The sequence below is a fragment of the Amblyomma mixtum genome, chromosome 4 (assembly GCF_055824585.1).
Source record: "Amblyomma mixtum isolate Tamu chromosome 4, ASM5582458v1, whole genome shotgun sequence".
Taxonomy (NCBI): Eukaryota; Metazoa; Arthropoda; class Arachnida; order Ixodida; family Ixodidae; genus Amblyomma; species Amblyomma mixtum.
In genome coordinates, this window is record NC_143015.1 from 58,617,578 (window position 1) to 58,689,666 (window position 72,089).

The 72,089-nt window shown below is 44.6% G+C and overlaps 2 protein-coding genes across 3 annotated transcripts; both read left to right on the plus strand.

Moving 5' to 3' along the window:
• The first annotated feature begins 28,771 nt into the window (after nucleotides 1-28,771).
• On the plus strand, nucleotides 28,772-35,783 carry LOC149346558 (uncharacterized). 2 transcript variants are annotated; one of them, XM_089585415.1, is made up of 4 exons: nucleotides 28,772-28,994; nucleotides 30,980-30,995; nucleotides 33,901-33,995; nucleotides 35,575-35,783. In XM_089585415.1, exons 1-4 carry the CDS (start codon nucleotides 28,775-28,777, stop codon nucleotides 35,577-35,579), a joined length of 336 nt encoding a protein of 111 aa, XP_089441541.1. In that variant the 5' UTR covers nucleotides 28,772-28,774; the 3' UTR covers nucleotides 35,580-35,783. The 2 variants fall into 2 exon arrangements, with proteins under 2 accessions (XP_089441541.1, XP_089441540.1); XM_089585414.1 differs by lacking the exon at nucleotides 35,575-35,783 and having other exon boundaries at nucleotides 33,901-34,029.
• A 1,416-nt stretch (nucleotides 35,784-37,199) lies between these two features.
• LOC149346559 (uncharacterized) lies at nucleotides 37,200-46,914 on the plus strand. Its single transcript, XM_089585416.1, has 7 exons — nucleotides 37,200-37,270; nucleotides 37,807-37,951; nucleotides 39,081-39,193; nucleotides 40,799-40,949; nucleotides 43,735-43,908; nucleotides 44,993-45,118; nucleotides 46,705-46,914. The coding sequence occupies exons 1-7, from the start codon at nucleotides 37,206-37,208 to the stop codon at nucleotides 46,912-46,914; spliced, it is 984 nt and encodes a 327-aa protein (XP_089441542.1). The 5' UTR covers nucleotides 37,200-37,205.
• Nucleotides 46,915-72,089: the final 25,175 nt, after the last annotated feature.

Below are 72,089 nucleotides of genomic sequence, written 5' to 3' on the forward strand. Positions count from 1 at the left end.
ATATTTAGGTTTACTTAGAAGCGGTAACTAATGTCTACTTAAGAAGAATAAGTATACGTACTCTCCTTAAAATAAACTACTTGCAGTAGCAAAGAAAATTCCAGCGACCGATCACCTCTGAGGTGATGGCACCACATACAGTGAAGAAAGGTAGCACTAAAACTCTGCGATGGCTTCTCTTAATTACATGAGTATAGGATGTGTGGTCTGTCTGCCTCTTGGTGCCCACAGAGAGAACATACGGGGCCGTACTGCTCCGGGAACCATATGGAGTGCATGCACAGATTAAAGCAAGTGTCTGTTTGGAGCTGTTGCCAACTGACTTGTTGTGTTTTACTAAGAAATCTATGGTGTCTTTCATTGCAGGTTTCTATCGCACGTCGGTTATCGTACTCGCTCTCGACTTTGATGTCAGCGCCATGAAGCAAAATGACTTTGTAGGCGAAGTAGCAACGGAAGCGCGCGATCGGCACTTAGTCTTTGTCCAGTAGACTCCTGCAGTTTGCGCTCGCATATTGTAGAGACAACAAAGCGCTCAGTGTAACCCTCCCTTGGCATGAATTAGCAATATCTTTATAGCGCTGTACGTGGAGTTGTTGATCATCTCTCTAACCTGCCAGTGCTGGTCATTCGTCGTATCCGAGAGGAACGTGTGATATCCCGCCAGGTAGCAAACTACCGCAGACAAAGACGACGAAGTTTGGGTTGTATTGACCGGAAAGGGCCAATGCGGATTTATTTCGGCTATATTTCAAGCTAAGGGAAGCAGCCTTAGTCCATTGTCCGTAGGCGGCAAGGGTTTCATAGCGTAGGGTGTCATAGCTTCGTAGGTTGTCGTAGGGTGTCGTAGGGTGTCATAGCTTACTTTCTGAGGCAGCGAATCGCATCATTCTCATCCAGCGGCTTAGACCCGGAATGTGCTGGACTGCCCGGAAAGGTGACGGGAAAAGAGTTAAAAAAAAAGCGCCAGAGCAGTGATGCCAACATGATTCAGGTTTATAAGTACCGCTCGGTGGAGCAAAAGGCGAAATTCGTGCCATACCAGAGCAGTGCCCAGTGGGTTAGAAGACTGCAACCGAAAGCATGGTCGTTGGGTGGCGTCACCTGAAAAGCGCTTACACGCGAATGTGAGTAGAGGATAAGAGGACGAAGTGTCTAACTTAGTTTCGTAGAAATGTTGTCGGTATAGACTTGGTAGATTCTCATGTCCTTGCGAGCGGATGGACTTGGTGGTTTCGTTCCTGGCTTCGGTAGAGTGGGCACGTGGGACAATCCGCTCACGTGAATATGTAAGACGTGGTTGCTTGCGAAAACGTGAGCTGGAGGATATCCAACAGACGAAGCTGCTATGAATGGCGAGAAATACGGGCCCGCATCTTTCAGTGTGCACTGAATACCAAACCATTCAATTTTTTAATTTGAAAGTCCTTTTAGTTTCATTATGCACGCGCGGTTTGTCGTAAATCGTGGAAAGCTTCATTTCAGTGGCAGATCCCGCCCTATGTAGCCCTCTCATCGTCTCACTGCAAAAGAAGTGCATGCGCGATGCTGACGGCTGAAATAGACAAAAGGACCCTCTTCAGATTTCTTAGTTACAGGCGTGAGACCACAGCTTCGAGACTTGCTTCATTTGCTCGTGTGCGCGTGAGAATACGGAAGCGCTGAGTAACCATTAAAATAATTATTGTGTTCGAAGTCGGCTAGAGCACGTATTATCGGATCGACTCTTAAGAGAAAAGAGGGAATGAATATACATTCATTCTGGGTCAGGGGAACCAAGGTGGTTGAGGCAAAGCCGGTGGAGTCGTCAGTCCTAGACTCCAGTGTCTTTGGCCGACGGCGTGGCGGTGGCAATGAGCGGTTGTTTTACCGAGGTGGCACTGATCAGCCGCACCTCCCACTGTCCCAAGGCGCCATTGGGCGTCTCCAGGTGCTGTGGTTCACTGTTGAATGCCCATGTGATAGGAGGAAATGTATGCATGGTGTCGCACCACGGGCATGCGTTCATATACGGCGTTGGCTCGAGGCAGTGTAGATGTTCGAGGTTGAGGAAAGTAAGTCTGGATAAAGTGGAACATGTAGGCATCGTGCAAAGAAATGTGTTTGTGAGAAGTCGATAGATACGTCGAAGGAGTCTTAAGTTACCAAGGCGCGTAGAGTTGTGGGGTCGGAAGTGGTTACATGCCTGGGCTGTGGGTCCCTGCTCGGTCGGTGTAATCATGAGCAAGGATGTCAGTCTTCACGTTGCCTTCTAGGCCTGCATTTCCGAAGGCTCAAGTGATGACATGATTTTGCTGGAGAGTGGCGCTCAAAGGGCACAGGGCAAGTTTGGGAACTGGGTCGTTGGTGAGGGCCCGACACTTAACTGCGAGTCGGTGATAATATTGGAGCGGCGCATTTGTTTCTCCTGTAATTTGGTGGCAAGTGCGATGGCAATGCCTGCACCGCTGCTGGCTCGGGGGCTTCAAAGGATGCAGCAAGGTAGAGGATGAAGGGATGGTCGACTGCCTCTGTTGGATTGTTGTGGAAATGCGGCCACTTCGACATTACAGAGGTGCGAAATTTGGCGTCGAAGATTATTACGTTTAATTATTAGACTGGGGACATCAGCAAAAATAATCGCAGTCCTGCCAGTTTTAGCGGACGATATCCGGCATTTACGGCCTTTTTATTTGTGAGTTTATATGGGGTCATTCCGGCAGATTACCTCATCGTGGCAACGAAAAGCGTCTATAGTCCTGACGCCAAGCTTGCCAGCAGCTAAGAAGAATACACAATGCATTGCATCCCCTGGAACGTCACAAACATTTTAACTGAATTTCCTGTAATTTAACTAGATGACTGTCGCGGGCGTTGCTCAACACCTGCAGTTGCCTGCATTTATTCCTAAGAGTAATTACCCACACTTCGGCCTAATTCCTGTGGCCATTCAGTGAAATCTGCTCTTCGTAGAAATACCATGAAGTGGAGCCTGCTTGTGGAACTGCCTAAATTAACCCACTGGGGCTTGGCGCCCCCAAGCTATGCGCAGCGTGCATATTTCGGCGCCTCTGTCTGTACTAAGTAGAACGGTGGGAATATTTATTTCTGGCAATTCATAAACGCACGTAAGTGGCTGAGCTCGCCATTTTCTATCTTCATAACTTAGAAGTTGGCAGGTTAGCAGAAATTATGCCTGAGGAGTTTGCCACAAGGGTATATCTTTTTAGCAGCACAGACAGAAGCGGATTCGGTCTTTTCGGTGATCACGTAGCATGGAAGAGCACAGGAACGGGCAAAAGGAAGTGAAGGCGTTAAGAGATAATTTCTTTTCGTACTTCAGTAAAAAGTTAATTTTCTCCTATTAGATCAAATTACGATGAAAAACAAAACTTTTGCACATGTAAGTGTGCCGCATAGAAAAATATTGAGGAGGTCGAATAACTCAGTTAAACTTTCGCAAGCTAAGCTGTTAGATGCAATGGTCTGATTTGGCTTGCTTGACCTTTCAACCAGCATTATTCCCAGATAAGTACGCACTGACAAAAATAATCCTTGCATTACTTTTTTTCTATATTTCTAAAGGAATAAATTCATTTGCATTGCTATCTATGGCAGCATTATAAATGAGTACATGTCATGACATAGAAAGTTTCTGCTTTTGGGCCCCTTTCTGCGAGGAATTGAAATATCGCCAGGAAAACGTCGAAATGCATGATCTTGAATATATGCCACGTGCTGTTTCTGACGTTGTCAAGGCCCAAGACTGATCTTAGCTGTTTTTCATTTGCCTTTTGACAGATATAGCTTGTCCTCAATTGATTTCTCTCTGTTTTGCGAGCATGGCAGTCTTCCTTCAGGTAGCTTGTGGAGATGAGGCATCCTACACTAATATGATCAGCTAATAACAATTCAGGGACAAAAGGACCAATACCTTCCTTCCTTCGACCCTCCATATACAGAGGACTTCCAAGTAATTGTCTGGCCCTCTACCCAGTGCTACGGCACGCACACAAAATCACCTGAGCAGTGGGAAAGAATCAGACCCATTCCTGCTTTCCTCTTGCTGAAGGAACATTCCTGTTGCCTTGTTACCGAGCGTACCTGCATTATCTTGCTAGATATAAGCCTCGCCAAGCTGCTTGGAGCACTGTCTCGCATTACTGAACAACTACGAAGCCGCGGACGCCTTACCTGCGTCTCACTAAGAAGCCAAAGAGATGCCCGACGTAAACAGGGCCCTCAGGGGAATGTTCATTGAGCCCCGGGTAAGTCATGCCATTGATTAGAGAACACGGCTTTCTGCCCTATACGACGACTGCGTGGGCGCAGAAGATCGATAACAGTGAAGGCTGGCTGTCGGAAGATGCATTTGGAAAATGAAGACAGTTCGATAACACATCGGACGCCGTACCGACATCCTGGCAGGATAGGTGCCCTATCCATTGACGTTGTTATATCTCCAATTACCGCCATGGCGTTCCCGGAGTATTCGCTTCAATTGCTTATTGGTGTATGTTTATGGAATACATTCGGCGGTACATCACCCTGCCTTGAATATCCACAACTGACACAGCAATAAATGAAGGATATTACCTATATTTAGAGCGCATTCATTACGGTCGCGCGATTTAGCTCAGTTTTAAACAGCGCGATTGAAATCTACCCATCAGAATAGTAAGCCAGGGAAGCTGCTTCCTAAATTTTATCTCCACCATTGAGCGTGTGCTTTAGGGAGAATGTTACTTTTGATCAAATTATATGTAAAAAGAATGGTTTAGGTCTTGCTAGAGTAAGAAATTGATGAATAAATATTTTCAGAGGTAACATGCCAGCACTTAAAACGGTTTAGAAGTGCAACGGTTACCTGTTACCTGTCGGTTACCTGTCACGGTTACCTGTCAGCTGCGAAACGGTTGCAACCAGAGCTAGATGGTGGGTTTGCAAGCTTGGTTGGTGACCAGCGCGAACACTGATGCAAAAGTAGACAACACTTGGCTAGGGCTCGATGCCTTGTTTTTTTTGTGACGCCTGGGTGTGGGCAGTGAGAGGTTTTCAACTTTCTGTGCCTTTCTTCTTAACTAAGACTTAGCGCTCGTCATATTCTTTTCCTTTGTCCTTGTGTTTTTGAGCTGTTCTCCAAACCAAGCTGCAAGCTGCTGGGATGAAATGAAATTCTCGGCACCAATTCCGAAAGTATGTTCTTGCAATTTTCGTGCAACGAGCATATATCCCTAGCAGTTTGACTGAACAACATCACACAAAACACTATCTCGTCTTAAATACTGAGATGCTTAGTTCGGCAAGTAGGATTCGTTTCATTTATATGCGTAGGCGACGGTGGACGCCTGCTTAGTGTTCACATAACCTAGAGAATAACTCTTACTTTTTTCCCGTGTCTAAGAGGACTGTTGCCTTCTCATGCGTTTGAGAGGCGACGGGGAATTTAGCCAGAGCTAACAGCACTCACCCACAATGTATTAGCAGCTGCCTTTTACTGACCAGTTGTCCTCTTGTCAATATAAAATTTTAAAAAAGAAATGTCTTTCATACAAGCGTTTCTCTCTTTCATTGCGAGAAAACGGTGCCTTCTTTGGTTGAGCATTCGGCACACGGTTGCTTTTGGCCTCTGCTGCATATTACGTTTCTTGTGCGTTATTCGGCTGATCATTCTGCTGATTTTGTCGGCCAAGTTTCTAAGTTGGCTCGTGATGGCCCGAGTTGGTATTCGTGTTGCTGTCTCTCAAGATAATGACGTTATCCTTTTGTTGTATTTGTTGATTATCAGTGAAGATACTGAAAGCCACCTTGTCTGCTGTTTTGCGGAAATTAATAAGATCCGACATTTCTGTGGAGCAACACCAACACAGGCCGCTTTCTTCAGCGTAGCTTTGTACCGTCGTACTGTTTTTTTTTTTCAAGGTACTTTTAGATTTAGTCAAAATTGCCTTCCTTTGAGGAGAGGGTGAAGTCGTCCACGTATAAGATGTTGCGGATTCTCTCTATCTGGGCGAGTTTCTCAGTAGGGCTGTCACGCCCGTGTTAAAGAGCAAGGGCAAAGAGACCGCGCCATGCGGCATGCTCCTGCAGCCCATCACTATCGGGATAGATTTTGTGTCCTCGATGTTGATGTGGACAATCTGATCTTTCAGGAAGTTTTAGATGGAAGGGTTTTTCATTTCCTATGCTTGACGTTGTGAGATGCTTCTTTTAGGCCCGAGGCTAGGATGGCCCTGCTTGGAGCTGTATGGCGACGAGGGATTACTTCCTTCTCGAGTTAAAGCAGCACGTGTTGGATAGAAAGGCGCGCGCAGAACAGGAACATGGTGTGATTTTCCCTGCGTTTTTTTTTTCGATGGAAAACTCGCAACGCACCGCAGTAAGCACCTCTGGCTTGGTTACGTGGGTGCGCGCTTTTAAAAGCGAGAACTGATGGCCAAGTTGTTCTAACAAGACGACGACACAGCGCAACATAAAAAAACCAAAGAATAGAACGCAAAAGACTTAACAGCACTTTGTAACGTTTTTACGTTTTTTGGTCATTTTGCTGTTGTGCTGCTTCACCATCACTTTTAATGAGGGCCTGCCGCATGGCCTTTCTTTTCAGAGAGGGCGTCACCATCATTGCTGATTAGGATAATCCGCCACTGTCCAGGAATGCATTTTAAGCTTCTATGTTCCGTTCTGCGTGCTCGTTCGGTTCTGGGATTATACGCGCCATCAGGACAAGAGAAAGCAAGCCGAAAGGTTTAAGCGGCACAGCTAAGCACGGTTTCAAGCACCTTTCTCTACTGTATGATAACGAACAACCGAAGGCTTGGTTCGGTCTTTGGCCAGTTAAGCTGGCAGCTAAGGACCTCGGGTTATTTCGTCCACCGAAACACGAGTTGGGACCGTGGCCCCACTGCCAGACAGAAACCCTCGCTACTTACTGAGTGCCTGAGTACTTACAAGGTGTTGACGACATCCGTGCAAAGGGCGGACAGGTAAAAAGGGTACATACCTTTGAAGCGAAGTATGCAATATTTTTTCAGTCTTCAAAAGTCACGAAGCCACAATTTATGGGTTTAATTTATTTTTATCTTCATTTATTTTTTACGTAAAAACTGCCCGCACATCTTGAAACACTTTGCACGATGTTATGAATAAGTTTCCATTAGCTTGCCGAAGGTTGCCCTGATCTTCAAATGCGAGTAGAACATCCAAAGCAGTGCGTGATGTAGATCGTTGCAGTATAGATGCGTGTAAATGCCTTTAGAAGAAAAGAAAATAAGTATTTTAAGCGCATACCTTATGTCTATGCTAGAGATTCTGTTCATGCTTTCTCCTTCTTTGTAGTCGTGAAAGCAATAAGAAATTGTGTGCGTTAAATGATAAACCTACCCACTGATTTCTAGCTTCTAGCGTAGATTTATAATTGGTATTAAGGCATGAAAAGGTATTCAGGAATAGATGAACTACGGAGGCAATCAAGGTAGCTTTTATTAATGCTTTTTAGGTTGTCCAATTCATGACTTATGGAGCTACGACCCCTAACACATAATTTGTTTTCCCAACTACGGCAATGACCGGAACTGCCTTTTTTGGACAGGGCGGTTTAATTCAAGGCATGCTTCGCCATCTGCCAATCTTGCCTTCCCTGCCGAGCCAGGACAGAAGAAGCCAATCGAAGCGAAGGCATTTCGAGCCTTAGTGAGGGCGGAATGGCCTCGGGCAAGGAACGATGGGGCACTATCTTGAGTTGAGGAGAATGGAACGCGACTCGTACTCTCGTTTTCAGCCGTGGTGCATGCTTGGACTTACGAGAGATTGGTGCTTGCTTTAAGCATCGCAGTAATGTACGTTTCGTGCTCTGGAAGACGTAATAAAACTAAATTGCTCCGATTGATCCGATGCATTCCTTAAACTCGGTTTGATTCATGCGTTTAAATACGTATAAATTACACGATACCGGTGCCATGTACTTTCTACGGGGAAGAAACATCTGGTAGTCCCCACTGCAGGGTTGTCTGCAGTGACGGCTGCTGGATTGCTGTAAGCGTCATACATTCGTTTGATGACGTCGCCCTATTTTTGTTACCATCGCTAGGATTTTCTGTAATATGTGCGAGTAGACACACACACAATCGTCGCCGGCTTTTCTCATGGTTATGCTAGTAAACCTTTCGCATTATAAATTGTACATTGTCTTGAACAGCATGAGTTTTACTTCCGAGCTCGGTTTCATGCGAAAATATTTTTCTTAGATACCACGGAAGTTCACAACAACTTGAAAGAACTTGAGAGAGGACGGCGGTTCTCGGCTAGATATCTATCTTATGCACCGCCAGTGATGAAGTGGAGCATATCGCTTGAGATTTTCGGTTGCACTAGATCATCTGCCTTCAAACGCGTCCGCCATGCATTTGGTTCCTCTCCATCGCTGCTTACGTCCGTGATTCATGTGGGGCTCTGGTGGTATAAAAAGCTCAGCAATACCCGTAATAACAAAAACTTACTTCTGTCTTTGAGGTCGAATGCTAAAGGATCTACTGCATTAGAATCTTCTCTAGAATCTCCGAATTATTTTACAATTCTGCCATTTCTGCTTCTAAGACTGCTTGTGGGCTCACTCAAACCCGCATGTGTGAAAAAGTTCAGAGCTGTACCCAGGAATTTCGTTCTTTAGCGAATGTAATTGCATCAGGACAAGTGGGAACCTTATCTTGCGGGAAGCCCTAATGGGCCTCCAAGATGTTAAGTATTCTAACTGCTCAATATAGATTTTGCTATAAACTTCTTTAAAGCTCTGAAAACACATATCATAATAGATTTATGGGATGTATATTTAATAAACCGCAACCGAAAACACTCTGCGCTTTGACAGTATGGGCAACAATTTTTAAATCGAGAGGTTTTCGAGGGGGCTCCAGCCCCAGGGAGCACCTTGGTGTATTTGAGACAGCTCACTCATTTTACTTTATTCAAAAAAAGAGAGGATCATCAAGCCTGATATTGGCACCGGTGCGGTCCGATTCCAAGCAATATTAGTACTGGTCTGAGTGAGCTCATAGCCTTAAGGCAACTAGCGCAACGGGAAGAAAATGAAAATTCAGAGAAAGAGGCTCATTACTAGCTCTCGCACTGGATAGTGCTGGCTTTTCCTCTCTTCTTTTTATGTAGTTCGTTTCCTTAGGACCGTGGTTTTCTATAAAGTCTTCGCCTTCGTGCCACGTCAACTGATTCATTTTGTGTTCATCCGAAAGCGATGTTTTGAAGGTAGCTCTAGTCTTCTCTGAAGCATTTTATCTCCCTTCACCTCTCCTCCTTTTTCTCTCAAAAATCTTCTTTCTTTCTCTCTCTTGTCTCTCTTCAAAAAAGTGCTTTTCTTTCATTGCTTGCATCGAAAACTATTGAATCGGCTTAGTTGCGTTGCAAAATTGTCGCTGAAAGATGACAATGCATTGGATTTCTCTTCTCTATGCAGCTGCTCTCAAAATTGTCTCGTCTCCAGCTCCCTTATCCACCGCATTTTCAGCCTTTGAACCCATACAAACGAACGGAGATATGTGCAATGGGCATGATAGTGAAAACTGACAATATGAAAATGTTTACTCATTCCGAGGTGCGCCCCGGCGCGGTGGCTCAGTGGTTACGGCACTCGGCTGCTGGCCCGAACGACGCGGGTTCGATACCGGCTGCGGCGGCCGAATTTCGATTTAGGTGAAATTCTAGAGGCTCGTGTAGTGTGCGATGCCAGTGCACGTTAAAGAACCCCAGGTGGTCGAAATTTCCGGAGCCCTTCACTACGGCGTCCCTCATAGCCTGAGTCGCTTTGGGACGTTAATCAACCAAATAAATCCAAATAAGCCAATCATTCCAAGGTATGCTGAGTAATTTTCTTTCAGTCGAAGATTTTATTTCAAAAAGTTCAAAAAATACGTCGGTACTGACTCTTCAGGTCGATTGCACAGCAAGGCGGATGTTATGTACGTTACGATCACAAAAATCTGAAAATTATTTAACACAAAGGAAGTAATGAACTTTTTATTTATGGTATTGGGGGAACGGCATATTGTGAAATTCAAAGCCACCAACCAATACGTCAGATTAGTCCAGCTTTTGAATTTTCTTGATTGTCATTGCTGTTTGATACATCGACCATCAAAATTCATTTTTGAAAGCTCGCTGATTTAGATTTTCCGCGTTGCACACTTAAATTGATTTGTGCGTGGTATCGTAGCGGAAACAGTGTTAGCTGGATCTACGTCAATAATTGAAAAACCAGCGTCTGTGTTAGCTCCAATAAAAATGCAAGCGACGCCGTTTCGCCCTCAATATCTTGAAAGTTTTCTGCAGATTTTTAAATTTTCGAATTTTAGACCTCACAGAAAAAAATAATTATGCCGGATTCTGAAGCAGTACTGTTAGACAGAGCTATTTATCGTGCTGTTTGTGTTTTTTTATGAAGGCCAAAAACAATTCATTCTCTGTGATTTGGCATCACAAAGGAGTGAGTGTCCCTGAGAGAGTTGTAATAAGCCTGTACTGGATTTCCAACTTTTCCGTACTGAGGAAGTTTGTGCTCTCAACACTCCCTTTTATACAGCATGATCAAAGTTAGGCTTTAAATGTGTCTCAAAAGTAATGAATAGGCTGAAAGACGAAAGCTGTACTCCCAGGTGAGTTACCTGACCCTGTGGGCACAACGTTTCTGGAAAATTGTCGTCATCAATTTCTTATTTGCCTGAAATGAATTAAGAAACATTTTAATCACTTCAGTTTGCGCGCGAGTCTAAAACGAAAATTAGAGATAGTAGACTCCCTAGTCTACTATGTCTGTTGGACGGTCGTGTACACTTCTCCGAGTTCTTAAATATCTGCCGCTAAATTTCCAGCCCTATCCGCGTAATCGTGCATGTAAAGCGGTGACGAACGGCGCAAAAATACGAACTCACAGCACGCAGCTATGCGTGTACAGTTTTTTAGGCTTCAGTAGCAGATGATGAAACATTAACAGTTATCATGGAACATTACTGATGTACGCCTTTCGCCTACGAAGTACCAAGTGCCGCAGATGCGCCGTTCCGGGAAGGAGTTTTGCCTTTTGGATGCTCGCCATGCAATATCAGAGAACGCATGGTCCTGGCCCGCCTTGTTTGGTTCATGGAAGAGAACGGCATCTTCCATCCCCAGCAAACACAATTCCGCATTGGGCTAAGCACTCTGGTCATGCCCTTCATGCTGCGGCATCAGGTCCTTGACATGCACTCGTCGGTGAAACCGAAAACTGTGGCTAGCGTGGAAGTTTGCAAATCATACTACTCCGTCTCACATACAGGGACAATTGAGAGCGCAAGGCTATCTGGTGTGCCTGACGCCTACCCACGCTTCTTAAAACCTTCCTTCCTTCCTTAAACCTTCCTTTGGGCAGTACCAAAACCATCTATACGGACAACAATCCCAGGGATAACAAAGAAGACGCACATTCCAACAGTCGAACTGAAACAGCTGGCGCTGTCATACATTACATCTATGTATACTAACACCCAGCATGTTTTCGTGGACGGATCCGTGACGACCACTTCTTCAGCTGCAGCGATGATAGTACCAGGAAATGCCTCATGTCACCGTTTCAGGCTCATGCACAAAACGTCCTCTACGGCAACCGAATTGGCAGCCATACGAGAAGCCGTCCTTTATATTGGTCACCAGCCAGCGCAGCAATGGACTATATTCTGCGACTCGAGATCGGCATTGCAGGTCGTACAAACATATCTAAAACCAACGGCATGCGAGCAGCTGGTTCAACAGACTGTGCTTTTGTTAGCCGAAGCTTTCCACCGCGGCCATATCATAAAGTTTCAATGGATACCGAGCCATTGCGGCATAGCGAGAAACGAGCGTGCTGACGCCGAGGCTCGGATGGCAAATAGTGATGGTGCTTTCATTGAGATAGCCCTTTCTAGATCAGACATTGGAGCCTTGTTGGCGCATTTAATGAAAGCGGCAATGCAGTCGCACTGGCATGATTCGAGTCATCAACAGGACCGCGTCTGTAAGCTGGACGCTGGCTCACGATTACATTTACCATCTATGGTGGTGCGACGTCATGGGACTTTACTCCACCGGCTACGGCTTGGCGTTGCCTGCACCAAACACTATCTTCACAAGATCGGCATCGAAAGTAACCCAAATTGCGCACAGTGCCACACTCCAGAGACTACTGGACACCTTCTTTGCGAGTGCCCGAACTATACTGCTGCAAGAAGAACATTGGAGGCGACCGTGAAACAACTGGACTCTCGCCCTCTCTCCGAGGAAACTCTTCTGGGCGCCAGGACGAGACGTTCTGATTGGTGGCGTGTGATAAAGGCCCTGCTCAACTTTTTGTGTGAAACAGGCCTGGATACTCCTCTGTGACTGCCTGTGCACAACCTACATGGTTAATGACATGTGCCGGTGTTTGTGTTGCAGACACCAGTTTTATGTGCGTCTACTAACTGCGATGCGAGTGCCAGCCAGTGTGTGTGTGTGTGTGTGTGTGTGTGTGTGTGTGTGTGTGTGTGTGTGTGTGTGTGTGTGTGTGTGTGTGTGTGTGTGTGTGTGTGTGGACATCACCCGTGAAACTCATTGTATTATGCCATCATCAGCCTTCATTCGCACTTTCCTTTCCCTCCTCTTCCCTTTCCCCTGTGTGGAGTAGCAGGCCAGGGCCATGTTACCACCGGCCGACCTCTCCACCTTTCCCTCATTAAAATTCCTTTCTCTCTCTCTTCCTTCAGTTTCATTAATTAACAGAACTATACTAGGCGACCACCATGGCCTTCCCCACCCTAACAATATCGACTTACCGCAGGGTGCGATTCGGTCGCCTACCTTATTATACGCTGTTGTGCCTAGAATTTCACCGCTTTTGGATGCCGTTTCATTCTTCCATTATGCCTTGTCCGTAAACGACATATCCATGTGGGCAAATACATCTTCAGCGGCTGAAGAAGAACATGATCTCGAACTGTGTAGAGATACTATCAAACATTTTTTAAACATGGTTGGCATTTCGGCATCGCCGGACATAGCCGGCACAAACTAGCTCGTAGACTAATCAAGCTCGTAGACTAATCAAGCTCGTAGGCTAATCAAGCTAGCTAGCTTAACTTTTGTGGGATGCGTGTTCGCGGGTTCGCGGGTTCGCAGTCTGACAGCTGGTAATCTTCATGTGAATTCAGCCCGTATATGCTTTCATGCTTATAAGCTTAACATTGACCTGCTTTGCCTCATGTACTGCAATGTTTATCTTTTTTTTTCGTGAACACACATCCCATACACTTCTGTCTGGGACTGTACTATTTGTTATGTGGGTCGCTTAGTGCCATAATACATCAGGCTTTGGGGCTCCTATGCGTTGAATTTTCTGAGCTCGTTAAGTTAACGGAATACTGCCTTGCACTTCATAACAGCAAAGTGAACAAAACTATCCTTTGTATTATAGAAGGTCCATATAAGTTTATGGCCAAGCACTACACGAGGGTGGACAAGTCCTGCTCTGGTTAGGGAGCGCCTTGTCAGTTCTGGTCACCGAGATCAAGCCGTACCCCAGGCATGGTTATAGAATTCGTCGACACGCAATTTCTTTTCATTCTAGGTGGAAAAATGCTGGGCAGTGGGATTCGAACCTCGGTCCTTTTGGACGCCAGACAAATGCTCTACCTCTACGCCACCACTGCGCGGCCATTTTTTTATAGAGGTGGGTAATGGCTTTGCATAAGCTGCAGGAACCAGAAACCAAACTTAGTGAAAAATACGCAGTGCTAAGAGTAGTCACCCGACTTACTTTAATAGAGACGTTTCTTCGAAAAAGTTTGATGTTTACAGAAATTACCCAAGGCGCAGAAGATTTGCAATAAAAAGCTATTACTCATTATCATCAAGCTAAGTGTAGACATATCAATGCCAAGGAAAGCTACACAGCTTTCACAGAAACTTTGTAGTTAAAGAAAAATTCGTTGTGATGCGGACGAATTTGCATACTTGCATTACAGGCTTAGAGGTGAGTTTTGCATGATGCATAGAACAATATTATTGCACAACAGATCCCGTATTGTGTTGCGATTATAAGTGTACAAGGGAACAACACTGGCCATCAGTTCAAAATTCACTATTTTTTAGACTTCATATTGGCGCAGTAAACTAACCATACTTCAAAGGGAAGTCCGATGTCCCACGAAACGCGTTACGCAGTAAGCTAGTAGTATAACGAGGGAAAGAAACTGAAAGTGCGCTGTCTTAAAGACAGCGAACGCCTGCTTCTGTTGTAACCATCTTGTAACGTTATAGTTACAGCAACACTAATATCTCTTTTGTGATATTTGTCCAATAAATTTCAAGAAAGGAGTCAAAAGTCTAACAGGAGGCAAAGGAGGCTCAAAACTGACGTAAGCGACAATAAATTGCGTCATTTCCCTGATTTCAAATGCATCTGGGAAGCGAATGCGAAACCAAAAGCGCTATATCTTAGAAATCTGAGTTACAGTCATCCTTACGCTGCACATACAAAAATAGAAAGGACGGGCGCACTGATGCCCATGGACAACAAAGCTACTGAAAAACACGAGTAGCGTCACAGGAAAATTATGTATAACGTACCTATATACAGGGGATTGTTTTCAAACGTACCGATCTTCATTTTAAAACCTGTGAGAAATACGCATGTGCGGTATAATCAGCAGGATCATGAAGCATGGTGGATGCAATGTATTTGATATGAGCCAATAATTAGAGATTTATTTAGCGAAAATTGAATGTTCAATTTTTATTTTTTATTTCCCAAGGGAAGCTTATGTCCTTCTAAATCAAAGCTGGTCCTTGTTTTTTAAATTTCCTTGATTAACAATATCGTCAGAAATATTGAATATCGAAAATACGTTGGTGTGCTCCATGACGTAGAAGTAAGTTCACTTTATTTCGGGGAAGATACCATTTGCAGCGACTTAGTGTGCTTTCACATGTGTCGTTTTGATGTCAAAGATTTCGAGTCACATTACCGATTGACAAAAATTTGAAGAATGTGTGCTCCTCTTCGATGTTCGTGGCCTTCATTTTCGCAGCTTAGCGAGCCCTTAATTGTGACTGTCCGGAAAAGGCGTGGCAAGTGCCAAAACAAAGTTACTAAGGTCAGAATAAAAGCCTGCTCCAGGATAGTATTAAACAGGGTTTCAGCCAGCGTCTGCGCTTCGGCGGACGTGTTGCGACGAGCGCCTCTTCTTTCACTCTTTCCTCTTATCTTTAACTCGCCTCTATCTGCACGTGGCAATGGTGGTGGTTCGGCTCGAGCCAGTCGGCAGGCCCGTGCACTTTCCTTTTTATCCTTCTCTTAGTCGCAAGAACAAGAACATTCATTCACACTTTCCTCTTACCTTTCAACTCTCTTCTATCTGCACCTGGCAGCGGTGATGGCTCGGCTCGAGCCAGTCGGCAGGCCCGTGCACTTTTCTTTTCATCCTTCTCTCACTCGCAAAAACAACACAATATTAAAAAGGCTCACAACAATCACATAATAAGATAAAGCGGAAACTTTTACAGAGAAAAGCAAATCGGAAAATAAAAGATGGACACAGTATCTCAAGGGAAAGACCAAAGGCGTCCAAACAAGCACAAAGACCCTCGCGCGAGTGCTTATTCATGAGACCACTGTTTTATTCTCGGAAGAGGATAAAAGTGCCCCAAAAGAAAAAAAATGACAAAATATGAAGAACAAAATTAAGAAAAAATGAGTGTGAGCAAGACGAGAATGGCTTGAGAAAATTAGCTGGGCAGATGAAAGCTGGGCCAGTGGGTAGCAACCAGAACCGGGATGTTGGCAAATAAGTGCCCAGGAAATAAAGACGGGAACACAAGGATGAAAAGCCAGTTAGTGCGAATGGCAATGAACTCCCTCTAGGTGGTAAAAAGGATAGTCCCCAGAAAGAAAATGAACAGCAGGAAAAGGAAAGAAAAACAACTCAAGAGCAGTAAAACAAGGAACGACAACATTAGAAACTCGAAAAACAATAGAGCCTTTCTGACAATAGACCTTCCTCCCAGAAAGAAAGAGGATATGAACCCTTAGGAACAATGAACAAGAAGAAAAAAAGAACGAGAAGCTAAAACAGGCGAAAAAGGGGACGTAGAAGCAAAAAGTTAAAGGAAGTAAGAAAAAGAAAAATAAGAAAGCAAAACGTAAAAACCAAAAACACAACGAGTGAAACTGAAGCGTGTGAGATTCGCAGGGGCAGTGGCAAAAGCATGCACCGCACATGGCCAGGCAGGGGGGGGGCTTTCGAGACACCATACGGCCGCGGCGAACCATAGAAGGCCGAAAATCACGCCAGCTGGCGGAGCCCATAATTCGGGACAGCGGCGCTGGCGATGACAGCAACCCTAGCAAAGAAGGCACGGCACCGGCGGCTATCGAACGAACGGCACCAGGAAACGTTTGGCTTCAGAGCACCGTCGCCACGGAGCAAACGGGCGACCGCATCTCGCGGCAATGCGAAAGGAGACAGATAGTGGAGGACGTCTGCGCAGGGGTCCCTATAGGGACAGGCCGCCGAAGGCACCAATTTGAATCCGAATATAATCTTCCCGTTAAAAAATCAGAAATGAAAAGTTTATTTTTTCGTTCAGTGTCGAACTATGTAGCTCTTCCTCGCACATAATGTACGCCTTGCTATACAATCTTCCTGAACAGACCGGACCTAGATGTCTCTCACAGTTTTTATCATTCATTCATTCATTCATTCATTCATTCATTCAGAATTGATTTCAGACAACGAAGAGGTTGTCCAGGGTGACGTAGCAAAAGACATACATTGTCTGACGAGACCACGCAACCCGGATGACAGGCAGAAATGTGTAAAAAAGATCCCGATCTGTAACAACGCTGTTGCCTTTGCCCGAACATAGCGAATAAGGTCATATTATTGACATTTTTCTGCTTCATCGACAAATTATTTGCCTCGACGCGTCTGTGCTTTTGCGGTTTCATCCCATACAATCAGTTTTTGCATTCGCGTCCATGAGCAGTGCGGCTTTGCAGATCTTGTGAAATGTGTTTTGTCACCTTACGACGTTTAGCGCGAAGCAGTTCCCTTCAGAATTTCTGAAGGTGACGATGCATAAGAGGAAGGGCAGCAGTAAAACACCTTACACGAAGCAATACACCAGAGTTATTTAATTAAGGGCCAGTAGAGAGACCCCTAAACGAAGGAGAAGGACCACAAGGTTTGAAAGTAAGTGTACACAAGTAAGCCTGTAGCACGTAATCAAAGCGTACAGAGAGAGGATTCTGCTAAATGTCGACTGTGTTTCGAAATACTTCCTGCAAAATAAATCGCATTATTTGATTCTTCCATCGGCGACATGTCTCTAGATGTTTTTCACCAGACCTCTACAGGTCTTATCTTTTTCGGCAGTATTGATCAGACAAAACAATAGAGTGGAGCTGGTGAACTATTGTTTTCTTGCAGTTCTATTTCTTGTTATCATTATGCTCAAGGTGAATCTTCTAAAAAGACCTTTCTCGTTGAACAGCAAGCCATAAACACAGCAGAAGGAAAGAGCCGGAGCAATGTGTCCTATGTACTTGTCGCTTTGCTTTCCTCAGTGCGGAGTGTCCTGCGCGCGATTAACTTTTAGCGCCTTTTTTAACTCAGGTGCCTAAAGTTGCGGCTTCCCCAACTCAAGCGCGCGAAGACTCTCCAATTCCCGGACTCCATATTGCGCCTCCTCTGAATACACAGTTTCAGTTCCCAGTCTCCTTTGCCGCTCGGCTCTAATAGCTTCTCATTTAAATTGTCGTCTCGGGAAAGCTTGCACCATGCCGGGGGTGCCGTAGTGCGGTGCGTCTCTCCCCGAGTGTTTTGAGCAGGCGGAGGCAATTGACTGCACTCTTTCCTTCGTGCACAAAAAATTTAATGAGAGAGTGCTGGGGCTTTCGCACACGTTAAATTACCCGACAACGTGCACCACGTGGAGGATAGGATGAGAGACCCATAATTACACGTGGTAATTCAGGCTCCAATTTAGGGAAGTGCACGCTAGAAATGGGGAGGGTATAGTAGTTCATCGCTCCTGTGAACGAGGAATTTCAAAGGAGGCGTATTCAACCAGGAAGCGTCATTTACCTTTCAACTGAACGAACTATATTGTAGGCTGCGCGTTTTTCTGTTGTAAGAGAATTTCTCACATTGTCCTGCCGGCAAGATAATTTTTCGTGTGCGCGAAATAGAAAAAAGAAAAAAACATTTTACAGCACTTTAACCAGCAAAGCATTTGAGCAGCGAAAAAAATTACCTTCTTCAAGTTCCAATAAATTGGTTACTCACATACAGCAGCGTATTGTTTAATTTTTTAATCATGCCATCAGTGGTAGCATTGGGCAGTAGTGACAACCAGGTGGCCTTTGCGGTTCTAAGAATGAAACCAGGTGAAATGGATTTTATATAGGTGACGTGAAATGAGCAAATTATTTATGATTTATGGTTTGCTAATATACACTCCCCTACTTCATATCTGTTTCGCAGCACAGTCTGCGCTTCTTTAATTACACGAGTAAAGTTAAAATAAATGCTTTCTGTTCTTGTTCGACTGCTATGCTGTTTTTTTTTCTATCATAAATAGCAACAAAGTATGCTTATGCTCATCTCGTTAACTTTCGCTCCTACGTGTAATAAAAAATTGTTTTCAAGATCCAACTTCAAATCTGTCCATTCTCTGAAACCAGCTCTGAAATATGAATGTGAAGAAAAGGCGAATACAAAGTACTATTTTGAAATTAGAAAAAATATAAGCTGCGATTAGTAACATACGGGGTGGAAAAGCGCATCATTATCCCCTTGCCATCGTAAATATATACCAGCGAGAGCAGTAATATTTAGCCACAGTTGCCTTTCGCAGCTCTTTTTCATACACGACGATAAAAGAAAGAAAGATATTTCATGGAACACATTAGGAATTCTTTAAATGAATTGTAAGGGTTGTTACTCAGAAAACGTATGAAATTCGTTAACGCACAAAACTTCGAGAGAAGTAGCGTGGGAAACTCGCAGCTGCATCCGCGGAGAAGTTTAGTGGGCAGGAAGATTTGATTCGTCTTTCTGGTAGCTGCAAAAACAAACTATTTGTACTGGTAGGTTTTGCGTTTTCTAAAGTTATTTTTTCGCGTTTTAGCCTTACTCTGAAGCCATATAAAACAGTAGATACGTCTCATTCCTGCTAGTCCTCCACCAATCAATTAGGCCGATACCGTCCGACTTCAATTCGCTATGTATTGAGAAGTCAGGAAAGTATAAATCGATTTTTTGTTCGGTAACTTATCAAATCCCTGAACTATTTCTTAAAATTACGCAGTGATTGAGATCCTTTTCCTGCCTTCCGTTCAGCCAGAATAGCTCAATTATCGAAATATAAGTGGCGTTCAAAAATCTCCTACTTCTTTGGAGTTTTTCCTCGTTCGCATTAATCTAACGAAAGCAACAATATAAAATAGAAAGTACGATTGTTTGGGGGGTGAGGACGTTCGTCCTGAAAACCTATGGTGTATCAACGACCTGCTATTCTTCGATGTGGTTGCATAATACTCTATTTGAAGAGATGTTGAAGATATTACAAAAGGCTCGATGGAGTCCAAAAGACGATCAATGGATCGTAAAATATGCAGTAGCACCAGATACATGGCTGATGGAATATGAACAGATCTTCTGTGCAGTTTGTTTGAGGACTACAGATAATGTAAAGATGAGTTTTGCGTTGGAAATCTAGTGTATCTTAGAGTCATTTAAGTTACATCAGACCCCGTTACAGGAAACAAAAAAAAAATATGACTGTTATATTCCGATCTTTCCCTACCAAAAAATGTAAACGTGCTGAATTAGAATTTTACACATTTCTGGAATGGTTTTCTACTTCTGAAAGGTTTGATTGTGAAGGCAGCACAAAACAAATAATGCTGCGGCGAAAAACTGCTCATCATTAAATGATGGTTACTGAAAAACACTTCCTTTCAAACCGAAACACAAAATATATAATAAATTTAAACGAACAAACGTAAGCTTTTCGCAGTAGTTGCTGAGAAAACGACTCTTAACTATGCTTCATACGCATGCAAATTTTAGGGCCAGCTCTAAACCCTTTGGTCAGTTGTTCGGATTTACCTAAATATCAATTCTGGACAAAAGAATTTCTGAACGGGAAAGTGTTTATGACCGCAAGTTTTTGATATATTGCATGATTTCACTATAACAATCGATTACTCGGAGGTCTCCAGTCGACAGGCTAGATTTTTTTTTTGCTATTGACGTTCTTGCTATCGTCAAAAGCATTCCACATTGGTTTGCTGTGCCAATCTTAACTGCTTGATGCCAGCGATGCAATAACTACAAAACAAATATTTGGTTACATATCGGAAGAATGGAATGTTTCTGAACGTGTTACTGAGAGTTTTTAAATATTCAAAATTTGTGCCCAGAAATGTTGGACATGAACAAAATAATGCGAAAGTACTTTTCTTCATGAAGAAATGGCAGGAGTACAGCCCCGACCCGGCCTCGCAAATGAAGCTAGTCCAGTGGGCGAAGAAGATCGCCGCCAGACACGGGCTGCCGGCTACCACCCACGACAAGGCGCCAGCCGACCTATGAAATTGCGAACAATAAGTGCTCCGCCAATAATAAAGTAATTCAAGTGAGATTTTTCGAATTTTTTTACCAGCACCACGTGCGCAATCTCACATACTCCACTCCTGCTGTGGTTCATTTAAGGGCAAGAACAGCTACGGTCACTCAAATGGGCACTAGAATAGTCTATTGGGTTTAGCGTCCCAAAGCGACTCAGACTATGCGGGACGCCGTAGTGAAGCGCTCCGAAAATTTCGCCCACCCGGGGTTCTTCAACGTGCACTGATGTCGCACAGTACATGGACGGCTAGAATTTCGCCTCCATCGAAATTCGGCTGCCGCAGCCGGGATCAAAAACTCGCGTCTTTCGGGTCAGTATCCAAGCGCCGTAACCACTGAGCCACCGCTTCGGGAGGGCACTACAGTGAGGCTGCAGAGGCCAGCTATCAGATGAGGAACAGACGGATAAAATTACAATCTTACTTGAATACTCGAAGAGTGACGTTTTAAGTTAAGTTTCAGCGGTGGGTAGAAATAATATCATCTTCCGCATTCGGTGCCAGAGAAAGTCTTCATGTTCTCTTCAAAAATGGCATCCGCCTCGCGTCAGCGCAAATCTGAGCCGCCTGAGGTGTAGTCCTCTTTGCTGGCGGAATTTGGGGAACAAAGTGACATCGAATTTCCCTAGTTGTTGCACCTTTTCACTCTGTGCAGCTGCGACGCTCTCAAGGCACAGCAGAAGCCGGTACTCTGCCTTTCCTACAAGCGTATCGACCTGCGGGCACTTGCTCCTAGGTCGTCCTCACTGAAACGCTGCTGAGAACAGACACAATTGCCGGTCACCAAATGGCGAAACGGCAGCGAGGCGGAAGTGGCAGCCCAAGGCAAAGCAAATCCGTTCGCTGTTTTTTAATCTTCGCCTATCACAGAAGGAGGAGCCCTAAGGGAGCAGAACGGAGCGCCGCAAGCTGTAGGAAGCTACTTCACGAAAAAAAGAGCATAATTCAAAGAAACCGCAACACTGGCAATGTCAGTACATCGGCGCTACCCCTCTGGCACTTGGAAAATACGCCAGATTGGTACGTAATCGATTCCTGCACTTGTCTTGTTTGCTGTCCCGGAAAGGGTCTTTCTTTACTTGTTTCTTTATTGTGTCTGAAGCTGTCACCTGCTTGTTGTCCTTTTTTTTTGCCAGTGTTTTCACCTCCTGCTGCATCAAAGTGGAGTTGAGCTTTTTATCTTGTCGTTTTTCCATTTTCTGCCAGCTGCCTGGCTCAATATAATATGGCCGCGGGCCATGCAGAGAGTATTGCATGGAGCAGTGAAAGAGATTCCCCACATTCGGTGGCGTGTTGAACTCGTCCGGGCAGCATCATTGGCAACGCTTCTGTCCGTTCCAGCAAACCGCAAGGCAAGACACATTTCTATTTCCTTCAACTTTTGCTTCTATGAGCGAAAGATTTGCATTTTGAAAGAAGTAAGATGAAAGCTAAATGTGTGCACTTTGGTCTAGTCGACTTTAATTTTACTATTTGAACTTAACTGCTGTGTGAAGTTTCCGTAGGATGTGTTCGGAGAAAAAAAAAGCCTTCTCGAAGGAAGAAAATAATACATCATGGGAATGTTATCGGCCTAGATTAAAAGGCAAAGAACCTAAATGTCTCCAGAGAGCAGCTCATTAAGGTGGTATCAGCAAGATAACTATTTCCTGAGACCGAAAAACAAAGTTACAACTCATCGAAAAGTTCGGTGGTAAAAAAGACCAATCTTTTCTTTTTTAGTGCCTATGGCTGCAGTTAGATACGAAGCTAAGCGCGAAATAAAAACAAAATGGCAAGAATTTTGTTCACGAAATCCGGTATACAGGCATACGCTTGCCCAGGACTAATATGGGAACCATGTATGCTGTCTCAAAAATCGAGCTCGGTCGAAATTCGTTGCATTAGCAAGAAAATAAATGAATTTTAGCGTAGTGCAACGTACACGGAGACCACTGATCTGCCATGGACCAAACAAGCAGGCAGAGGAAGGACTCTTGCGCTGCGATAGCTGTCCTCCTCGGCAGGGAAAATAGTCTGCACAGCTTTCACAGAAAATTCGTAATTTGAACTTTTTTCCCAGTTGGGAGACTGGGATTAATTTTTCCTCATCCCTCAGCAATGAATTATTTAAGAAAGCTGTCTAATGTTTCTTTTTTAGTCGTTGGAATTTTCTTGACTGAACGCCGATTTTATCATACCCATGCAACACACTAGACATATTGATGGTGAAGGAATTGTGTAAGGCATTTATTTTTCCAAAGCGAGACATGAGCAGTGAGGGACGTCGTCGTGTAGCGGTCAGAATTAATTTCTACAATTTCTTGTTCTCGAACGTGCAATTACACCTCATCCTGCACAGCCATCTTGCATTTCGCTTCTTTCAAATCCCAGCTGCCGCGACCAGGATCGAACTCTCGTCCTTGCTGTGAGGAGTCGAGAGCCCTAACACCTGAACAAACGCGGCGGAGTGGGACCCGTGCAGAAAGGGAAGGCGCAGTAAATTTGTTTTCCTTGATATAGACCTTAATTTCGCAGTCAGGGGAAGGACGAAGGTAGGAGAGAATCAAGGAATACAGAAAGGGGCGCCTACATGGGGGACTTCTGAGGAATTTTGAACGCGTTGGGTTCTTTAACGCGCACTACCATCGCATAGAACACGGGCTGGTGTCGTATTTAGCCTGTGTTAAAGCATGGCAGCGGCGCTGGGATTTCTTCTCATGTCGCCGAGTACCGTAACCACTGAACTACTGCATCGTGGGCGAACTCCGAATCAAACTGCGAAGGATTGAAGGAAGTAAGGGCAAAGGAATCCGTGTAATAGAGAGGCCAGGAGCAAGGTTGGCCAGATGTAAACAGCCAGCATTTTGGCCCACGCTAACTCCGAGTATTTTAGGCAGGAAGTTTGAAAGAAATTCTCTGTTATAGTTACACGTATAATAAGCTCCTTAGCGAAGCACACGAAGCAGGTAACGGAAGAACAAACGTAATGTGCTTACTCAGATACTGTTTGCAGGAAGGCGCAGTATGAATAACCCTGCCTATTCAGCAATATGTATTCTACCAGGAGTGATCATGGCAACCGGAGTCCCCCGTTACTCCATTGCAGTGAGTCACTTTTCATCGGTCAGCTTCAGGTGAGGCGTAAAAGGGAGAAAACATTAACCGTCGCTGCATCTGGGTGACTTGTTTCGCTCTAATTTTAAACGTAAACTTAAGGCAAAATACAAACACTCCGGCGAACTGTTCGGTGCCAGCACATACTAAAGAACCCCAGTTGGTGCAAACTGATTCGGTGCCCTTCAGTATTGAAACCCCTCACTGTCCATGTCGCGATTCAGCTCAAAAGTTTGAAAATTTTAGATTCCTTCCCTCTTTCCCTCTCGGATGCAAAAGGAAAAAAATTGTTATGAGGAAAGGATAGGCACCTTGGCGGTCTCACTACATCCGGACTCCTGAATGGCTGCCTAACGGAAGCAAGGAAGGATAGCTGGAAGAAAAAGGTGCTGCAGTTTATGGTTTATGGGGGCTTTACGTCACAAAGCGTGTCAGGGTATGAGGGACGCCGTAGTGAAGGCTTCCGGAAATTTAGAGTACCTGAGTTTCTTTAACGTGCACTGACACCACACAGTACATGGGCCTCTAGAATTTCGCCTTCATCAAAATTCCTCCGCCGCGGCCGGGTTCAAACTCGCGTCTTTCGGATCAGCAGCCGCGCACAAGGTGTCGCAGTGAAGATCCCCAGACTGAGTTCGACCGACCATTGCTTAGTTTCTTGATACCTTAGAGCACATTACCATCGCCGCATCCTGTCAAGCTATATGCGCGAATTGGTAGATTTTCGTCCTACGGGTTGTAATTTACTGTCTCAGCGAAGTTCCACCCCTTAGTTTTAGACATTGCGCGCAATGACCGGTGTGAAAAAGTAGCGGCTGAATGCAAGGGCACGAAGGAAGTCGAGCGCGCCGTGCAAGAAGGAAGAGAAACGGATGGAGGAAGCTCAGGTAGCGAAAGAAGCCACAGACGCAGCATTCACGCTGTAAAGCTTCAAGAACAGAAGCAGGCTCAGATGGGCACATTCTTGACAGAGTACCGGAGTTCGGCTGCCCCAATCTATGAACAGTCCTACAGTAAGCTATGGTTGTCCTGCAAATCATTTAATTTTTACACGTGCCCGCAACGGCGACACATAAATTGATTGTTTGGTTGATTGATTTATTGATTGCAAACTTTATTTCCACCACAATAGGGCACCTCCCCTACTCCCCTACTAATGTACGCAGGACCGAGCAGGAGGCCGGGTCTCCGCAAATAATAGCGCGCGAGAATACATTAATTCTTCGCTGCTTCAGCCGCCAGGCGGATGGCTTGTTTTTGTTCTTCAGCGTTTGCGCTTTTAAGGAGGAACTCCCAAGCTTCTAAGCCTATGTTGTTGGCCATAGCTCCGTGTGAGAAGGAGGATTACCATATGATGGGGTCTAGTGTGCCTCTCTGTCCATAATGTTTACAATTATCGTGTTCTCTGTCATCTGTATTGAGGTGGTATATCCATACGAAGTTGGGATAGTTTCCAGCCAGCAGACTTCGAAGGCTCTCCGTTGTGTAGTTGTTTGCGTGGTTTTGAGAATATTCTCCTGCTGAGCCCGCAATATTCGCAGATGTCGTTGCACGTGTTTAGCCTCTCGCCGGGTCCTGGGTTGTCGGGCCTATCTGCGTTCGTCCTTTAGTAGATATCTCGGGCGAGCGCGTAAGCGACTTCGTTTCTAGACACCGATTCGTGGCCTGGGGTTCATTTGATTGCGATCTTGCGTGTGATCTCTCTTGATTAGAGGATTTTCTTCTCGACCGACATTGTTCCATTCTCTAGGTTCCATGTAGCCGTTTTTCTGTCGCTGTCGATGAAGTTTGCCTTCGCGCCGAAGCAGGTTAATGCGATCGCCACCTCCTCAGCGACGTCTGCATCTCTTCTCTTTATCAACACCGTGATAAAGGGGGTTCCAGTCCTGTTTGCCACTCCTGCGACTGCAGGTCCCGATTTACCAGTGGCTGCGTCTGCGTATGCTACAGTGTGTGGCTCTAGTTCAATCATATCTCTTTCGACGACCTTGGCCCTGGCTTTTTATCTCTCTTCGTTGTTTCTTGGAATGGGTGGGATGCGCAAATTGGCTCTGTAATCTTAGCTTAGGAGGGCTTGGGTGTTCGGCCCTCTGTTGTGCTGGAGCCTGACCCATTTTAGGATTTTTTACCCTGTTTCGAATTGGCTGATTCTTTCTACTTGTGCGACTCTCGTGTTTTCCGCCACTTTCTCCCGCGTCTTATGTACTCTCATTCCTATTAATCTGACTGTGGATGTACCGCGGGGAGTCTGAGCGCGCTTTTAAAGCATTTTCTTATTACCGCATCGATTTGTTCTTTTTCTCTTGCTGTTATGTTCTGGTAAGGTGCTGCATAGCAAACCGTGCTGATTACGGAAGCCTGAACTAGCCTTAATAAACTCTTTTCTTTGTGTCCCCTGTTTTTGAGAGACACTCTTCTGATAAGGACAGTCACTTGAGCGGCATATCCTTGTAGTTTGTGTGTTAGCGAGCCATTTTTGCCGTCGGCTTGAATAATGAGGCCGAGTAACATCTTTTACGCACGATACGTGACACGCGCCCGCTTCATCTGTCGAAGAAGAAGACAGTTCAGTCCCTCGAGTTGTGAGCTGTACGAGCTCTGGGTTAAAGTGAGGCCTTACATCCTTCCCGACGCGCCGTTGCAGTGCTACTACCTGTGAGCCCGTCTTAGCCTGCTAGGTAAAGGTCTTTTCTTCAAGGAGTTGGCACGGTGAGTGGTTTACTCGCGATTTGATTTCCGCTGGCGAGGCCACGGTCACGGGACGTAATCCCTGCCCACAGCTGTTGCACCACGATATAGGTGATAATGAAAAACATAGCTGTTCCATGTGTTGTCTGCGCAGGTTAATGAACCCAACTCGCTTAAAATTATTCCGCAGCTGACCCTCTTCTACGGCGTTTCACACAGCGTACGAACTATGCCAGGACGTTAACCGGCAAACACGGGGTTGTGGAATCCGGGTTCATTGTGTTCTCGAAAGCTGTGCGCTACTTACCTGGTATACTTGTTTCTAAAGCAGTGTTGCTGGTCGAGACATACTGGCACATCACGCGTTTGATCATTTCGTCCATCGATGTACTGTGTTGTCTGTGGTTATACATCGCTCCGGCAGATGGTCTCAGGGTGTTTTAGAGCGTAGTTCTTAGGCACCCGTTCCAAGCTGCCGCGTCGTAGTCGTCGGCGCTATTGGCGTAGTCGTCAGTGCCGGGGTAACAGGTTTTACAAGCAGGAGAGCGAACGGCTGCCTTGAAGGTGGATGCCAGAAGAAAATCCCGGAGCCCAAGCAGAACATCTAATGAGCCCAGTATTGCAGATAGATGGTTTTACTATGGCTTTCTGTAGGACCGGCATTTGCCAGTGCGTTTCCAATGTTGGGCCGATTACCTGTGTTGCTTGGGAAGGTGGCCAGCAGCGTATCACGACACCTGCCAACAATTAAGACCTTCGCTCAAATTTAGCTTTACCGGCTATCGTAAGGGTTGCCAATTCTTTTTTTGCTACTTCCACATACTGCATCGAAACACCCTGCGTAACAATGTGGACGCGGAGGTTTGGCAACGCACGTCATGAATTTTGGACTCAGTTTTGAGTTTATGTTAACGTAAGCTACTTCCTATTTTCTTAAATTGTTTACTTATGAGCATGCTCGGAATAAAACGTCGCAACATAGTGCTTCAGTCTACTCTGCTTATGGTTAGTTCAGCGCCCTTTTGGTTGCTAAAATTCTTTACTCCTTGATTACGCTTTGTGATAAGAAAGCTCCCACTGCGCCAATTCTTGTTTGTCTTGACTACGCCGTAGTTTTAAGCTCGAATAAGAGTCAGACGGCAAATTCATAATTACCATCGATAACGATTACATAGCAGGAAAATCAATTTGATATGACTGCTGTTTTCGAAAATTTTCCACCAGCTTTGTGTCAACCTTGCTCCGCCTTGAATTGATTTTACGTTCACAGTTTAGAGCAGGGTTTCGTTCGGAGCATCATTCGTGCAAAAGGGTCACGAACGGTATTAAAGGTAGACACATCCGCTTGTTATAGTACTGAAAACTGCGATGAACACTCTTTTTTGTTATCATTACTGATATTTATTCAGTTCTGCACATTTGTCGGTAGTTTTATGCCACAATTGATGCACTACAATCACCTCTCAGCTGAGGGCGTTGACTAGATCAGCCTCAATCATTCCAAGAGCATCAGTGAGGGCTTCATCTACTGAATAGAAAAGCCAAAACCAATTTTGGAGGCATATTTGAGCTTTAGAGATATCTCGGTAAAAAAGAAAAATGTAAAACATGGTCGCTTTTCTTCAAAGTGTTTCAGGAAAGATTTGAAGTTACTCGAGAAAATTGGTTTTTGAGGTAAAGATACGGCTTTTTCAGCATATTACTGCAATTTTGGGGGACAGCTGAAAATAGGTGAATCGTCTTTAGTAGTAAGCTGTTGAACTAACTTTTAATATTTAAATTCTTAACGAGATGAGTTAGGTGCCTAGTTGCAATTAGATTTGTAGCCGGTAGTTAGAAGTAGCCACATCAGTTCGATTACCGTTTGTGCTGTGGTTCGACAAAATTTAGCTTTTTTGACTAGTTGCCTGCACCGGAAAGTTGCTTTGCCTGCATATTCGAAAGCCAATGTATTTTGGCACGGTGCAGTCAAATTTTGTCGAGCCACAGCGTCGAGGATATTGACATTTTCAAAACTTTAAAAACTTAAATGGCTATTACTAACGACCGGGTACAAATCTGCAGATGCAACCGTTTGCCGAGATGTGATAGTTAAAAAGTTCATTATCAGAAAGTAGTTAACCAGTAAACTACTTAAAACAATTTACTGGCTTTCCGGTGTCCGTCAACGTTGGTAGTACTATGCCGCAAAAGTAATATTTTTACCCTAAGAAATCTCTTTTTGAAATTACTTAGTGAAACATGAAACAGCCTGTATACATGGCGAACGGAGGAGACAGACGTTTTTCTTTACAGGGTATCAGCTACCTGGTTAGCGTCATGTACAACACACCCTACTACAACCCGGCTGCTAATGCTCAAGCCTATGGGAACTACGGCTACGATCCTGCCGCGTACGGCCAATACGGCTACGACCCTGGAGCCTACGCACAATCCTTTTATGGACAGCCGCAGTATGGACAGACGCAGTATGGACAGACGCAGTATGGGCAGGCATCAGGCGAACAAAGCCCAGTCTTCCCTTTGGCCACTTCCGAAGGTAGGAAGCCGCGCAGACTGAGGCGCTGACTTGGAACTATAAGTGATTAGCCGGTGCGGGTAATTCATTTTACCCCTGTGTTCAGCACCTTCATTTTTCGAGTTCCTCAAAGATGGCGGCCATTGCTATGGATAATTAAGTGTGTGCTCATTATTCGCGCAGTAGCACAATTGCACATACGGTGGCCGCACTAGTCTTCAAAGTGATCGGTATTGCTCAATCGCTTTGAAGCCTCTTGAGCCTTGTTTTTTTGCCTTTCGAAGGAACCCTTCCTTGACTCAGCAGTGAAAGAGTGCTTATGTTTCTCCTATTTTTCTTTATGTAAGTGGTCATCTATGAAGTGCGTGATACACTTTGCAAGAAAACGTTCTTTGTAGGCAGGCGCCTAGTATCTGTATTACCGCGAATGCGGAAGTTCATCGAGAACCATCTTATGCTACCGGTCTCATCAAGACAAACCCTTCAGGCTCTCATCGAGGCATATAGCCTAACGAGGCTTCCTTCATATATATGTCATAATGACCCCTCATTTCACTTGCCTTGTCTTCTCATTGGAGTCACATGGCTATATGTGTCAAATGGTCTTCCCTTCTGTGCTGCGGCGATTCTTCGCTGCATGTGCTGTTCAGGTCAAGAACGATACGCTAACAGTGCGTACGTATCTACCATGCAAATGGGCTCGCTGATATACGTATCTACCACGCAAATGGGCTCCCTGATATTGCATGGCGAGAAAAATTGGCCATGAAGCATTTTAGTTCGCTTAAAATGCCGCCATTTCGTAAGGCTCAATTATTAGTCGCAGGTAGACCTCGCGGACTTCATTCCCGTAGCTGCTCCACAGCTTATTTCTGAAACACGAGGCGGGGTCAGGGAAGTTTCCAACTAAAGGGCGTACGGCACTGATGCCATTACCGGGAAATAAACATTTAGCGAATTGTTCCTTGTTTTTAACCTGCTTACTGCGTCCGTGCCGATGATGAATTTGTCTGGACTTGTCTGTAGAGATAGAAATGCAAGCTGGCTGAGGGCAAGAGGGTACTGTCAGATTGCACAGCCTTACGAATGTTTATTTATATCGTGACAACATCCACTGCCCGGTGCAGATGAGTCGAAGAGAAGAAGCACGGAAATCGGGGAAGGGAGCAAGCATGCGTTCTAATTATGCTGCTGAAACGTGCATTTTCTGATTAGCTGTTCTGCCTCGTGAAAAGCAACCATCCAAAGCAAGTTTTATGGAAGAGTTCTGAGAAGGCCTCTTCAATGTTCTATGCGGTCTATGTGTTTGGTTCGAGATTAGTGCTAACGTTCCAAGTACGACACCAGGCCACCGTTCCATTTGCGGGTAGCATCTCAATAGAGTTTGTATTAATTAATCTATTGCACTCTTATCGAAACAGGTCTACATAGTTTTTCTCAAAAAACCATTGCATCTATTTTTTTTTGGCCATGCTGGGCCGTTTGTCCCAAATGTATGTTTTTTTTAGATCTTGCACGCACTATATGCAGCGGACCAAAAAACTGGTCTCATACAGCTTCTTGGGGCTCCAATGCATAGCAGGCGATGATCGGCACTGTTTGCTTCGCGCTAATTACAGCAGCGTTGCAGACCCTCACTCCAAGAGCTTGAATTGTGGAGGACGCCCTTCCCTTTGCTTTCTTGCCCTCTCCCTCGTCTCTCAGCGCTGATAAATCTCTCGGTACGTTGTGTTAACCTTGGTTTGAGTTTTCTTTACTTTTGGATTGCTTCAGAACTCTTTAAATTTGCAGACTTTTATAACCCGCCTTGAATGTCTGTTTTGCGCCGGGAGAAGCCCAAGCAACGTGCTTTATAAAATCGTTAGCTCATTGTTGCTGAAATTTGGTCACAGGCAACATGCTCGTTGCCTTGACTGTGGTTTAGATGTAGATGTTTTCATTATTTGCTGGTCCGCATGTCGAGACATCTCAGTGATGTGTTCTTCTTGTGTTTACCCTCATAACAGAGCCCAAGGACAAATGGTAAGTGAAATCAAGGACAGTACTTGCAGACTGCCCGTCATTCTTCCCTGCTTTTATTGACAAACGGCAGTCGCAACTCGCAACACTTCTTTTTTCTCCGGGAAAATGAAATCAAAGCATTAATTTTTATTACCCTGTCGCCGCAAATACCAATGTGTACAAGTGTAGGATCGCAGTGCTGATGTGGCTGATTTTTGTACAGTTTTCTTAGTAACAACACAGTAATCACCGGTCAGTTTATGAATAGAAAAAAATTGATTGAATTAAAATGAGAGTTAACTAAAAAGAGGTACGTGTAGGCTGTTATTCAGCGGTCCCAAGGAAGAGAGAGAATTGCCAATGTAAATAATCGGCCATGACTTCAGAACGGAAGGTGTGCATTACATTGCTTCCAGTTTTAACCAGCTCGGCCATTAGTGCTCTTGATATTTGAAAACTTGGGAAATCCAGTGTGCCATCAGAAAAGCAGCCTGACGCGACACAGTACTCTTGTTATATATATCTGGGGTCTCTACTACCTTCCTTGCAACAGGAGATTACTCAAAGACCGCCACAACGCTATTAGGCGCGTTTATATTGAAGGAAGGCAAGCTCAGTACAGAGTGGGAAATAATTTGGGGGAACGATGGCGCTGAAAAATTCGCACATGCACAAAGTGTTGGCAGCCGACAAGCATAGTTTTGGGAGAAATAAATGAAAGGTCTGTTTTCTCGTGTGTTTCACTTAGTCTGTATTGTGACAGTAACGCAAAGTGCTCATTTTATTTTGATATTTTATTTGTCGCCCGACCGTTATAACTGTTGTGTCTGATTTATACTCCATCTCACTATTTTTAGCAGCTATGCTTCAAGGCTACGATATTACCTCTATTGCGTTTTTTCCTTTTTGATCCGCTGAAGGTTTTCATACCTCGATCACACATTAATGCTGAAGAAAAGGTTATCTCTTGGCAAAAAAGTGTTAGTGGTACATTTATGCTATTTCTATTATTGCTCTATTGTTACTTTTGCCCATTTGCCCTGAGTGCACGTTTCTACCCAGGGAGGTCTGTGGAAAACGGCCACCTCGTCGGACGATGAAAAACGAACTCTATTAAAAGAAAGGTAGCAAGAAAATGTGTTATTCGACAAAGTGGGCTCACTCACGGCATGTAACGTGCAGCTTTTAGCGAACAGAGGCTTTATCTGAAATTGGCTGACCGCTGTAACTAAGTATCGCTTAACCGAAAGTCATTGTGGTCGAATATGGTTGTAGTCACTGTGTTGTAATCTGTGTTATAATCAACACAGTTTGAAACCTCTCTTAACAAACACTGTCTAAAGACTGTCGACAAAGCCTTTCGTACGTAATGAACAGAGTTAGGAAGCTCTCGACTCCGACTTTACCAAAGGGCTTAGGAAGGAACTGGCCGTCCGTTCTGGCATCATCTAAGGAAGGCACAAAACAGAAGCGGACCACTTTGTTTCAGTTTACTGACGTGCCAAAATACGTTTGTTCTATCTCTGGAAGAGCATTAGAAGGGTCATGGTGAGAAAGCCTGGCGCAGGCGTGATGGGTGAAAGGACGAAAGCGCAAGGAGGAAAGAAAGAGCCAAGGCCAAAAGCGAAATGGGGCAGGACGAGCAAGGGTACGCGCTCTCCGGAAGCAGCCATTGCGAGGGTGCGCGTCGGAGAACAGGAATGAAGGAAGAGTACCTGTGACGTAATTTTGTGCAAAACGGAAGGAACGCTTGGAGACTGAGGGCTGAGACTTGAACGACGCGCACGCTGGGAGGATGCACTTGTTTCACGGGCCTAAGCAGATGCTGCTTTGCTATGAAGGGTTGTCAAGTGAGCTGTGAGATCTTTGGTAGTGCGATAGAAGCGTTTTCATCAAGGAGTAGGGTGAGGCACAGGCGGGCGTGTGGTGCCGGCAACATGTTGGATGCCGTTTCTTCAAAGAGAACAAGACACAGCGAAGATATGACGTCAGAGAAATGGGACTTCTGCGCCCAGAAAAGAGAGGAAGCAGACGCAGCAAGCAACAACTGTAGCAGATTGAAGTGCAAGAAAATCGGAGAAAATGGAAACGACGAAGTCCGCGTGTGAATTGCAAAGCGAAATGGAAAAAAGGCTAACCTAACAAAACAGCGCTGTTTCAGCGATCATGGAAACGATTCACGCCCTTGCATTCCCGCCGGATCAAACATCCATAGCCAAGCACTTTTTTATAAGCACTTGAAAGTGCTTGATAGGTGTTTTGGCAGCTTTTTTGCTGCAATGCAAGGTGCTTTTAGCTGAGGACAAAGGAAATACCTTCACGGTTTGAAAGTTCTGGCGGCAGCAACCTGCCATAGTTCCCTCATAGCCCGAGTTGTTTTGGGATGTGAAGCCCATAAAACCCAACCAATAAGCTATTTAAAGTGATCCTATTGACAGACAGTGAGCATTGACTTGTTGCTGAAAATTAAGATTTCATACCGACTTGTAGCGATTCCGTTGCAGCAGGGAGTCAATGCGCGTGTGACTAAACCAAAATGTTGGCATCGTTAATAGCGCTTCGACTGGGATTCAATCGATCGCGATGAATTTTTCATTCGAGCGAATATAACGCTCCTAAGTTTAATCGTGAAACTGCGAGAAATCGTACTGTTATTACCTCAATTAGACAAGTCGAAGGTGAAAGGGACACCTGCGGAGCACTATTTATTTCTCTAAATCTGTTCGCAGGAAATGAGAAAATGGAGAGGAGCTCGACACTACTTCTCAAGGCAGTCATGTCAGATTGTTTTGAATGACGTTCTTAAGATAGTGGATAGAGCAGGTATAGCGTCCCTCTATTAATTTTCAGAAAAACACATCAGATATAGTTGAACGCTATTAGGAATCGTTGATGAGACCTTCTTCTGCTGTTTTTCTTTTTTCAGGGAAAGCAGCAAAAAGCCTGTCCTGCTGATGATGAGTGCAATGCTTTTATTCGTATTCGCCTCTGTGGCCATCACTGTTATTGTACTCAGGGGAGGTAAGTAATGACGCTTTCGAACACAGGTCGTCAGAGTGCACCAAAAGGAAACACAGTACCTACACGAGCATTTTTACGGTGACAGCTTCTGCGGTAGAATAATGCCAGCATCGGCGGACACCAGAAAAGAATTGAATGAAGTTAACTAGTTAATTATCGCTTTTTAACTGTCAGTGTTAGTTGTGACTAGAAATTTGTAGCTGGCAAGTATTTATATCTATGTTAATTGTCAGGATTTTGAAAATGTGAATACTCTCGGCGCTGTGGCCCGAAAAGTTAAATCTACATCGTGCGCAAATACATGCAGTTTCGAAATTAATGCAAAGAAACTTTTCCAGTGCACGTAACTGTTCAAAACAGCCAAGTTTCAAGGAGCCGCCGCACACAGGGTGATCACCTTTTGGAACATGTAAAAAGTGATATGGCTGTTATGACAGCCGGCTAAAAGTCTCTAATTGCAGCCATGTCTAAGTCTGATAGTTAGAAATGCAATTATTAAGAATTAGTTGAGCGGGTGATTGTTACCGCCATTCGCCTGTTTTCTGAAGTCCGCCAAAGCAAGTATTATTATGCCGTAGAAGCCGCGTTCATACAACAAAAAGCCTAAATAAAAAAAATTGTGGTTGTATTGCCTGCAACAGCTGTCTACTCAACGAAAGATTTGCTCACCATTCCGTGCCTGCTTATGACCTTTATTTCACTTTGAGAAGCAGAGCATCGCAAAAGAGTGACTTAAACTGGTCGGCATATTCACCCAGGCTGATTTGAAACAAAGTCGATGTGCAACCATAATTGACCGTGTCGGACACAATGGCAACCTCCAAATTTGGTTCGAATTATTTCCAAACTTTTCGCCTGGCCAACCACCAAAAGCTGACCCTGACCGATTTGGACCAAAATTGATGGCCAATCATAATTGAGCGTGCCATACAGGATAGCGACCTCCAAATTGGGTCCGGGTTTTTGCAAAATTTGCCCTCGGCGATTTGGGATTGCTTTCGCACTATGATATGTTTAACTATCTTAAAACTCTATGGTGTACCACGTCTACCAACGGTACATCATGCTGTCTCATGTCTACCATGGTGGCTTTCCTCTGGGCGCTGACCTTTCACATTTCAACTTAAATCAGTTTCCTCGAGGTAAAGCTACTGCCAGGTCACATGACGTCAACGTATGATCTGTATACAAGGAACGCGTAGCCGCGATTCCCTTATTAGCCATGGAAGAAGAGAGTCGGAACCATCTGTCTATCCATGGCAGAACTATTGCTCTACGTTTGGGTATAATCGTAGTTAAACCACGTTTAACCTTTTATACACTTAATGCACCGAAATAAACGCATTGCACAGCCACTCCTAAAACTTTCTCACAACTCGATAACAGAACGCAGAAAGTATCATTTACTGCTTTTAGATCTGTAGAGTTTCTCCATTTCAATAGCGAAGATCAAAATATTGTTTAACATAGACTAGCGTGTTGTCACGGTGTTTCTTCTCATATGAGCTTCTTATTTCTCATATTTTCGCGCAATTGATATGCGTTGAAGGCATATTTCACGTCCTAAAAATATGTGCAGTTTAGACCGTGCCTGGTCACGCACTTATCACCTAAGGATCTGTTACGCAAGCGCAGACAACAATGCACCTTCGCAGCGTCCTCTACCATTTCCACCACGCCGGAGGATGAGGGAAAAGGGCGCAACACTCCCCCCACAGTCGTCTTTAGCGGGAGTGTAGAGGTGCGAATATCGGCCTCTGACGTCCGGACGACGGAGACGTCAACGACCCTTCCACCGTTGACGGGTCAGTGCGACACTTGCTTTTGGCGACATGATTCGATTGACACGTTTTTGTTTACTTCTACCCGCAGCGGTCTCAGTGCTTACAGCGTTCGGCTGCGGAGCATGATGAAGCAGCATTGATTCCAGGACTCTCGTAGCGCCTATGCATTCTGACCATTCCAAACTCCTTTAAAAGGCAATTTATGTCGTAAAAGTACGCTTATTTGTGGTCTTTTGGGAGTACAGTAAGTTGTTAAGATTGGAATCCCCGGCACAGCCAATACCCAAAAGCTGCTTTTCGGTCCTAAGGAATTGCAAACAGAATTTCGCACCTGCTTTTTACAGCAATATTGCTTACTTCAAGACTAGCCAATAATTCACTCTCGATAATGTTATAGATGTCTTACGTTATGTGGTCACCGAAGGAGATTCTAGTTTATGGTCATTTTTTGGAAGCACCGATCCGGAATTATTAGCTTCCGCTCCATGAATGGTTCTTTCAGCCGGAAAATCAAAACGTTTGACAGCGCGTTTCCAATGAGTGACTGACTCATCGCTTCTGAATTTTTTATTCAAATACATTTGGCTGCCCTCTGCCCGCCTACCGTACATCTCTGAACGTGGGAAGAACAATGTCTACAATTCTCACAGCTGTTCTTTGTGTTAAATATAACCTGACGTTTACGGCAGAAGGGCGGGTCTCCATTCTGAAGTGCGCAGTTGGCAGTACCGACCGCAGTGCAGTGCAAGAAATTACCCGTCGCCGCCGCGGTGGCTCAGTGGTTATGGTGCTCGGCTGCTGACCCGAAAGATGCGGGTTCGATCCCGGCCGCGGCGGTTGAATTTCTTTGGGGGAGAAATTCTAGAGGCCCGTCTACTGTGCGATGTCAGTGCACGTTAAAGAACCCCAGGTGGTCTAAATTTCCGGAGCCCTCCACTACGGCGTTTCTCATAGCCTTAGTCGCTTTGGAGCATTAAACCCCATAAACCAAACCAAACCAGCCTTACTAACAGTTACGTGCTTTCCGCTGCACATGTTGTCTGCTTCTGTAATGTGAACATTTTGGGGACAAGGTCTTGGAGCCCACCTTTTTGTAAAAACCAAACATATTCAATTTGCTGATCTTTGGTCAAGTTGCCGCTACGCCACTGAAAACCAAATCATCCCCCTCATCATCATCATCATCATAAGGTTTTTGGGATAGTTTTTCTAGACTCAGAGAATGATCCACGCGGACCGCCTCAAAGAATTGGTGGACACGTTTGCAGGCGTCGGGCCGGAGAAGTTGATTTGCACCTACGGCCACAAGACGACGTCGGACGCGGTGATGGCGAGTGACGGTCTGTGCGACATCGCCTTCTACGACTCCATCTACGCCAACAACAGGAACCATCTTTTCGGCGGCGGCCCTTTCGAGTCGGATTTGATGACATTCATGCGTGCTGCCAGTAGATACAAAAGGACCACCCTGGGAGTAGCTTTTGCATTTCAGTGAGTGCTTTAGACCATTCATATCCTGTTATGGCGTTCGGAATTTCAAGACTTGGTCTGACCTCTCAGCAAACTTCGGGGCTCCAACAAACTGATGACCATATTTTCAATTATACTGCATTGTTTGTATCTGTATCACCTTTAAACAACAGTTTAGCATTTTTCTCTGCCAAGAAGACGTTGCTGAAATATCGAGGCTTCAGATAAAGGGCTTCGGCTGTACAGGAAGCAGCTTTGTCCAAAGTGTTAGTGTTATCTTTAGAAGCTGTTATCTCTTCACAGTGTCGGAAGAAAATGATAGCCACAATGCCCCATTTCCACGTACATTCGCTATTCATTTGTTTCGACGGAAGGTGATCATGGCTTTCTATATTGTCGTTCTACCAAATATTCTGGGTATAAAACTGCGGACTGTGTAAGTACCCAGTGCATTCTGTGCGTAGAGCACTATATAGAGATAACTAAAAGCTCTTCTGGGGTTTTCTTTATTTCCTCTCCCCTGTAGTCAGGACTTTTTTCATGTCGGACTTACGCAGTTACATGGACCGGCTGGGAAACGATCTGAGGCGACCGAATCCGCTGAACTTGTTCTGGCAGAGCCGGATCTACCATACCGCAGTACTCGACACGCCCTTGGACGCGATCCGTAGTCAAATGATGACGGTCGTTTCTAGACTGAAGGTATGTTTGAGCCTCTCTTAGTTATAGTACTCGGACTGCGCAACTAGGAGATGTAGTACAGATTGATAAGAATAACTTATTTGCAGATATGTGGTAGGAAATAAATACCTGTGGCCCGCCGAAACATAAAATGGCTTGATTGGCAGCCCACGACAGTGAATGCCCAATCTCTAGAAACGTTCATAAGTTGTTAAAAGTTAGTTGTGATACGTTTCCAGAAAGATGAATTAGGTTTGCAATTCGACGACATTGAAAGAATGCAACGTTTAACACTCGCCGGCCAAGCGAGCGAAATGTTTTTGTGCAAGCTCGGGATAACCACGATACACGATATTTCTATCAGGCCTCTCCGCTTCACAAAACCCCCGGGGGGGGTCAGGATAACATGATCTACGGCGGCGGTACATTTCCAACGTAGAAATCCTTGCTTTGATTTAAGAAAAGTAACACTATCTAAGCCAAAGGCCGCAAAGTATATCGGGCGGCTAATGTATAAGTGAAGGGAGCGAAAGTCTGGAATTTCACGGTTTGTGACGGCCTCATCGAGCTTCTTACTTCTCCGAACCTCTGGTGGAAGGTGCAATTGTTTAGATATTGAAATTGTTCCGGGTAGAAATAGCGTATTAATGCCTGTATATGCCGAATTTTTCATTCTCTACTTTGCATTCTTAGGTCCTTAGGAGATCTCATACCATTCCTTGAACACTCCTGCAACCTTTAAGCGATGTGCCACTGCTCCGAGATGGCAGGTGTCGCATCGGTGGGGCATGAGCGACCCAGGTTCCTCTACCACAGCAACCACTCGCGGCCATTCTTAAACTGAAATGCCATCTGTCACGACGGTCCATTTACTCACAGTCCGGTGGGAGGTTGTGATCACGCCTCAGGATGACGTGACCTAGGTGCCCCGCCTCAGTTGCGTCTCCGAGGCTTTTTCACTCAGAAGGACGACGATGCTTACGATGACGCGAGATTTACTGCTGAACAGGCGCATTTAGGCCATCGCGCTAATACCCTGTGCCTTAGCGCTCTTTAGGCAGAGCTGCTATTGCACCATTCAAATCTACCAATATCACCATCGAAGAAATCCCGAGCAAATCGCTTTTTGCTTTGGTTGTTTCTTCTACAGGTTTTAGATAACCTCTCGGAGACCCAAAGGGCACTGAACCATAGTGCACTCACAGCTGTGGCAGCGCCATCTCCCGGGAGGCAGTGGATACACTTCTTTGAAGAAGAGTTCAAGTGAGCTTCGGTCGTTATATTGCGAACGAGGGATGGAGGGGATATTTCAAAAAGCGATGTTCAGAGGTTAACCAAGGATGTCCGAGGAAAATGCGCAATGAAACCTAAGAGCAATGCTCTGGGAAACTTACTGTGTTTTAACATCACTTCAGCAGCGCAGTGCCTAATCCACGCAATTGTGCGCTGTGAGCGCTCTCGCCTCTTACCCGACAGCATGGTGACAGCATTGTGGAACTTACAACTAACTACCGCAAATAGCTTTCAAAATTGATGAACGTTAGGGCGGTCCTTTATAGTACGCTGACCTCTCACGGCTATTGCGACCACGGGAACCGCGAGCCGGTCAAGACTTTTTTTTTGTGTGTGTAAGTAGTGTTCTAAGGCCGTTTCTTCATTTGAGGTCGCGTGTAGCACGTGGCTACAATCTTTACAGCTTGGTAAAAATGAGCCTGATTATTAAGAGCGTGTTCCATTCATTACGTATCTGTCGTTCTCTGTGGACAAAAGATAACCAGGTAGCGCATGGTTATCCAAGCTATTCATTTTCTGCTGCATGTTTCAATCACAATGTTGCACACTACGTTCATTCGAGTATAACTCAGTTTTTAAAAACGCCTAAGTGGAAAAGGCATTTAGATATTAATCAATTTTCTGCGTCCTCGTACCTAAGTCTGAGACAGGGCTTTCAGCGTGCGCTGGAAAATGGCGCTGACTGAGAAAAGCAGGGAATGATTCGAAGAATATCTTAAGAGCAACTGAATTTGAGGAAGCACTTTAGGTTGGATTAGTCTCTGAAATTAATTGTCTTCCACACTGCGACAGGTCATGCGCAAATGAATTGTGATTTGGTGTATGGGGTTTAACATATCACAGAGGATATGAGGGGCGCCGTCATAGAGGGCTCCGGATTATTTAGACCACCTGGGGTTTTTTAACGCGCACTGACGTCGCACACTACTCGGGGCTCCAGCATTTCGCCTCCATCAATATGTGACCACCCTTACCGCAATCAAACAAGCGTTTTTCGGATCGTTTTTCGTGGTGGTTGGTGTATAAGGAACAAATGAGAATAAAGGAAAAATCGCTGTCTCGCATATGAATACGCATCGCATGAAAGGAGATCGTTACGTGGTGCGCATGCTCTTTGCAAAGAATACACACAACAGAGCGCTCTGTTGTGTGTCTTCTCTGTTCCCTTTAAATGTGCTGTGGTCATGAGATGCACAACAGTTGCAATGAGCAAGCAGTTTGCAAGAGTGCACTTCAGGGGCAGTTTCCGTTTGAGTGCTGCAGCTTAGTGGAGTCTTAAAAGAATTGGTGCAGGGCGACTTTCAGGGAAAAAAAAAATAACACTTTGTTGTTATTACTTAGAGCTTTTTAATTATACCGGGCTCTCCGGCGGTGGACCTAAGAACGCCACTCAGCCGTGGCAATATGTAGACTTACATGCGTTTACTGTTGAATTATGACGCTTTATTTCTACAGTAATTTGTAGTTTTCGTCTTGTAATAGTCAAATCTTAGAGGGCTACATTTGAGCCTTTGTACAGAATGCACCGACTGTGCTTGTCTCATGTGTATGCGTTCTCGAATCGGTGCATTGCAGTAGGCTTCACTTCGTCCCGCACTTGCTCGTTGTTTACGGCCACTATCCGTTCGGGGACAACACTATCGACAACTGCGCTGTCATGCCTCCCGCCCGGTTATCGACGGTCCCCTTGCCATACGAGTTCAGTGGGAGCTACCTCTACGACATGGTGAGTTTGTGTGCCGATTGGAGGGCGCGTTTTCTACAGAAGAGTTTTAGTGAAAGACAAACCTTTTCTGCCTTTATTTAGAAGGAAAGTTTGGGCTCGCATTTAGAAACTTGGAAAGAAAGTAGCTTCTTGTGGTGTTATTAAGACTGCTGCGAATAGTCCGGAGAGGCCTCCGTTCAATACGATGCCGACGCGTGGTAGCGTTCATTTCGCGGAGCCCCGTATAAGAGGGCAAATGTGCTTCTTGAATGTGCTGGTCAAATGTTTAGGGGAAGCCCCCAAGTTGGAGTAGATTTGTAATAAGGGAGTAATTACTCATTAACATCCACCCGAGCGAAGCCATACGGCTACAAAGAAAAGCTATACAGGTGTCTCAGAAACTTCGTAGTTGAAGAAAAATTCGTCCTGGTCCGGGGTTCGAACCCGGGACCACTGCTTTACCGGAGCAGTCGCTCTGCCAATTGAGCTAACCGGGACGGCAAGCTTATGGTAGGGCGAGAACGAATTGATCAATAACTCGAAGTGGGAACTGGGCTGTTGACCAGCATAGTTCCCACTTCGAATTATTGATCAATTCCCTCTCGCCATACCATAAGCTTGCCGTCCCGGTTAGCTCAATTGGCAGAGCGACTGCTCCGGTGAAGCAGTGGTCCCGGGTTCGAACCCCGGACCAGGACGAATTTTTCTTTAACTACCAAGTTTCTGAGAAAGCTGTATAGCTTTCTTTTGTAGCCGTATGACTGCGCTCGGGTGGATGTTAATGAGTAATTACTCCCTTATTGCTTCTTGAATGTGTACCTTTCTCTAAGTGAGCGCTGTTGGAGGCTGGCCTGGGAAATATGCGTAATACTTTGTCATAGAAATCTTTCTTCCTCAGTGACTCTACATGGACAACGTTACCTCACACGTGTTCAAAAATTGCATGTGCGATGGCAGAACATTGCCCACTTGGCTGAAATATTATGAGGAAGGAAAAGAGCCAAGGCCGTCCCGGCTCAGTTGATTGCAACGGAACTTTATTGTAACGCAATATGTAGAAAGTCTACTTCATATACTAGTTAGTGAGTGAAAGTAAAAATGGTAGAATGCTATTTCTTCCTGTTGTAACAATTACCAAAGCTGGTCAAAAACGTAGCCTAAGCAGAAGGCACAGCAAGAGGCCACAGGAAAGGCCTCTCCATGTATGTCATTTCAATTGGGATGCCATGTCTTTGGTCATGACTTGAACGCGCAATAGTATTTCATCAGCAGTACTGCACACCAACATTTGCTTTAGTGCACCGGCCCGTATGATAGATTTTTATACTGCGAGTAAGGATGTAAAGGGGCCCACAATGCAACCTAAAATTCTGCTCACAACTAGCAGGCAAGGAATCGTTAGGTATCATGCCTAGTGCTAAAAACTCGTCCCCAAAGCAATACACTGTCGTTATCACTGATAAGAAACGTTTGTCGGCTAAGGCAGTGCTAATGGAGTACCCAGGCCATTTCATTCAAGGTTCTGGTGTGTTGTCTTTTGAAAACCTGCACCAACTAGAAATATGCTTAGCAAAACTCATTCAGCGGTGTCATGTCATCAAAGTTCATGTTCCTATTTTTTAAGGCAAATCATCCAGTTCATGGTGCTGAAAGCACGCGGAGGAAAAATGGCTAAACTCTCAGCTATGAAGCAAAGCATAGCAGGTCTCGGTGGTTGCTTCGAAATTGTCAGAGTACCCCTGCGGTGTCACGGTAGCGACTATGCCAGTAGTGGTTATATTCGAGCAATAGTGCGCATGGGCTGAAAGCACACTTAATGTAGGAAACTGTGGTATAGCAGAAAGAACTCAATTAAAAACGCTCAAAGATGAAGCAAAGCAAATATGAGCAATTTTCAAAACGTGCGAAGTGATCATACCATTATTGGGAAGGGTTCAGAAAAGCCAAACAATAATTTTGAAACAAACGTTTGGAGGTATAACGACAGAGCATGCGGCCTAAGAATAGCATCAGTAGCCGACGTCTCAATAGAGGTAAATTATGTAAGGTAGTAAGGTGGTCGAATAATGCATATTAGGTGCCCTTTACCATTGCGATAGGCAGCTAGTTGCTATTAGAGGTTTGTGGTACAGAAGGCTAAGTGTCCTGTAGTCTTTTGGGTACCGTTCGCGGGCTTCTGTTCTCCGTAGCTTGCTCCTCGTCTTCCCATTTGCAAGCGGGACTAAGAAGACCACGTAACTCATGCTTTACCTTGTGACAGTTCATGCGGTGTAACTGCGAGCATTCCATATTTGTGATCTCCGCAAAATGCGCAGAGTCCACAATTTGTGCATCATATCTTCGAACGTAATTGCCATTTAAAAATTCCAAAAACTGATATGTTTACTTCTGGCGAGTCGCTTGAAATAGCTAATTACAACGAGGCACCCAGCTGCACACAGTGAAAAACTTATGCATTATCGTTAAACCGTAAAAGAAAACCGTAAAGAAAAGGATAAAGGAGGGAGTGACAGTAGAAAAGAAGAGAAATGTGGCGTAGTGGAGGGCTCCGGAAAAATTTCGACCACCTGGGGATCTTTAACCTGCACTGACATCGCACAGCACACGGCTGCTATCATTTGCGTGTTTTCTGCCGTACGTCTCCACAGATATTATACGGCCTCAAACGCGGTCATGTCAGCTGAACAAATTTAGTTTCAAAAATTACTCGCGGGCTTCTCTTAATTAAAACTCTGCTACGCATGCGACATACGCAATGATCTAAGGTGGTCTTCAGAGAAAATCTGGATTGTTCTCTATCAACCAGTCCGTGGGCCCGCATGGCGTGCGGGATTTGGAGAAGCGACAGGTGCCGACCCACGCGCTCCTCTCGGTCACCATGAAGGGCCGCTGGACAAGAGCCAAGCAGGGACAGCCGTTCGAGTTCTTCTCGCAGTGCGAACGGAACCACCGGACGCCGTCATTCGGCAGCTACACTGAGGTGAGTGAGCGAAGCCTCGCGACCTGTAGCTCAAGCCCTCCGTGTTGGTATCCTACTGGGAAGCAAGCGATGCTGCCGATTGTTTTCTCTTCCCAAATGCTATCATGCATGGACGAGGTTTTGAACGCTCTGCTTTATGGTTTATGGGCGTTTGACGTCCCAAAGCTACTCAGGCTATGAGGGACGCCGTGATGAAGGGCTCTGGAAATTTCGACCACCTGGGATTCTCTAACGTGCACTGACATCGCACACTACACGGGCCTCTAGAATTTCGCCTCCATAGAACTTCCATCAACGCGACCGGGATAGAACCCGCGTCTTACGGGTCAGCAGTCGGTCGCCATAACCAATGAGCTACCGCTGCGACCGAGGGTGGGAAAGGGAGCGTACCATTGGCTATAGCGTCTACTGGGATCTTTTTTTTATTAGAGTACTGTCTCAGAATGTTTGTGAGAACCGCCACCTGTATGCCAGCCTCATTTTAATATCCTGCGTGACCGACTGTAGTGACATGCGTAGAGACTGGATATAATATGGCCAAAATTATCCTTTAAAACAAACACAAGTTGCTGAGCTTGGCACAAAAACAAAACAAAAAATGCACTGCTAAGTAAAAAAATGGCACTACCTTAACTGTTATATCAGGCAGTGTGTGCACTGAGGTGAGAAGTAAAAGTCTTCGTGCGACTTAACTCGACGGAGGCGTAGGAATACCACCGGCAGCAAGCGTTGTGGCGGTAAATATTCTTATGGCGCTGTCTGTATTGGCTTCACATTTCTCATCACAAATTCCCCGGTGTGATTTCACTATTTTCTATCAGGAAAGAGGAAATGGAAGGTACTGGTTAGAGTCAATAGAACCAGTCAATAGTTGCACGGTACTGGCTGCGTTTGTTGGCCCGATCTGTGGAGTCAGGTTCGTCCAGAAGTTCTTGCAACGAATATTTTTAAAGAAAAAAAAACAAATAGCGCTGTGTCTATTTAGACTCGGCAATTATGCCCCCATCACCAATGACGGTGGTGATGGTTAAGATTTTATATCTGGATAGTTGTGATAGTTCAGATTTCAATGTCTTTCTTTCAGGTGTGCAAGGATAGAAATTACGCGTCCAACCTAAGGTACCGATCCTTCCACTACGCCATGCTTACGTACGAAACCACTAACCGGACATTGTTTGCGTATGACAACGAAGTTGGACTGGCCACAAAAGTACGTGTTACGATCGTATCTTTCCTATTTCGTGCGCACACATTGTATATGCAATATGCAATATCAGCACCGGGACAGTAAATTACTGAATTATAACACATAATTTACTTAAGTATAGTTTTCTACATTCTCTTTGCGTACACCTGCTGCAGAGACTGCTGTAGGAATGGAAAATGCACCAATGCATATGTGGGTTGGGATGAGTTCTCGGCCAAACAGCTATCTCGGCGGCAAACGCCAAATCCCACAATAAAATTTTTTTACTCAATTTAGCCTTCTGTAGCGGTCCTGTGTCATGTACAACATCCTTAGACAGAAAAATTGTAAGAGACTGTTATGAAAATATTGAAGATAATGGGCCATTATTCATAGGGGTAGCAAAAGTATTTTCTTAACGTGTTACAGTCGATCGTATCGAATAGTTAGGACTGCCATAAAAAAAAAATGAGAACGCTTTTTACTATAGCGAAAACATTAATAGCAAAAGAATGCAAGACTGCCACCTGGTTGTTGTCTGTGCATGTATTGAATGTTATACTAAAATTTTGCATTGCATAAGAAATGGCGTTCATAAACTGTTTCCCACTCAAAACACTTTTGTCGAGAATTGGTGGGTATGAAACCCGTTCTGAGGCACTATCAATCTTCACCCAGCTTCTCTCTAGCCATACAAAAATGAAAACAGTATAAAAGAAGTTTTCGCGTTCATAAAATGCAAATTGACTGTTTAACCGTGTCGAACACAAACCTACGAGCTGCTTCCAGCATTTTCATAAACAGAGTATTCAATGGCCAAGAAATATGTATATATCACAACGTGCGGGGGTGATATCACGGAAATGAAGGAATTCTATGCGGCCATATTTTGTAGTACGACCTGAGCCTGGAGAATATACGGAAATATTAGAAAGTGTTGTTGCGCGGAAGCAAGCAAACAGAAGGAGAACTTGAGTTATGGGGAAGTAGACGTTTAAAGGCCTCGAAGCCTAGCTCGACCGCTCCGTCTTCATCACCGCACGCAGCGCTGTCTTTCCCGTTGGCAATATGTGGTGCAACATACACTTTTTTGTGTTGTACGAGGCTGGCATAAGCTTTTCAATTAGATGTGGCTTAGTACTGCTGCTGTTGGCTCACAGCGCGATTTTATGAGACTTGGTACTCCAGCGACTTGGATGTTTTCAGCAGAATTTTTGAACTGCTCTTTATATTATGCCTCATTTCACAGTTGATAGATGCGCGCCCTACGTTAGAAACGGACCTGGATTATTTTATTTACTTTTTTGCTGATTACTGTTGTACGCCTCTTTCAATGGGCTGTTGGCCCCTTTCAATCTTGAGGCCAAACATGTTAGTGTCAATCTTGAAAACGTTTTACTGATAATGTGAACGCCATTATTTATCATGCGCCTTGCCAAAGCCGATACGCTGCTTATTATACGTACCTTGTCACTACAATACTGTAAATTTTGTTTTGTCTCTTTCTTCAATATTCGTAATTATAGTGGTCCACTTATCGCTGAGGACTTCGGAATCCGGGTTATGGAAAGCCATGTCGGTGTTTTGTTTTGAATCTCTTTTACACACAGTTATGCACGGTGAAAAACGAGGCACTGGACGTCACATTCGGCATCGCGGCCTACGACGTCGACTACGACGACTACGACAACAAGTGCGGGTCGTTGAACAAGTTCGGCAAGCACAGCCGCCTGACGGCGCTCCGGAAAATCACGGACTACTACAGAAATCTACCTAACGTGCTTTTCAATCAGGCACTGTGCATGAGAGCCGTGTCGTGAGGCCCAGTGGTTGGCCATTTCTGGCCACAGCCAAAAAAAAAAAATCTCTAACGTCCGTGCGTGCTACCGATATGAAGGAACAACGATTTAACAAGAAATAGCAGGGATACGTCAGCCGCTGCTGGTAGCAAAATATCAAGCAACTCACGATGTTTTATAATTTATTAACGTATAAAAAACACTAATTTGTCCATCCTCACTTCGATGGTTTTGGCAAGCTCATAGTAATGTTTTTTTTTCTCAAACTTGTTTTCCCAATTTATGGTATAAGAGAAATCTTGGTTTTCAATAAAAGCCAAGAAAATCTAGAGAAAAGATTTTACTTCGTATTGCCGCCAGCGCTGAGATGATAAACTCCAGCGAATTGGAAATATTTGGTAAACTCCATTTAAAATCTACAACCGACGGAACGCTACGGTGCGGTTTCAATGAAACTGAGCATTTATTCATTACGCCATAAAATTTCTCCAGTTTCTGAGCGTTCCCTGGAATTTTTCCTTCAATTGCTTGCAAGTACGGATTCCCTTATGCGCACCGCAAGATCGCGGGCGATAACTGCCAGAAAGTCCCTGGTATTCAAGAAGTAATTTTAGTAACGTTCCCGCTTAAGTCACTAGAGAAATGTAACAACACTTTGTGCTTTACTTTTCTCTTTCTAATAAATCAAAAGTCTGTGACGATAAGGCTTTCGTCTAACTTTCCTCTTAAACCAAATAAGGCAGTTCCACGTAAAGTGCCCATTTTCTTTTCTAGAGAGAATGGGGAACTTCCTCCAACTCGAAAAGCGTGACATTGTGCATTACATGTATCTGTTCTCTTTGGAGTACTGAGGCGAATATTCTAACCAAATGTTTGGTAGGTGACTAGAGTAAGAAACAAACATTTTTTACTTAAACGTACAAGATTAAAGTCCAGCAATTAATTGAAGCTCTAGTTCGTGCTGTGTTTGATGTCTAGAGATTTTCTCCGGCGTTAACCAAACAGTAGCTGAAAGTACTTTTTGTTAGTAAAATTAGACAAGGAAGTACTGGCAGTAGCACGTCGCATTTTCTTATACTTATCCTGCCCTGTTAGCGAACTCTGTTTGATGGCACACTTTCTAAATAAAAAAGTTACTTTGCTCCAGACAGTTATTATCTGTTGCATGTCTTCAAACAAAAAGAAAATGTCATTGTTTCTTTGTAGCATACAGCTCCTATCGTTTTATAGCTTTGCTGTCAACTCCATAATAGTCAATGTAAAAGGGTGTTTTCCGGCTTTTATTGGCTTTTTGTTTTGCGTGTGTATGTGCGCCCATTTTTTTATTAAAGCTGACTTTGCTCTATATGGTGATTTTCAACCTCAAGACGCTCTTTCCACGAAATTAACCTTTTTCGTTAATTAGTTAACTAATTAGTTTGTAAATGAAGCCATCCACAACGCGCTTTTATTATCCCCGGGAGAAGTTCTGAATATAACTATTTTCCTATGATGAAAATATTTGGGCATATGCAGTGAGTAGATGCCTAAATGATGTCTGAACACCAGGCACTAAATTTTGCTATAAACAGTTCCTGAAGTGTGTGTATTACTCAAGTTATTTTCTTTGTGGAACTTGTCCGCAGGAGCGTGTATTGCAACTCATTCGCTCCTCACCCAGCTTGGCTTAAACTGTCGCGTGCTACGCTTTACGGTCAATTTTTCATTCTTTGGCTTCTCTTAGTATGCTGATTTAGCCGTCCCTTTTTTCTGCGGTGAGATACCTCTCTTAACTGTGGTAGCGATTATTGTTAACTAGCGACATGTCATTGTTTTTCCCTGAGCCTAAACAGTCATCTTCGTATTCTTGTCTGAAAAGTGTGGCTGCTGAGCGGTAAGGCATTATGCGATTTACATCCACGCTGTGGAATCGTATGCAAATTGCGTCACTAAGAAATGCAAAGTACACGCGTTTCTGGGATACCAAGTGGGTTAACACGCGCCCACCTCACCTCTTACGCTGCAAACATTTGGCCAATCTGGATATGACGAGCAAGCTGGCGTCGGAACCCAAACTAACAGCAGGAAGTCACAGACACCTTCAGACACTGGTTCGATAAACCTATACTTAGAACGCAGTCGGTGCGACATGCGACTACAGAGCCATATTTTGCTGCGAGATATTGTGTCCGCTCCGTAATGCAATGCAACAAAAAGTGCCTGCAATGGCCTGGTTTTCAGTTCAAACTTCCGTTTTTAATTTCAGTTTCTGAACTTATGTTGTTACGAGGTCGAGACTGATTCCCGGGTGGTGGTGGTGGAAAACGTTTATTTGCTCTATTTTAAAATATTTTTTGCGGCTTCAGATGGAGTCTTCCATCTTACCACCAGGGTCAGTTCCTCTAGTCCAGGGCTCCACTGAGGGTAGCTGCCCTGCGTAGTCCTTGTTGGACTTTCAGGATGTCGCTGGATAGCATCCTCTGCCACTGTTCAACACTCGGGTTTTCAATTATGGATAGCTTGTCGATTTTATGGCATGCCCATGTGGTACGGTATAGGGTTGGTTTGTCTCCACACCACGGGCACTCGCTCTCGTACTGCGTGGGGTAGATTTTACATAGCATGTTTAGGCACGGGTATGTTCCCGTTTGTAACTGTCGCCATGCTACGGCGTCTTCTCTATTGAGTTGATTGTGTGGGGGGCAGAAATGGTACAGAACGAACAGCGGTCAACTAGAAGACGCTGCTTAAGTCGAGATGGCAAGCTAGAGAACGTCGTTCTCTTTTTCCTTTCCCAATTTTACCCTGCTTTTCTCCTTTACGTCTCTCTCAGTATTTAAAATACTTCACTATTTTTCCTCAAGGAAAGGATTTACGGTTGTTTTCAAGCGTAAAGAAACGTTGAGGCTAGCCACTGCGCGTTCAGCATGGAAATGGTAGTCAAGATGCTGCATCATTCACGTTCTGCAAATGCACTGCAAGCGATCTCGGAATCAGACGCTGAAAAAGTCTGGCATGAACTTTCTGCCAAGCGAAGGTTGTAAATGAGTTACGAATAAATAGACCGATGTTTTGCGATGCGCTTTTTCTTTCCAACTTCGCTTAAGTAGCATTACCATTTGAAATAAAACGCCACTACGCATGGGCTGTGGGAACCGTTGCCACATGTGTTGGAACTATAACTGTGCTAGCACACCCCTCGGCGCTGTGTCAACAGTGAGAACCGAGCACAGCTACCCAACACAGCTCACGACTCACGTAGATGAGAGGTTAGCAGCTGCCATGAATCGCAGACAGCGACAAACACATAGGGGGTGCAAACCAAAACATCCCACTAGCAAGTGCAAAAAGTCGTTTCAAACATATAAGTTAATTGCAGATGTCAGTGCCACTATTATATATGTTGCCTTGAAGGGCACTGTGATTTGATCGCAGTGATGTCGCCCCTGCTTGCCTTGTGACAAGGTAATATGTCACCGTGACCTCAGCTCCCCCTACTTGCCAGATTCGAATTCACAGTAGTAAAGACATCATCATCATCAGCCTGACTGCGCCCACTGCAGGGCAAATGTCTCTCCAATGTCTCTCCAATTAACCCTGTCTTTTGCCAGTTGCGGCCACTGTAGCCCCGCAAACTTCTCAATCTCATCCGCCCACCTAACTTTCTGCCGCCCCCTGCTACGCTTGCCTTCTCTTGGAATCCGCTCCGTTACCCTCAAGGACCAGCGGATATCTTGCCTTCTCATTACATGTCCTGCGCAAGCCCATTTCTTCCGCTTGATTTCGACTAGGATGTCATTAACCCGTGTGTGTTTCCTCACCCACTCAGCCCGCTTCCGATCTCTTAACGTTACACCTATCATTTTTCTTTCCATAGCTCACTGTGTTGTCCTTGAGCTGAACCAGCCATGTTTTTAACTTATTGGCGCCGCTAGCCAAACTACTTAGTCATGCCATATTTTGTAATCGTTTTCTGAATCAGATGAGGACTTCCGACACCCAGTAGTTTCTGTCTGGCGTCCATAAAGGGTGTCGACACATTCTGCGTGAGGAAAGGCCTCCATTGCCGCTCAGTTTCCTGCGCGTTGAAACAACGCCACGCTCCCAATAACAAACGGGTGAGTTTGTTTCCATTCAAGCAGCGCAGACCTTTTTGTGTACACCGGTGCCGCAGTGACTGCTCTCTCTACCATTTGGCGGCAGAAGTGAGAGGGAAGTCGAAGGGCATTTTTTATTTGCAAAGAAAACTTTGCTGAATCTAATTCGCAAACAATGGACGCAACCTCAACTCTCTGTAACACTTTGGGCGGCTTTAAAGAGCGATACTGCATCTGCATCTGCTGCGGGCTTGAGGAGAGAATTTTTCGCGCTTTTTATTCCCACAAACTGCGTTCCTCTGAGCAGACTAACACTGCTCTGGAACTCAGATGAGTGATTTCGCTCAATGTGGGATGGGTGCCAACTTTGTTTCCTTTTCTGATTTCTCCGCTTTAGTTCGGAGAGAGAACGGCTCGTTGAACTGCAGAAAAACCGCTTGATTTCATCATCTGTTTGTTTGTTCTCGCTGAAAGCTTCCCCTTAATAGTGGAATAGCGCGCAGCGGCAGTCAACCCATGGGCGGGCAGCCTTGCTAGCGCCTCTAACTGCATAATAAAAGTTTTATTAAGCGAAATTCTCATGCACTCCGTCTTATCCGGCCCTTGTGAAGAAACCAAAGCGTTCACCACACAAATCAAACAAGTGCTCCACACAAGAATAAAGCACTTTGTTAAGCTGTTTGGACCCTTGTGCGTGTTGAGTTAGGTACAGGACTGCACGGTATCTGCATGACAAAAACAATTAAGAGTTGCTTTTTGGTTTGGTTCACATGCTAGTCGGCCCCGTCCTTTTAATATACACATGTGAGCCTAAATTTTGATCCCTATGAATGAATAAAAATGCGTATTTTTGTATTTCTATGAATATGTCAAGGAAAGCGTCCAGAAAAGAAGTAATATTCCAAAAAGCTTTTTTTTATCTCCATGAATGTGTCAAGAAAAGTGTTTAGCAAAAACCTAATGAGCCTAAAGCCAGCAAGTCACAACGTCTGAACCTCGTGACCAAGGTCGACGTCATCACTCTCGAAAGATAATGTGTATGCTTATTCCACAACACAAAAGTGAGAGTGGGAGTACCAACTATTTGTTAAAAAATGCGTTGGTTGTAGTAACGCTCATTCATCGTCATCCATTCATGTAATCTCGCTGTCCATACTTGTGATATACACTCAGACGGAGGATCCAATGGAGATTATTTCAAATTAATCCAGCCAGGCTAGTCGAACGAGAATGACTTCGCGCGAGAGCTATCCTGAAGCCTGGCTGGTCGCAGCTCATTATAAATGCACGTCATGAAGGTAAAAAACTGAAAAAACGAACGTCTACACTTCACGAAAATTTTAGTCAGGATAAATAACAATGTTTAACCGGCTTTATCTATTATTGAGCGCACATCGGTAACTGACCTTCTTGTGAAATGTGCGGGTTGAATGAATCGGCTCCCGAGTCTCTCTTAAGCCAAACGTTTCAACAGCACTCTGGGATATTCCGTTCAGGAGTTCTGTGGTGGTCTGAAGTCTGAAGAAGACGTAGAATTCAGCTCGCGTAATGAATGGCGCGTGTAAATCATGCAGCCAATAGGAAGTCTTCTTCTTCCGTAAAACGCTGACTTTTTAATCTCGATATGAACGTTATAAACATATACTATTAAATTATTTTCACTAAAGCATCAGTGCTATGGCAGCTAACTGCGAACAAAGATACAGGCATCAACGCTAATCCGAATTACCAGCGGTCACAATATATACTATATACGCCACCTGATCCCCTTTTAAGAAGCCTTAGGACTTTCCGAGCTTTATCTGTGGATTAGCGGGAAGAAAAGTGAAGAATAGTGTTAAAGTCCGGCTTGTTAAACTCGCTCTAATTATCTCATTCATGATGCTTGAATCTCCGTGTTGCGTGAAAGGCAAGTTCATTTTAGCTGCAGTTGACAACCAGAAGAGGGCACTTATCTCGACTTCAATCTATGTCAAGAACACCGCGGAGGCGGAATCACTGGCCACTGCCGTCACCATCAGAATTCAAGACCAACGGAGGCCGTCATCGCACGTAGTGAAAGACTCGAGAGAAAAAAACAGCGCAGGAACAGGGACACAAGAAAAGAAGACGACGGGACAGGCGCTGACTAGCAACTGAAGGTTTTATTGCACGGAACACGAAAAAATATACTCTACAAACAACCAGGAGCACACATGATCGACGCCAACAACACTGATTAGATGTTACAATCAACCATGATCTTCAAGAAACGATATCTCACAGTCATGAACAAGGACGGATGAAGTGCTTACGCACGTTGCTTAATCATGGTTGATTGTAACATCTAATCAGTGTTGTTGGCGTCGATCATGCGTGTTCCTGGTTGTTTGTAGAGCATATTTTTTTCGTGTTCCGTGCAATAAAACCTTCAGTTGCTAGTCAGCGCCTGTCCCGCCGTCTTCTTTTCTTGTGTCCCTGTTCCTGCGCTGTTTTTTTTCTCAAGATGTACCAACTCGATCCCAACTCCCCACAAGACTCCCAACAAGCCAGCAGAGAATACCTCGCTGCAAAACCTTACGGAAGGTCGAGCACGCCAATTATTAGACTGCCTCACTCAGACAGAATAACACGGACTTCTGGACACGAACGTATATACGGAAAAGAGGTAGCGAATGGCCTATCCCCAGCTCTGACAAAGCGAGAGGATCCCCATCTTTACCCATCCCCTCCTATGGCTCCACGGTGAGAGACTCGAAACATTTCTCATCCCCAGAAAAACGACTAGCCTCCTTGGAAGCCAAATACTGAACGAAAATATACAGTAACACGCTTCGTGATCAAAACAATTTAAACAAGATTAACCCCACAAAAACCCAGGTTAGTGTCCTTGGTGTGGGGCTAACCCCACGTTCCATCATACATCTTGGGAATACGAGGACATTCCTGAACAAAAATTAACCGTGTCATACCAAAAACACGAGCACTGGAGGGCGGCCTTAACTCGCGGCAACATGGACAAACAAGCCTGTATCATGAGCTATTTCGCAACATATCAAGCTGTAAAATTAGTATTGCATCTTAAATGAGCGAAACAGTGCAACTAAAACAAAGGACGGGTTCTTCATTTTAGTGGCGCTCTTTCCTTATGCATCCGCAAGTGAGCTGCCGCCAGAGCCCTGGACAAGGGCTCCTATGAGGCAGCTACCGCATATCTTTCTTTCCGCCGAATAAAATTTTCCTCTCTCTTTTTCTCACGCCCCCACCTTCCTTCCTCTTTGCCGTTAGCAACGTTACATCTCGCTTTATTTAAGCAATGTCGCTGCTGAAAGTTGAAGCCAGGCAGACTGATATATCATCTGCAAGAAAGGAGAGAATAATTATTCATTTTGCCATATACTCGTGCCACACGAACTCCTAAATCGTCAAGCCCTGCAATGAACATTGGCAAATATTTTATACCATGGGTACAGTGTGGTGGTAGTAACACTGCTACTCCAAACGAGGAGGAAAATTAATATATAATAGTTGCTTTATGAATGGAGCAAAACGTCGAATGCTATCAGTGCATTTCTCCCATTGCTTCGAGTCGTCTGCAGCTGGGATTTCCGTCTTCATACTCAGGGGAATGCCAGCTCAGGCTTTCTCATGCTTCAACCTTCTCGCGTATGAATTTTGCCTTTCTCATTCGTTTGTTATTTTTTTTTATAGAAGCAACAGTATCGCTTTTTCTTCTCAATAACATCTCAATGGGGCATACGGCTGCACAGGACGTGTTCGCGATTTTATTTTCGGTAGTGGCGAGCGTGTTTTGACCGCGTCGAAATGCAATAACAACTCCAAACGAGATTTTGCAGCTCGCTAAAGAGGCTCAAGCGCTGACAACTAGTCCGAATTATTCCCACCCAGCGTGTCATGAAGCGGACAGCAGACCTCGCACAGGGACAGGGAATTATGATTATTTCTTTTTATGGAAACAGACGGCTACATTAAGCGAAGAAGTGTCTTAGTCTTTCATTAATTTAGACCGCAAATGTGTGCTCGAGACAACGCGGAAGATTAAAGACTCTGAGGGATGTTATCACCATCTATCAGGAAAATAACTGCGACCGATTGAAATTATTTTCTGTGAATGCTTAGAGAGCAGTGGAAAAGAAATGTCGCTGCGGGCTATTGATTGCATACCAGGGGTGCGTTTTCATTTGAATGTTGCTCATTTGGTTGGTGTCTTACATAACTTCACCAGCGAAAGAACGAGACACGAGGAGAAGAAGAACACAGGACAACGCTGGGTCTTCCGCTGGGTCTTATGTTGGGTCTTCCGGTTACCAAATTTCCATGTGTGTCAGCCTCATCGCGCTCACGACGTGCCGAGGTCGTTACCTGTCCTACTGCATCAAGAACGGCTTGTGCCCGCCTGACATCACCGCAGCAGTTGGGATTCTTGCCCCCTCCACGGGCCGCTGGAAGCGGATTTGCAAAGTCTTGAAGGCGGAGTGCTGGAGGCAAGTGCGTTTTTTTAGGTGACCGGCTACGCGTGTTGTGCCTTGATAAGCAGATGAGCTCGTTGGATTCACGACGTCTACAGGAACACCGTCGTTTGGTGGGTCAGCTCACCGAGTGGTACTGGAATTTTCTGAGGCGGCAGCTACCAAGAAAGGAGAGGATAACAACGACAGCCTCCTCGCGGAATGACACCGTTACGTACATGGACGGTGTAAGAGTTCCGCAGGACGTGGATACGTTTCTGCAGAACGACCCTAAATTTGGCTTACCTCCCCGAGTTTCTAGTCCAGCCTTGTCCTGTGTTCTTCTTCTCCTCGTGTCTCGTTCTTTCGCTGGTGAAGTTATGTATGATGTACACCAACTAGCCCACATGGGTACCTTGTTATGGTTAGTGTCTCCTTCGCCTTAATTGGCTGCCCCCGAAGTAAAATTGAAAATTTTTCCATTAAGTCTCTCAAGGGCCACTGTCGCACTTCGAGTGTCGAAGGCAGTGTGTTTTATTAAAAAAAGCCAGTGGCAGGTTTTCGGCCAATTGCATCGTGTACGACAGGATCTAAATTGCTTGCCTTTTAGAGACTCTTTTTCATTGGCTGTTCTTTGCACTTAAGGAAAGTAGACCGGTTTATTGCTTGTCTTATAACCGAACCGAAGCAACAAATGATGTCCTTTAAGCCACAATTATTTCGAAACAGTTAGGAGCTTGTCACAGCCGTAGAAACTATTGGGGCTGTGCCCTTCCTCCCGCAGGCACACTGCACACTGCAGACGCTGCAGATGTGCACTGCGGGTTGATTACCCACTTTTTATGTTTCAAGCTTTGTCTCCGCTTCATGGATTTCATTCATAGCTGTCGCTATTATAAACGACGTGCTACGGGGTCAATGAATTTTGTAGTATCTTCCCGACAAGTGCAATACCGCTCCAAAACGAAGTCGTCTCCGTCGATATTCTTAGTACTCGCACCTCCGAGACCATGGAGCTCGCTCGGATGACATACTTTTCGCAGGCGGTTTATTTCTATTCGATCCTGTCCTGTTTGTTTGTTTGATGCTACCGCCTAAGGTAATATTGAATGCTTGTACAACAGATAGTTACTTTTGCACGGTTTGCGTTTATTTTCTACGCACGCTTTTCGGTCATTCGCGCTTCACTGCTTTATACGCCATGCGTCTGGTCAACTCACACTCCTTGTTATCAAACGGCGGCACTGAGAAGTGGCGGTCATTGCGTGCCAGTGTTAAGAAGCCTGTGGTCTCGCTAGTTACATTCAGTCTAACGGTTTGTGTGGCCGTATCCCGAACCTTGAGTTTACTTTAGATCGTGAAACCACCCAAGAATGCTGGGACGCACAGGGCGCTCTGTCTTATTCATCGCTTTAACAATCAAAACATAGCTAACTTACTAGCGCAAAATCTGCCACTGCTGAGTTTGACTTCTTGTCTATGAGGTTGATTAAATCTATTTAACTCTCCGCATGGACACGTCTCAATCAGCGTATATTGCCATACACTCTGTCACGAGCTATCAAAGAACAAAACCTTGCCGTTCACGCGCTTCCTGATAACAAAAAAATAGATACGGTCGATATGAAGGGTGTGATTTTCGTTAAAATACGTTTTTTTTTGTTGGGCTCCACGCAAGGGTTTGTTTTACAGAAACACCCTGGCCCCAACAGACATATATTAATTTAGGCTATTCAACTTTTATTTAATTACTACTTTTTAGTACTACTATACTACACTTTAATATACTACTATACTATACTACTTACTATACTATACTATAAATGTTACTACTATTTTTTATTTAATTATTTTTGATGTCAAAATTTCATATTGTTAAAAATAGAGTTGAGTCTCTTTCGTTGGAATCACCCCATGCGTTCAGTCCGCTATCTGTGTTAACTGTTAACGCCCGGAGCGTCGTGAACAAGTCTGACGACCTTGAAAGTCTTCTTAGTTACAACCCGGATGTCACGCTACTAACGGAAACATGGCTTCATGATGCTATTCCTGATTCCGACATAATACCCAGCTCATACAACATACTTCGCCAGGACCGTGGCTCGAGAGGGGGTGGTGTTGCGGCCATAATAAAAAAGGGCATTCCGTTCACATCCATTGCTCACAATACTTGTGCTGAGATGGCTTGGATCCTTGTGCCGTCGTTCAGGTGCAACGATTTTATTGGTGTAGTATACAGGCCTCCGAATGCAGACACCTCAATTTTAGAATCGCTGCACGATTTTCTTTACACCCATAGTAAACGCTACACTCATATTATCTTGTGCGGCGACTTTAATCTGCCCATGATCAACTGGGATTATCTCTGTGCTCGACCTTCTTGCCAGCACGCTGAATTGTTAATCGATTTGGCATTTTCTTTTTATCTTAAACAGGTAGTAGGAACACCTACACGTGTTACTTCAAACTCGCAAACTATCCTCGACCTTGTTCTTATCTCTGAAGCTGTCAGTGAAACAGGATTTACTGTAGAAGTTTCGCCAGGCATATCAGATCATGGTGCGGTCCTGTTTAGAAGCAATCTACCGCAAAAAATGACACGTTGTCCAGACAAATAATTCATGGATTTTAGGAAAGCGGCAGATGAAAGTGTACTAGACTACTTAGAACAAGATTTCGACACTTTTTCTCAAAAATTTATCCAGGGTGAATTCAGTGTTAATGATTTATGGTTGCATTTTAAACACGCAGTCGAAGAATGTATGCACAGGTACATTCCAACAAAACGCAAGAGAATGGCTCGCAACAACCCTTGGATCACTCGTGAAATATTGCAACTAAAGCGCCGCTTAAAACGCCTATCACGTTCCAATTCATCTGTCGACCGTTCTCTGCTACAGTCAATGCGCACAGAACTTAGAAACAAAATAAAAGACTCAAAGTATCATTTCTTCAATGTTAAGCTACATCATTTTTTTACTAACGCTCCAAGGAAGTTTTGGATGCACATAGCGGAAAAAAAGGATCCGGTCACCAAAGTTAGAGTGAATGATACCGAGTCAAGCGATAACCAGAATATTGCCGAAGCGTTCAACGAGTACTTTGCCTCGGTATTTCTACGCGGTAGTGAAGACAATAATCCAGAATTTTCAGGTTCTGGCTGCGAACTTCCGGACCTTTTTGTTTCTGAAGAAGGTATTCTTTCGTCCCTACTAAGCATAGATATAAAGAAATCTGCTGGTCCCGATGACATACCAAATAATTTTCTTTTTAGGTACGCGGAGTGATGCGCAAAATATCTGTTTATAATATTTAATAATAATAATAATAATAATAATACTTTATTGCGCCAAATATTTAAAAAAATGTACAGAAATCCGGCCTGCCAAAGCCTCATAGGGCTTGAGCGGCAGAGCCCGACAGGCAGCGGAACCGCGCAGACATACACACAGGCAAAAAAAAAAAAACATTCAAAATAAATGAAAGTCTAAAGCAGGGTGTCCTTCCTAATGATTGGAAAGCAGCAAAGGTAATTCCCATTTATAAGTCCGGAGATAAACTCAGTATTACTAATTACAGACCCGTCTCTCTTCTGTGCACCGCTAGTAAGGTGATGGAGCACTTTGTTTTTAAGCACGTGAGTAGCTTCCTGGAAAATAATAGTTTCTTTTCCGAAAAACAACATGGATTTCGGCGTGGCCTATCCACAGTTACACAGTTTCTACACATTACCAATGAGGTCATGGCAGCGCTGGACCGGGGCGGGCAAATAGACGTGCTTTTTCTTGATTTTCAGAAAGCGTTCGATCGTGTTTGTCACAATAGACTAAAACTGAAGCTACAATGTGTGCTAAAAAATGAACGAATTCTCCGCTGGCTTGACTCATATTTATCCAACCGATCACAATACGTCCGTATAGGAAACTCAATTCCTCCACCTGCTCCCGTACTTTCCGGTGTACCGCAAGGTTCAGTACTTGGACCCCTTCTCTTTTTGATTTATCTGAATGAGTTGACATTTGATTCCCCGGTAGCGTGTTCGCCAAATGCAGCCGGTACAGCCAGCGATGACAGCGCCGCCCACCGGCAGGTAGCAGCCACCATTAAGGCTGGTTATAAATATTCATTCAGAACGACGGCTTAACATCGCCGCTATGGCGCAGTGACATGACGGCTCCTGTCCTGCTGCGGGTCTTCACAGTGGGGCTGGATATAGGAGCCCTTCCTCAGTCTTTTACAAAAAGCCACACAGTCCTAATTCCGAAAACTACTGATGAAGGAAAACTGCGCTCCGTAGAAGGTTATCGGCCCATTACATTGGCAAATGTGGATTACAAAATTTTTGCTAAAGTCTTGTCAAATCGCCTGCAATTTGCAATGTCGGTACTCATTGGATCTCACCAGACTTGCGGTTTGAGAGGCCGCTCCATTCAAAGTAATGTGCACATTGCGCGGACAATACTTGAATATTCCTCCAGCTGTCAAGAGCAGCTTGCCCTCCTTCAGATTGACCTTGCGAAAGCATTTGACCGCGTACGCCATTCATTTCTGTTCTCACTTCTAGAGCGAGCAAACGTGTGTTCTACTGTACTTAAAGGGGTGCAACTTTGCTACAGCAACTGTTCAACACGATTGATCATTAATGGCCAGCTCTCGAACCCTGTGCCAATCCGCTCTTCTGTGAAGCAAGGCTGTCCGATGTCTCCTCTGCTTTTTGCTCTTTACCTGGAACCGCTTTGTTTGAGTGTTTTGCGTAACAGTAATATCCATGGGTTCCCTATTTTGGGTAATGAAGTCAAATTGCTGGCATATGCTGACGACCTTGCATTTTTCTGCATTGACAAGCCCAGCATTGATAATGTGTTGTCCACAATAGATCAATTCGGCATCGTTTCTGGTGCTCAAATGAATCGCTCCAAAAGTTCTGGCCTGTGGTTTGGTTCATGGGGCACAACTCCACCTCTGTACGCTGGCATAGAATGGTCTTGTGTGCCTCCTAAATATCTTGGCGTTCCACTTCATGCCTACAAATCCAGTGCCCATTACTGGAGAGAGCGAGTTCCGGCTGTTGAGCGTTATGCTCAGACGTTTGTACCGCATCGCCTCTCAATTTTTGGTCGAGCCCAGGCTTGCAACACCTTTCTGGCAACAAGAATTTATTACGTACTCCAGGTCCTTCACTGCGCCAGACATTACATACAGCGTTTCCATCGTATATTTGCGACGTTTATTTGGTCCTCCAAATTTGAGCCCATGCGGCGTGATAACCTTTTCAGGCCTGTTTGTGCAGGAGGCCTGGGCCTAGAGCACCTGTATGTGAGACAGTTGGTTGCCCGTTTCTTCTTTTTTCGTGCTTGTTCCCTTCCGATTATTAGAGCATTCTTGCAGGTTAACTTCATGACTCTACTTCCGAACTTAGTAGTTTCTTCCAATTTTACTGAACGACCCCGTTTACTAGGCTTTATGCAGGAAGTTTATGCCTCCGTGCGTTTTTTTGACAGTTCGGTTTTCAAATGAGTACTTATATTCTGTTTCGCGCAAAAATCTGTACAGGGATTTGATATCCATGCTCTTCCCGCCCCCACTGTATCGTTCCGTCTACGTTGGGCTCATGGGTCATGATGTTTTAAAGCGAGTGCGTAAAATTCCAATTTCTCCTTGCACCAAAACATTTTTCTATAAATTACACACTGAAACTCTACCTGTCAAGACGTGGCTCGATAGGAAAAACATTTTTGTGTCTTCTGTAAACTGTCGCTTGTGCAATGTGCCTGAAACAATTGAACATTGTTTTATAGACTGCAAAGACGCGATTTTGTTTTGGGATGTGTTGCAAAGGACGCTACAGAAAGATTTCCTCCTAAATTCCTACAGTGTGCGCTACCTTGTTGTTTCCCAACCTGACTCGAATCCTTATGATATGATTCTTCTGATTGGACTTCATAGTCTTTGGAAAACGCGCATGCAAGATCGCAACGTTGAACCTGTTGTTTCGCCCACAATTCACTTTAGCCGAATGTTGCTGCAGGTAACGGACATTTACAAAAAATCGGACTTTGTACCGGATTGGTTTCCTCTCCTGATGCGCTGTATATCTTTACCGGCCTTTTAGTTATAATATGTTACTATTATGTTTCTGCCACGTAGCGCCTACCTAGGTGCTCTGTAAATAGTTGTTTTTGTTTGTGTATATACACACACAAATATGTATATATATGCTTTGTATACAAAACCATGTAAATAAATACCATGAAAAAAAAAAAAAGCCGCTGTGGCGCAGTGGATTAGAGGCACGTGTTGCGTATGGAAGGTCGGCCGTTCGACTCCGCTCTCTCTACTGTAAATTTATTGTTTTTTTATTTCATTTTTCAATTTTTTTTCCCTTTTAGGTCGCAAATCGTGATGCTTAGTGGCATATAACGCCGTTTAAGATTTTCAAAACATTTTCTGCATACTTTTACACACATTATTCACAGCGCTGGAATATCAGTTTTGAATTTAAAATAAATATTACATGGTTAGTAACAATAGGTTGGTATAGACTTTTAAGCATTATTTAGGGAATAATTATCCCTTTTAGGTAAGCCGTTGTGACAATCTTCAGTCACCGTGATCAATTCACCGTGGTTTCAAGCCTTGTGGCTGTACAGGCTGCAGTTGGCGAATACGCTCCCCGGTACGATGCCGGTTCTTCGCAGATGATTGCATTGTGTATCATAACATTCGATCATTGCACGATCAGACTGACATACATGATTACCTAACTGCACTCAATAATTGGTGTCAGTCCTGGCGCATGAACTTAAACGCCTCAAAATGCACACACATGGTGATTACAAGGAAGAAAAAACCATTAATTTGTACATATAAAATCAACAATGTCGCAATTAAGCCGGTTGACAAATTTAAATACCTGGGTGTAGTAATTGACTCGAAGCTAACCTGGAGCGCTCATGTTCAATACGTCGTTTCGGCGTCGCTAAGGAGGCTATGGCTACTTAAACACCGGCTGAAACATTGCACTAGTAGGACTAAACTCACTGCCTACACGACACTCATTAGACCATTGCTCGATTATGCCGACGTTGTGTGGGATCCCCACACAAAAAATGACATCAGTAACATTGAAAGCGTGCAAAAGAAAGCCCTTAGATTTATTTATAATACTTACAGCAGAAGAGCCTCGGTCACTGATCTCAGAACGCGGTCTGGCCTCCCAACATTAGAATTTCGGCGTAGACTCCATCGCCTTCAAACTATGTTTAATATAGTTAACAAACTAAAAAATGGATTCCGACATCTACATCAATTTCAATAAAAGAAGAGAAACAAGAGGCAAGCACACTAAAACAATTTTGATGCCACAGGCTAAGACTAGCGCCTATCGCTTCTCATTCTTCCCTCGAAATATTGCAGAGTGGAATGCTCTACCGCAAGAAGTCGCCAGTCTGACCTCGGTCGAATCCTTTGCGTCTGCCGTGCACTCTTTGCAATGAAGCGCGTTAGTTCTAGAGTGTCCAGTTCTCCTGTATTTGCAGTTTGCAGATGTGTGTTTTTTTGTTCTTTTCAATGACGTCAGTGTCCGTCTTTTTGTAATTTTGTATAAGCTGAATTTACTCACGCAGTAGTCTGTATTGCAAGCCATTTCCTTATGCTTTCTTGCCACTCACATTCTTGTTTACCTTGATTTGTAGTGCCGACTTTGACTTGTCTTTCTTGTACTTACTCACTCCTGCCTGGACTGCCAAGAGGCAGTTGGCAGTATCAAATAAATAAATAAATAAAATAAATAATGTGCAGAACTGAACAACCTCTATCAGTTCATTTCAAGATATTCTGCTTAAGTTACCTGCCCGAAATCTGCTGTGTAAATTTAATCGCTGAGTGCGTCTTGAACGTTTCCTACTCTACTGGAACTTATTGTTGTGTTGCCCGTTTCTTGGCATGGAAAAGTAAAGCGATTGTTATGAAGTGTTCGCTTCGCGGACATCATATTCTCACAGGGACACTCCATCTTCACTTATAATTCAGTATTTTTTCTGCCAGACGTCTAGGGTAACGGATCCTTTTAGCGCCATTGAAATATGCAATCCCTCGCTTGTCGTTTTTCTATGTTTTCGACGTACGATTTTCCGCAGATGTGCCAGCAAGAAAGTAGTTTTCCGTTGTCGCTGTGTTTGTGGTCATCTTCTCAAAACTGATGGAAGCACGATCAGAGGGATAGCGGAAACCAGACATGAACAAAAAGAACAAAGGCAAAATAAGAAATTTTTAAATTTCGAGTGGCTCGCTAGCAATGAAAAGATGCGTTATCAAGCTGATGACAATTGTATCAATCAGTACGCCTGAAGACAAAGCAAATACTAATTCACGTTCACTAAAAGAAACGCACAACTGTCGACTTTGTAATTTTTACACTACTTGTTGTAACGCAACAACTTTTTGGTCGTGCATGTAGGAAGCAGTAACATGAGCGCTAGCGTTGACATCTTGGCGCTTAGTTTATGACACGGATTATAGTTAGCTTATGAATGAATGAGAACATCATGAAAGGAATCTGTTAAAAGGCAATCAACCGAAGAAAAACTCACTGGAATTAGTAGTAAAATATATCGAAGTGTATGTCCTGCTATCGCTCCGAATGGAGCTGCACTATGTTGAAATAAATAGAATAGGTACTTTCCGTCGGGTTTTTTCTGGCGTATTTGTTAGGCGGCTGGATACGCCGCTGATGCATGCCAGAAGCGCTGCCTTTGCTTTCGTTACGAGGCAGCCGAACTTCGCAACGATGCAGAACCACTCAGTCATTCAGGAATAACGAGGCGCGTAACGAGGCGGTTTGCGCCAGGGTTGGATGCCTAGTTACCTAGCTCCTAGGCTAGCACGAAATTGTACCCACTAACTTCAATCCCCGCCACTCTTACAGCGTGGGGTCAATAAGAATGTTTGTGCAGTTCCTCCTGACTGTCTCTGCTTCTACGCTCTGCAGAGTAACCCCGTGGTAAGCCAATCTGTGCGGTGCACTCGCGTAACAAGGTTATTCGAGAGTGAACGGAGTGTTCTGCCGTGTTCCGAACTGCTTGTGGTACAGTCAGGAGGTACAGGGCACGAAACTGACTCAACCTGCCGCGACTCCGCTCGAAATAGAACGCGGTAGACGAGCCGATAAAGCCAAGAAAACTTTGATTAGTTCCTATTCCTCTCACATTTAAGAAAATAGGGAATTAAAATTAATGCGCTCCAGGATTTCAAGACCATAAACCGTAGAAAACTAGAGGTAAAAAGGTTATAATATGAAACCCTCGACGCTTAGGCCTTACCTGCGTGCCCTGAGCTCCAGGGTGAACCTCCGTGCATGACCGACGTTAGAAACGAGCTAGGTGAAAACTATCACCACCTCGGTAAAAAGTTTTGCTTCCCCGATACAAATTTGGCACTTGTTTATTTTAGTTTTAATGCTTGCACTCTCCTATTTGCAGATCGCGCCGATCAAACGACTTCAAAAATGTTGAAGGAATATCAATATTCGCTGACTTTGATGAGGTTGCTAATAAAGTCGAAGTCTTCCATTCTCATGAAGAATTACCTAGTTGAAGAAGTCAGATCTCTCTAAAAATAAACAGAGGCCATTTGCTAACGATCCGCATTTCCTGCTTTTAACGCCTACGTGGTACATCAGACTGTAAGCATCAAACGATTGAGTATCTCCAACAAAGCAGGGAATTGCAGCGCTGTAACGAACAACAAAAGCGGTATTTTCGCACTCACCAAAAAAAGAGGCTCTGACTCAACTCAGCTGAGCCATGATACAGAGAGCGAAAGCTGTGTTATGATTAGACGCATGGTTAGCTTTGGTTCACCTTTATTGTTTCAAGGCTTCAGCGAGAGAGAATCACGTGATGCGTCACGTGCCACAAGTGCAAGAGCGAGCGTCCAGAGCGGCGGTCAGCGCAGCGGCTGACAACACCGCCAAGCGCGAGAGCGAATCACGTGACACATCACATGCTACAACTGGCGACGAGGAGCGGGCGAGCAACAGCCAGCACAGCGGCGGACGTGAATGCCATGGGCACAGCGGTGGCGCGGAAGGTCAAGATGAAGACGGAGATCTAGGCACCTGCAACGCGTAATTTTGCACATTTGGCGTGCCTCCCGTTACAGGAAAAATCTAAGAGGCATCTGGCCTTCAGGCTCAGCATGGGGGGAGTAGAGCCTTTCGATCTGAAAATCTGGATATGAAGAAATGAAAGGCGAAGTGACTCTCTCACTCCTCGGTGGACGCCTCATACGCGCTTTGAGGAAAGGGACGAAGCTAGTGAAAGGTGAAAAAAAGAGGTGTCTAATCGAGGGCGCCGAAATTTGTACCACTTTGATATCTTTAGCGTATACTGATATCGCAGTGCGCACAGGCGTCTTTTGCGTTTCGCTTTCATGGAAATGCGGTCGCCGCGATCGCCTTTCAACACGGCTACTCCAGCTCAGTAGCCGAGCACCCTGGCCACTGATCCAGAGCGGCGGTTCGACTAAAGTAGCGTATTGCGCTGCAAGGACATCAAGGCAGTGTATAATCTTATCGCACACGTGGGGAAGCCATAGGTTGCACTTCGAGGCAGTTTGAACGATTGGATACATGATCAGATATGCGCTGACAGCATCTCTCTGTGAGAGGCAATGCAAACAACGGGAAATCGTTCCTGCTGGCTGGTGATTTTCAAGGAGCTACGTTATGTGGAGAGGGCAGATTCGACTCCTGAATCCATCAAATCAACCGAGTTTCTTTCAGTACTACAATCTGTTAATGTCACGCGTTTCATAAGCAGAGAGAAATTGTTTGCGCACTGGATCGCATTTGCAGCTGAGCCTTAACCACCATATCCGTAAAGAACAATGACGACAATGATGACTCAGTTTTGCGGTACATTCATGAGTTCAGTCCTTATGGTCTATTATTTGCATACAGAGTGTAAAAATTTGTAAATTATAGTGTAGAGTGAGCTAATTATGGTTGGCCTTGTCGTAGGGTGACGAATCAAATTTTAAGAGAAGTAAACTAACACAGAGTGGCTGAAAGCATGGTTGAGTGAGGAGATGGTGAAACGTGCCGAGATACTCTCACCGTAGTCTAAACAAAATGCAATGAAGAAAGAGTCCTGGAGAGAGGCCATAGTGCGACATAAATTACTCATGCTGTCCAGTCAGGATGCTGCTGATGGTGCCTGAATAGTCGACAGAAGAGAGTCCCCTCCCATGCTCGTAGGATGTAGGAACTGCAGTGACGTGAAGCTGCACGCTCATCAATGCGAAATAATTTGCGCTGATTATTGCTGGTTTTTGGTTTCGAGGAAAGGAAATAGCGCAGTAACTGTCTCTCGAATCCAGACACGTGGGAGGCCGCATTGCTCAGTTTCGACTCGGACACACAAATCCGGGTTGTGACAAGAGCCCTAGAAGTCGCCGAATGCCACGGGCTCATGACCCCTTGATGCGGCTATAACCCCACACCGTTTGCGACATTTGTCGGCGGAAACTAAGTTTATCCTCCTCCTCCTTCTGTGCCATGAACATCGAGCTTCTAGGGTGACTGATGAACAGCCAAATATCATTCACCGAGGTGAAAATTGGCTTCGAGAGGAGCATGCCTCTGTACTGTTCTGCCAATGCATAAGCCATGCTGCGTTCGTGTGCACAAGCACTCGTCGGAGAGTTTTGCTGAGCCGCTCCCAGCCTCGCAGCAGTGATTAAAACTGCCCTTTCAGACATACGCGCTCCACAGCTATGGTCTCACAGATCACGTCTCCAGCTCCGTTTTTGCGTAAGGCGCATTACTGACAACTAGTAGCCTAGCCTTTAAAAGCGTCGAAAAAGCGCTGTGTTCAGCCTTCTGAAGCTAGCTACTCCTGCAGAACGCAACAAAATTACCTTGCAGCTACCCCTCATTGCAACCAAAGAAGCCAGCGCCGTTTTCCGTACAAGAACCCGGTGCAATGGCACCAACCGTCTGCAGCGTATTTGTGCTCGAACTGCGAACACGGCACATAGAAAAAAATAAAAAAAGAATGCCTTCAAACAAAGTGGAAGCAGCGCCAGTCTGTCGGTTGTTTCAAGCATGCTTTGTCCCTACCGTGATACCGATCAGTTCCTGCGGAACTTCGAAACACACAGCCTTTTACTCGCGTCATCGCTGCGATAGGCGCCGCGGACGGAGCGCTGCGGAAACCGTGCGCGCTGTCGTTAAACGGCACCATACTCGCCAACGTGGCTGCGTGGATTTCGCACTCGGCTGCTGCTCCAAAGGCCGCTGGATCGACGCCATCCGTGGCAGCCGCATTTCGATGGAGAAGAATTCAAAATCACCAGTGTTCTGTTGGATGTGAGTGAATGTTGAAGAAACCGAAGTTGTCTAAGTTGATGTGGAGCCGTCCACACTGGCATCCCTTATGACCCATGCTTCACTTTGGCAGGTAAAACCGCACAGCTTTTCATTTTTTAAAGCACAACTCACCCCAAGGAGCGCAGGTAATCAGCCCCGTATTTCAAACGGACGGTTTTACTCTGGTCATTTGTAGTACCGGGTTTTGCGAATGCATTTCGGATACTGGGCCGATTACCTGTGCTGCTTGGAGACTGGTGAATGCACGAACTGCGGTGTAGCCCGGGGCTCCCTTCTTCACAAGGCGCGCTTTTCTGCGCAGCGCATTTCAGGCTCTTTGTCGCTCAGTTATTTGGCACTGCTCACCGTTTTCTTTTAGGCTGCTTGCACTGTTTTTTTAATTGTGCTCCTCTACTTTCTTTCGCAAACTAACGGCACATTTCCTTAACTCAATAAAAAACTCTAACGGGAAGTATTGCCTGCAAGAACCATGGATGTCTCTTTGAGACAGGCATGTGTTACTACCAAAAAGACAGTCTCAACTGAAGATTCTACGGCAGTGAATAAGGATGTTCTCAAAGCACATCCAAGACGTGGTTTCTTGCTTTTATCTTCTATCTTCGACAATATTTTGCTCACTTCGCTGATGAGTTCCTTATAAACAACCTCTGCAGCGCAAACAACCTCTGCTTGGTAGGTTGCATGGCTTGCTTCATAACTCGACGATGGAACTTAACACTATGGAAAAAGGTAATATTACTGATATCATGCACTATGTTTTTTTTGTTCTTTTTTTTCACTTTCAGCTACGCTACTGATGTGAACCATGTGCATTATTCATTGGAGTTTCGTGTGTATTCAACGATTCTCTGACCAGCAAGTACGGATTAAGGGATCCTAATCGCTCGCGGTTTTGAACATTATGCAAAGAGAACAGTCCTGAAATGCCGTGAGAAATCACATCGGAAAAAGTAACGAAGAAAGGAATAAAGAGAGAAATAAAGTGAGGTTCAAAGAAAGAAATACACAAATCGATAAGAATGGGAAAGTAAACAAGAAAAACAGAAGCAAATAAAGAAGAAACGGAAAGTAGAAAGGTAAAAACGAGAAAGAAGGAAAGAAATAAAACAAACTTACGAAGGCAGAGCTAAAGAATAAAGATCGGCGGTAAAAGAAAAAACAACGGAGTATGAAACTGCTAAGAGTACGGTCGAATTTATGCGGCCCACCGTTTGTCACGATTACGTACTGAGGTATCCTCGTACGTGGTATGGCTGAAAACTCGTTTTTTAATAAATGCAGTGTTTCTATGTATTCTAGCGTCGTTTCTGGAAAGATAAGAATTGACACTTTACAGCAGCCTAAACTAATATGATACGAGGTGATGAATGCCGGCGTAAGACTGCGGATACAGTTTGAGAGGTGTCTACTAACCGCAGCGTTCGCTCGTGAAGTCCTATGCGTTTTTCAACACAGTTAGCGGTAATCATGCATTAAAATCCCGAGAAATGCAAGGAAAGCCTGTCGAGACTTTAATAAGCGTTCGCGAAATAGCGAATTTTTTTTATTGCTTTACGTGCATTGAGTGAGAACTAAACCGAAGGCGAGACAAGAACTAGCTAGAACCAATGATAGCAGGCCGCACTACGGTGCATCAAAATGGGTAATAATTATAAGCGGACTACTGCAAACTCTCTATCGGTTCTTCGTTAGATTAAAATACCTGACCAATTTTTGTTCTTAAGAGGTTGGTCAAAAATTGACGAACTTCTCGTTTAAATTTTTCCTGAAACCTCTCGGCACTGTGACCGAATTAGACCGTTGCATTTTTTTGTTTTATCTCCTCGCTGTTACAAATAGAACAAAGCGCATCCGATTGCTCGTACTGCTTCCCTCAGCAGAAGCTTCCCTCGAAGTGTTATTTTCGCTATCCTATTGAATATCAGGTCTCTTTTGCGGCAACAGTGACGACGCAGGTTCTATTGCAAAAGAAAAAATAAAAACACCGTCATTAGAAACACAATACTCTGAGCCCACGAACAATTAAAAAAAAAACATGAAGTGCATATACCGGGAACAATAACTGAACACATAGCTTAAAAACGTTTTTCCAAAACCAGTTGTATCACTGTCAGAATATACGTCTTCAAGCATAGAATTCCCGACAGTGATTGTTTTCACCAAAGCCTCGTATTTAAATGTGTGGGAGCGACCAGAGTATGGGGAAAGGTCGGTGGTTATAGTGAGTCTGTCACGTGGGCGAAGAATTTTGGGTAGGAAGACGGACAAATATACGTTGGCTGAAAAATAATGAGTGAAGAAATTGAAGTCATGCAAGTGCTCTCCTATTTTATGAAGTGGGTATGTTATTTGCAGTCACCAGAGAGGATGGAGGCGTAAATATGTAGCGGATGGCTTTTATCTGGACCATTTCAATTTTTAGAACCTTTTATAGGTATATATTTCATAGAAGCTTTAATACTTAAAAGCACGAAGTTTAGGTTCGAGCGGAGCGTGATTGAGCTTGTGGATGAATATATACAGAAATGACTACCGTAAATATGTAGCGGATGGCTTTTATCTGGACGATTTCAATTTTTAGAACCTTTTATAGGTATATATTTCATAGAAGCTTTAATACTGAAAAGCACGAAGTTTAGGTTCGAGCGGAGCGTGATTGAGCTTTTGGTTAGGATCCAGAAACTTCTCGAAGCAGGCGAGCAAATAGGGCTTCTGAAGAGAATTAGTAATAGTGACGCCAATACACATATATGCGCTCAACTACAAGGGTGCATGAATATTAGTGGTGTAATTAGAACTGTATGACACAGTTTTATTTGTAACCTGAAGAATACAAGTATTGTGGCTATGTAATTCCGTAGACCAAAAGTTAAACCACTCTGGGAGACCATTCAAGTTTGATTGCAAACATTTATGATCGGTGCGCTGCGCATGTTTTTGAAAATAATACAGGCACCTTCAAAGGGTCTCATATTGATTTTGGTCCTTTTTTTACGGAGGAATAAGTATGCTGCACTGAGGTACGTCAGACTTAACGGGGAAGGTGCCAAAACGTCATTTTTTTCATGAACAAACTATTTCCTGTGGGCAATGTTATTAAGAATCCATTTCACAAGTGTTCATGGAAGACCACTATGCTGAAGTTCATAGATAAGCTCCACAGAGCGGCTTAACAATTTCCTCCGCTTATCAAAATGTCTAAATACTGCGGCAAACCGCAGTGGAAGCGAGAACGGAAAGAGCAGATTACTGCTGTATCATAGCAATCATGTTCACTACGAGGTCATTTTTTATCCTCTTCCATGCTTTGTCTGCCGCCATAACTGTTCTCTTTAAGAGGGTAGCTTCGAACGTCTTTGTCAAGTGGGTTTCATAAAGTTCAGAATTGTCAGAAATACCTTTGTGTTTCTGTTTGCTATATTTATTTTGAAATCTCGTTCACTTGTTGCGGCAGCTCAGAGAGGAAAGGGTGAGAAGACCAGGGAGATTAGTGACGAGAGAAGGAAGTGTGCCTCGATAAGACTCCAGACCGGAAATGGAAGTGCTGCGAATATGACAAGTATTTTCCAAAAGGGTGCTGCAAGACGGCGCGGCAGGGACGTCTTTGCGGGCTTCCTTACCCGTGACGGCGTATCTCGTTGCGCCCGTGTTCAATCGCCGAACTCAAGTTGCAGCTTGAATCCCAGTCTGCATTACAATAGCAAGCTGCTTCCTTCCGTCACGGGAAGGCTAACGGCGTCTGAAATGGAAAACTTACGATGTCCTCGCAAGTCCCATCGAATCTGCTGTCATTACAGCCTCTCAGCCTTTTTCCTGCTTCCTGACATTACTTCCGCCATTTTAAGGCGAAAGCCTTTAATGTCTCATCGTTGTAAGCAGCAATTGTCGACAGAAATGTCACGCTTTTCAGTTGGTCGAAACGGTCGTGACGTCACTGTGCGCGAATTTCAAACGGGGCCAATTGTACTTTGGTTAGTAACCATGCAACCAATTGAAGGGATCGTATAGTGATGCTCCAAGTGGGACTGGGCTTAGTTAATTGCTTAATTACCCAATTAGCCTAATTAACTTTTCTAGTCAGGCCATATAAATAAATAAAACCGAGTAGGAAATTGGTTGAGCTCGGGAATCGAAACCGGTCTTCGGCGTGCGAGACGAGCATGCTATCCACTACGCCATGCCAGCGCGATGGTTTGGAATGAACAAAGGCGCGTCTAGTGAATACGGTGTCTTCGCTCACTCATCCTCCTCCCTTCCCTTCCGGTGAGATTTAGGTGTCCA

Excerpts from the sequence above, each read along its gene's own strand:
- LOC149346558 (XM_089585414.1), top strand. The coding sequence starts at position 28,775 with ATGTACAACACACCCTACTACAACCCGGCTGCTAATGCTCAAGCCTAT.
- LOC149346559 (XM_089585416.1), top strand. The coding sequence starts at position 37,206 with ATGACATTCATGCGTGCTGCCAGTAGATACAAAAGGACCACCCTGGGA. Across the intron at positions 39,194-40,798 it reads TTCTTTGAAGAAGAGTTCAA|TAGGCTTCACTTCGTCCCGC; the intron begins GTGAGCTTCGGT and ends GGTGCATTGCAG. Across the intron at positions 45,119-46,704 it reads AAGTTGGACTGGCCACAAAA|TTATGCACGGTGAAAAACGA; the intron begins GTACGTGTTACG and ends TTTTACACACAG.